General features: G+C 38.8%; 1 protein-coding gene across 1 annotated transcript; it reads right to left on the bottom strand.

Annotated features, from left to right (window-relative positions):
- Positions 1-17,234: 17,234 nt before the first annotated feature.
- On the bottom strand, positions 17,235-31,438 carry bmp10 (bone morphogenetic protein 10). The gene is made up of 2 exons (XM_002935311.4): positions 30,943-31,438; positions 17,235-24,466 (listed from the first exon to the last, which is right to left on the bottom strand). Exons 1-2 carry the CDS (start codon positions 31,271-31,273, stop codon positions 23,532-23,534), a joined length of 1,266 nt encoding a protein of 421 aa, XP_002935357.1. The 5' UTR covers positions 31,274-31,438; the 3' UTR covers positions 17,235-23,531.
- Positions 31,439-54,606: the final 23,168 nt, after the last annotated feature.

Below are 54,606 nucleotides of genomic sequence, written 5' to 3'. Positions count from 1 at the left end.
AGCAGAACTAAGGGTGGTGCTTACAGTACTGGATGCAAATACATCTCAACATACGCATCAGGGGAAGTCCATTAGGTGCTGATACAAACATTTGATCTCATATCAAATGCTAATTTAGAATTGTTCATGGAAAACAACAGGTAATAATGATTTGGGGGTATTTAAAAGTCTCAGCATCACTGGTGTAACTATTGTTCTGTAGTTGTATAGAAACTACCCGAGAGTGAGCGGGCTAGGAGTGAGAGGCTGGGTAGGAGTCGCAGTTTGTGTTGGGCCTCTACAAAAATGTTTTCTTTGGGGGGGCAGGTGCTGTGTAATTAAGCTACTGTAATAATACTGCATTTGTTTCCCCTTTCAGAGGGTGGTCTTGAACCAATATTTATGTTCTAAAAAGAGGGTTCCCAACCTTTTTTAACCATGAGCCAAATACAAAAAGAGAAAAGAGTTGGGGAGCAACAGAAACATAAAAAATTATTTTTGGGGATGCCAAATAAGGGCTGTGATTGGCAATCTGGTTGGCCTATATGGACTGGCAGCCTATAGGAAACTCTGTTTGTGAGTACACCTGGTTTTTATGCAACCACAACTTGTCTCCATGCCGCCAGGAATTCAAAAATAAGCACCTGCTATGGGGCCACTGGGAGCAACATCAAACAGGGTTGGTTAACAACATTATGCTAAAAAACCACTGGTTCTGATCACTGTTCTAAATTGACCAGTAGATGGCACCAGTAGGAGTATTAAGTAAGGAGCAAGTTTATAATTCCTGGGTGGTAACAATAGTAAGCAACTGGCAAAAAAAATATTGACAGCTGCAGCTCCTTTACACTTGCTCATCAGTCAGTGCTCTGTAGACTGGATAACATGGTGCATCAAAAGATGACATTTATAAATCTACCCGATTAATAACCAACAATTATCCATGGTACATACATGCTAGTTGGGATTGTCTGGACTATATTTGGAAAATTGCCTATTTTTTATGACTTTACCACTATTTGTATGGTCAGCTTTATTTCTAAAGTTTAGACAGAACATAAAATATGTTTCATTGATATGTATCTGATACTCAAATCTGCCTCTCAGTTTCAGACCTGCCTACTATTTTAGCTTGCAACACAGACTAAATGTCTAAATATCAGCATGGATAAAACATAACTGGTGAGCTTTCCACCTCCCACGTCTGTAATAGGGTGCTGTGAGGGTTTTATACTCGTATAGAACTAATGGTCTTCCACCACACCACCCTTTAGAATACTGTACATTAGGTGAGTACTGTTAAGATGAATAGTTCACATGGCTCCTGCAGATGGACTCAGGGACTCTTTAATTTGCAGCTAACTCCTCAGTATCATCACCACTTATCTACCTAATACGTGCAAGGTTTCACAGTACATGGAGCCTTTTGCAGCTCATCCTTTTGAAACTCTACATTCCTTCTTGGTCTGGGATGGAACACACACAAAAGGTTCTACTGACCACAGTTTAGGATCTACCACTGTGACCCTGATGGGTGAAATGCCCTGACCTGGGTGCTAACTTCTTTTTACTCTATGGTGGAGCCCATACTGCTCACATAGCTGGACTACTCCTAACTTTCACCAAGGTAAGATCAGCAGAACCTACCCATAAATTTGGGTCTCACCTTGGGCACTTCTCTGGGGCTAGAATCCTCAAGCCCACAGCTTCATAGAGTGAAAGCTCTGGGTCAACCTCTTATATCCTTATTCCTTATATAACTTTCTCCTGCTGATTGACATGGGGGAACTACTTCCCATAAGTGACTAAAATATGTGATAACAGTAAACGCATTGGGGTGTATTAATTAATACTGGTGACAAACATCATCAGTCGTGTTGCCCATAGCAACCAATAAGATCTTTGCTTTCGTTTTCTAACTTGTAGCTGACTGTTCAAATCTAATTGCTCATTGGTTGCTATGGGCAACAACACTGGTGATGTTTGTCTCCATTGTTAATAAATATGCCTCATTATCTTGTACTGTTGTATGTGAAAGCTGTTATGTCTTGTGATTGTATTCCACTGAATATAGTGCAGGAAAGAAGGGCAATATTTATATATGCAACTCCAGCCACCTCCATTTTCATTTCCAGATACAAACATACAAAATCATGTCCTGCAATTCAGAAACAGTATGTGTCCACATCATTTACTATTAGCCTGTCTATGAAGGCATCGGCCATTTTTAGGCACACAGCTCACAGAGGGAAAAGAAATATAACCACCCTAATTCAGTGCCGAGTGATCTCTATGTGGGATACAGATTATGCAAGCTGGGAATGGCTCTAAACCAGCCAGAAGATGGCACTGCAGATTTAGGCAGTACTTGGCCAGACAAAGTAGAGTAGAAATATTTGACAGCTTTCAGGTCAGTGGTAAAACAATAGCCAGCCAACGCTTGTGGGAGGCCATAGAACCAATCTTGGTGTGAGATAGGGATGCTAACGAATACTGACCCCTTCTATAGACATACAGGCCAGACCCACCACCTCACTGCCCACTGCCCAGTTCTTTCTTCCCTTAGATTCCTGTAATTAAGTAGCATCTGTACATAGAAGCCACCATTATGGAACAGGGGAGAAAGAGGTGCTGCAGAATCTGTGTCTATGAGAGGCAGAGAAAAACAAGCCGCTATGTAGGATACACATACTCACCTCATTTCCTATAAGTAATTTAGCCCTGGCCCAAAAAAGTGAACCTAAGGAGGAGCCCAGCATCATAGAGACACTGGGACATAGTGACATCCTACAGGCATGTTTATGCACACAGATTTTTTCATCACCCAGTCAATCACAGTAATAACCAAGTTACCTACCCTCTGTAATTTGCCATAGAAAAGCTTTGAAATGCACCTAAAAATCAATAGCAGTCAGAGGGAAATGGCCTAGGTGTAATGGTATTCATAGTTACATAGTTAAATTGGGTTGAAACAAGACCAAAAGCCATCAATTTCAACCCTTCCAAGTGAACCCAGCACACATAAACCTATACCAACCTATCTATACACTCACATATACAGTATACTATAAACTATATATACAGGTATGGGATCCATTATCTGGAAACCCATTATTCAGAAAGCTCCAAATGACGGAAAGGCCATCTTGCATAGACTTCATTATAAGAAAAATAATTCTATTTTTTTTTCTCTGTAATAATAAAACAGTACCTTGTACTTGATCCTGACTAAATAATGAATGCTTATTGGAGGCAAAACAATCCTGTTTAGTGTTTAGTAGACCTAAGGTATAGAAATCCAAATATTAAAATCCAGTACTACCATGCTGAGAACACGGGTAGCTGTCATAACAAAGCATTTAGAACGCAGTGGTCTCAGACCCCTATTATAATCAGTTGTTAACCTCACACCAGAATTGTGGGCAGGCCACAAAGCCCGGGCAGGAGAAATCAGAGGGTGGGATGCCTCGTGCTGGCCACAGGTGCACTGGGGACTTTTTGAAAGACATTTAAATCTTTAAATCACCCACCCAGTCTCCAGTGAAGAAGATGATGTAGGAGGCAGGTGGTGACAGCTGTGGTGGTTGGAAGGTGGTGCGAGTGGCTGAAGGTAAGTGCAGGCTGGAGGGTGGGAGAGGGTGCGAGCAGCCAGGGGGGCCTAGGGGCGCACAATTTTTTAATCCGGCCCTAACCTCACTGCCAGATTCTCAGCCTCTAAAGGGGAGCTAAACCCAAGAAGTGCATTCATGGAATATATACTAATTCTCTATTTTTAGCAGTTTTAGACTGCTAAAACCAGGTTTTTGACTCAACAACTCTCTTTGAAGGTCAAATTGTCAGCAACCCTGTCTATGTACTTTTTATGCACTTCCTGTATAGTCAGTTAACCCTAGGGTTGCTGACTCTCTGGCTTTTACAAAGAGCTGTTGAGCCAAAAGCAAATTATTAGCAGCCTAAAGCTGTCTATACACTTTGTAAAAATATCTCAGAAACTGCAAAAAATAGAACATGAAGTATACATTCATTCACTTTTTGGGTTTTAACCCCCTTTAATAAGATAAATAGAAGGGTGATATAGGAAAGCTAAGCAACACGGAGCAAACAAAACCGACGCAATATTAAAATTATTTTCTGACAACCGCATATATGTCATTCCAAAAAGACAAATATAAAAAGAAACTAAGAGGATGATAGTTTTCCTTTAAACCAAAGTGCACCCAAACTATCTGTAACTGGAGCTCTAGAAGGCCTTGTCCTTTGGAGTTTATGCAATAAACATGATGGCCCTATATTTTGGAAACATTCATTTTTTTCGCTCAGGGCTCAAACAAAATGCACTAATTTTAACTAAATGATATAAACATATTTAACCTGGAAGTTAGACGCAGGCAAAAGAGGGCAGACAGCACTAAATATTTAGCTCTCTCCATTCTATTTATAGTAATGCTCTCTGCTCTGGACAGTACTAGAACAACTGAGCCATTTTAATTGGCATTTCCTGTAATAAATAAAGAGTCATTAGAGGAGCTGTTGGGAGCGCTGCTGACAGATTGCAGTGCGGTGCAGAGCCAAGGGATTTTTGTTGCATATTGTGCTGGAAGAATCCCCCGTGGTGCTAAGATCCAAAAAGCAGCAGCAGATTGCCCCTAGCATTAGGCCAATAAGAGCCCTGAAACCTTATAAAGCAGGAGCATCCTATTGGACAGAATGGGACCAGGACAAGGAAACATAAATGAGCGGGGGTTGCCAATTTGTTAGGCACCTTCAAGTGACTAATTAACTAATGTCTTTCTCTGGTCTGACGCACCTCTTCTTTTAAAAAATCACACCGTTCTGGGGTATTTTTGTCTGCCATCTTTCCCCAGGCTCCCTGGTAACCCTTGTGCAGTTTTAGACTTGGCACAAGTGCAATACAGACCTATACAGAAAGCTTTTGCACTCTGCATGCACCAAACTGCTTGGGCTACCTGGGGCAAGATGGCAGCTGCCCCTGTGGATGAATGTACCATGGGTCAGTGCCCCTTTTGGCTTCTGGCTTGGGGTTAACATTTAGAGTAACAGGCTGTTTCAGGCTATTACATTTCACCCCCAGTTATTTTACTTTTCTTTTAAAGGAGCAGTTTACCCTAAAATTCAAGTAGCTTTTGAATTATTCAACGTTTTGTTCTGCAGCTCTTAATTTTGGAATCTAAACCGTTCTTTATTGACTAGTATACCACTTACCAAAGCTACCAGACAGTGGTTGGAATAACAGGCTGAAGGATGTCAGTCAATTCTTAAATAAAATGCGCCTGTACCCCCAGGATTGTACAAGAACATGAAGGCTGAAGGGCCCCTTTCACAGACCTACCTAGCTCTTTTGGAGCTGTGTCTTCTGCGGTCGGAGGTAGGGCAGTGTGAGAGGACTTGGCTAAAAGCATGAATGGCTAAATTCACAGCAGTGCCCTTAATGTGCCGCACCCACCTATGACGTCTTTGTACCCACTCAACACTTTTCTTTTGGCCACTCCACTGGATCTGATCTCATGTATAATATTTTAATTGCCGTGGGATGGTGATTAAACCTCCTAGTTACCGGACACCCGTGCCATATTATTTTTTTTAGTAGTGTGCATTAAAGGACTAAAATGTATCTCAAATATATTTCCTGTGTATAATTCCTATATACAGTACCTTTTTGCTCAAACATTCTTTTCTTCCAAGGGTATCAAGGAGAAAGAATTTCAGAATATAGATCTTGTATAGTATTAATGTCTGTGCCTAAATAACTGTATGGAATAAATAGATATAATAGTACGGTATAAACAAAAACAAGCCAGTAAGTGCGTTAGACTTTGGCATCGGCATGTTCTTGTGAAACCAATACATTTTTAAACAATGGAAACCCATTATATACCGCAAATCAATTTAGAACCACGAAATGTGGAACATTCTTTGTGAACCTAGCAATATTTATACTGTAACTGTAGAAGCAGTTATAATGCAGTTGTTATAGCCTCGGCAGTTAACCCTCTCTTTCATCTGTGTTAAAAGAACCTGGAAGAACTGGAAACCTGGAAGAGCCAAAAGGAATCATATTAATACAGTAGGAGGCTAAAGGCCCCATTTGGTGTCTAAGTTGAACGCAACTGTTCATTTGGAAAAAGACCAATTAAATGAGTCTTTGATGGTAAGTTAATCTGATAACATCAATGAACAGAACAGTTAGAACCAGGAATTCCTAAAAACTGGAGTCAGAGCAATTTATTTACAGGTGAGGGCCAACACAGGAAGAGAGAGGCAGGGTGGATAAGGTAGGACTGAGCTAGGTAAGGAAAGAATAGACAAGACTGGAACAAGGCAAGGCAATACTAGAACTAGACCCATCAAGAACTAGAGACAAACCTCAAAGTTCAATCTAGGAAGTGATGAAGGAGAAGTGTTTATATACCTGGTTGGTGGTACCTAAACCAATAAGGCCCCTGGGATTTGTGAAGCATTACATGGAAGACATGTTGCAAGTTCACCAGTAGCTTCCTTATCCTTACAAGTAGTATTTGCAATTTTTCATTTTTATAATTAGAGAAAGTTGAATACTACCTCTTATGCTGGTTTCTAAGTTTTGCTCATTTAGCAAAAGGATTTTATATCTTGTTGATGATCCTTGGCTCTTTTATTAAAAGGTAAAGAGAAGTGTTGAGAAAACTTGATTTCTACTGGCTGAGACCATTTGTTCCTTATCAGTACCTAGCCAATCTAAGTCGGGTTTGAGCAGTATTGAGCCTTTTTTTAAAGTAGTACAACAATATTCTTGACCATGTCAGTTATGAATGCTTTTCTTATTCCTGAATGAAGGTTTAAATTCAATCTCCTGCCCTGGAATACTATACATGCTGTCCAACTAAATAATTCAGTAGAGGAAAAATATATGCCCCAGAAAGCACCCCAGTTGGATAATGGAAAAATCACTTCTAAGGAAAATCCTATAAGCAGGTTCATTATCCCATAAAAGGTACACAGACATACTAAAGAGTCATCTTAATAGCATTGACTTACAAAGGATTTACTATTTCTGTTGGCTGTCAAATTTTTGTACAATATTCCTGCTCTGGTATAATGTAAATTGCAGTATTAAGGCTCATGGTCAAATATTAATTTTCATTTTATCTCTTTAGGAAAACATACAGTAAGCACACACCTACAAAGGTACACAGCACAATGAACACACCCATTGCAGCCCGTGCTTGATTCCAAATATGTAAGAAAAAAGTCAAGCTCAATGTATGTGGAAATAATGAGGGAGAATTAGGGACTAACTGCATTGCATTATGTTTACTTATTATATAAAACATAAAAAAAATATTAAGATTACTTATGTATTATCTGTTCATTGTATGTCATTATAAATGATTATTTGGTATTTATCCCACCAATCCTTTTGTTCTGAATTGGTCTTACCATTACACCATGGTGCTGTTCTATTTTTGATATAACCACTGGGGTTAGTAACTGCATTAAAGATTCAGTTCTGAATTGTGGATACAATAAAAATTTTATAAAGTATGGGACATGTTATCCAGAATTCTCAGGACCTGTGGTTTTCTGGACTAGGCAACATTAAGCATGACTGACCTAAATAAGGCAGCTGGAGATGAAGAGCCTAATTTACTAGCCTAACTATGTGCAAAAACTTGCATTTACAACATGTAGGCAATGCACCTATTAATGTGAATGAGGTTCAAGTGGCAACATGCAGAGGTGCAAGGGAACCCTAAACTTTATGCCTGCAAAGTATTAAGCACTTTATGCATACTGGGCCTATTTAAAAGCTATGTAAATATTAGTAATGAGCGAATCTGTCCCATTTCGCTTTGCCATAAAATTCATGAAACGGTGAAAAATTTGCGAAACGCATTTGTCGTGCAGTGTTTTTGTCACCCACATCTTTTTTGTCGCCTGCGCCTTGACCGCGCCCTTTTTTGATGCGACCGCACCCTTTATGGCGCGTGACAAAAAATATTTCTGTGCGCCGAATCTTTCTGTGGCAAATTTTCACAGAAGTTTCGCTATACAATTCGCCAATGGCGAAATGCAGAAATTCGCTGCGAATCCATGCCTGCCAAAAAAATTCGCTCATCACTTGTATATATATGTGTCATGCATATTTTGTTAATGGATGCTAAATGCTACACTGCTTGCAGCCAGAGCAATTACATTGGAATTGTGTGCAAAAACGATGAACTGGTGAAAAATAAACACAAGTAATTGCTCAGATTTACAAGTGTAATAGGTGACATTGGGTTATTAAGTAACTAAGGCAAAGACTTTGTTTAGTAACCCACAGTAACCATTTGCTGTCAGTTACTGGACCTTTCTCAAGCGCACCACAATGCATCATTGTAAGCATGAAAATGTCATGGTTTTTTAAATTTAAACATTATTCTTTGGCCACCGGCTGTGAACTGGGACTGATAAAATCCATGGGTCCATATTTGCCCATACAAGTTATGTTTTGCAGAGACACCACGTGCAGCAAATAATGTGCATCACATGCCTACGTGCCTTATTCGCTTCTCCTTGGCTGTTATTTGGTATGTGCTGGAAGAGAAGCCTATTCATAAACTAATCCACCATCACTAACCCTTATCTCTTTCTCTGCCACCTAATCGTTCTGATTACTGGTTGCTACAGCAAGGGACATAAACTTCCATTGTGTATGTCCATGTTACTGTATATGCTGTACATGGCCCACCTTGCATTCACTTGACACATAGCTTTTCATCACCCTGCTCTGTGCGAGGTGTCAGCCGTATGCTTGTGAAATCTTAGGCACGCTGCAAGGGGCGGAAGCTGGGATTGCACTTTACACTCGATACTAGATCAGGATGGAATCCTGCAAGGGAATCTTTCAACAACAAACGAGCGTGTCCCACTAAATGTCAAGCATTTACATGGGATTAATATTAACTCATTCCGGAGCTTATATTTTATCCTAAAGACACTAAAATATAAGTTTAGTCAATATATTTTAATTTTGTCATATTTATGTTTATAAGCAATACAATATTAATAGTCATAGCATTTTCCAGATACATCAAAGCTGCAAGATTCTTGAAAAATTCTCTAACTCTAAAATCCCCTTCTTAGTGTAATAACTGTAGTTTTGGGCTTAGTTACCAACAGAGAGAAATTTGAATCTGGGCAGCAACGCTGTGAGTTTTTGACATGGAATTGGATAGTAACTGGTACACATAAGATAATGGGGGCCATTGACTACATACATGGCAGGGAAAGTGCTAAAAAATAAAGGTCTCCATACACGGGCAGATGTCGCCAAGGGAGCGGATCTTCTCCCGATATCCCCCACCTACAGGTGGGCGATATCGGGAGAATCCAGGCTAATTTGATCATTTGGCCCTGGGGCCAAACCATCGAATTATAATGACGATCATAGGCAAAGTCGGTCCGGGGACCGCATCAACAAGCTGATGCGGTCCCCAATCCGACTAGATTTTCTAACCTGTCCGATCGAGATCTGGCCGATTTCAGGCCAGATATCGGTCGGGCAGGCCAATCGGGAGTGCCCATACACGGGACGATTACTATCAGCCCGTGTATGGGGACCTTAAGACTTGCGTTTCCTAGATGAACGCCCATGTTCTCCTTAGTGCTCTTGTGTTTTTTGCTTGGGGTCTAGGTAAATAATCAGTTAAGTGTCTGCCCATGCATATGTCCTTAATTACTATCAATTACTAACAATCTTTGGATTCTGGCAAATGCCACACACAGTCACTGTTTATTGGGCTGGTGAGGGTCTGTTTGGGCCCCTGTGTACTTGGAAAACATCACAGTTATCCCTGGTCTGGCCAGTCCCACACTCACTTTTATCTGATTCATTAAGAATTCTACTGCTTCATTATACATTTAACAAAGGGACTGAGTTTTACCCGCAACTTACTTGCTTTCAAGGTTAAGATCCCCAAATGGTTGCCCTTTTATTGACTCCACTGGGATCACCTGCACAGAATGTCTTAAAGGAATACTGTCATGGGAAACATGTTTTATTCAAAACACATCAGTTAGTAGAGCTTCTCCAGCAGAATCCTGCATTGTCTCTGTTTTCCAAAACCACTGATTTTGTTACATTTAATTTTGAAGTTTTACATGAGGCTAGCCATAGGCGGATTTTCCATAAGGCTAGGGGAGGCTAAGCCTCCCCAAACCTGCTTGGCACATTAAAAAAAACAAAACAAAAAAAAAAACCTTACTGCACTGTCCTGGAAAGCTGTTCTTGCAAGCCCGTTTTGCTGTGCTCCGATTGGATCTTTCTTCTTGTGGATTCTCCATTCAGAGCACAGCTTTCTTGACAGACAGTAAAATTGACCAATCAGAGCACAGATGCACACAGGGATCGGGAGATTTTGCAAAAAGAATCTGCAGAAGAATCTGCAGCTGTAACTTTACCTAAGAACCAACTCTCAAATTTTGCTGCAGATTTCATCCCACAGGTACTATACACAGGTACTATACACAGGTACTATGCAGTTCTAAAGAATCACTAGCTGACATTAAATTGTTTTTTGCCTGACCTGACATCTATAATAATTTATAATCTATCCCCTACCCTAACAGATGGAGGGTAAGTTAACTTTTTCCCTCTGAAAAAGCTCATTGTGTGTTTATATATTTGTTGTTGTTTTTTGCACTTACTATTTTTTTTTTTTTGTCATTGTTTTGTTCATTTATAGTAAGTTACAGTGGAGCCAATGTTGTGTATCAGTGCCAGTGTCATAGTGCCAGGGCCTGAATATCTGCCCTCAGTACCCACTGCCTTTCTTGCTATAAAACTAACATAAACACATCTAAAGGAGTGGTTTACTTTTAAGTTAACCTTTTGTATGTTATGAAATGGCCTATTCCTAGCAACTTTGCAATTGGTCTTCCTAATTAATTTTTTTGAATAATTTGCCTCTGTTCTGCCTCTTTCCAGATTTCAAATGGGGGCCAAAAATATTGCTCTGTGAGGCTACAATTTTATTATTATTATTATAATTTTGTATTACTTATTTTTCCAAATAGGCCCCTTAACTATTCATATTCCCATCTCTTGTTTAAACCACTACCTGGTTGCTAGGGTAAATAAGACCCTAGCAACCAGATAGCTGCTGAAATACCAAATGGAGAGCTGCTGAACAAAAAGCTAAATAACTGAAAAACCATTAAAAATAAAAGTGAATTTGAATGCGAACTAGCCCTTGAAGCTAAGTGATCACAAACACAAATGTTTGCAGATCCCCTCACAGAAGTGCACGTATGAATACTTTTACATCCTAAACATTTTAGGGTAAAAAAAAGCACCCCCCGCACTTTTGTACAGTATCCCTGGAAGTCATCTTTAGCCTCCCCAAACAAAAAAGTCACCCTCCGCCTATGAGGCTAGCCATATTCTTCATTTCCCAGGGTGCCACAGCCATGTGACCTGTGCTCTGATAAACTTCAGTCACACTTTACTGCTGAGCTGCAAGTTGGAGTGATATCCCCCCCCCCCCCAGCAGCCGATCAGCAGAACAATGGGAAGGGAGCAAGACAGCAGCTCCCAGTAGGTATCAGAATAGCACTCAATCGTAAGAAATCCAAGTCCGGCTTGGGACTCCTCCAGTTACATGGGAGTAGGAGAAACAATAGGTTACCTGAAAGCAGTTCTAATGTGTAGCGCTGGCTCCTTCTGAAAGCTCAGACTCACACAATGCACTGAGATGGCGCCTACACACCAATATTACAGCTAAAAAATACATTTGTTGGCTCAAGAATAAAATTTTAAATGGTAGAGTGAATTATTTGTAATGTAGAAATAAAAAGTACCCCATAAAAATCATGACAGTATCCCTTTAATGTCCTATATATATATTAATAATGGGTGAGTGCAGAGGATCTCTTATTATTGTCTATATGTATCTTGTGGTCACAGCCACAGTGCACCCCTGTGTAATGGTTTAAAATGTAGTTTTGAGCATATCGTCCCATTTCTTGCAGTCATCAGAAGGGTGCAGTAGAGGCTGAACCTAAAATCAGGCAGAATTGACATATCTGCCAAGTGTTTAAAGGAGAAGGAAAGGTACAATTACTGAGAGGTGCAAAAATGTTAGGAGAAAACTGCACCAGTTGGGGGTAGATGGGAGCAAGTGATTTAACAAAAAAGTTGGCTTTTTCACTTTGCTGCACATGCACTGGCCCTGGGATTCCACAGATAGATGAGAGAAGGAAGAGGATCGCTGGTTCGCAGTTACCCTGGGCCGGTGCAGTTTTCTCCTAACATGAGCACCAGCCTGGGGTGTAAAGTAAGCAATTACAATCGCTGGGGGTGCCTAACATTTTGGCACCCCCAGTGATATTACCTTTCCTTTTCCTTTAAAACATGAGAACTGAAAAAAAACATTAAGAATACAAACATTAGTCACCCAAATATGACTAAGGCTTGGTGGCAACTTATTAGTAATGTGTGTGGTTATGTAAAGGTTGTTGTGGAAACTGTTGCTATAGACAAGTGAGCCTGCCTTGCAGATAAAAGGTCTCAACTAAAGGTACCCCTTGCTCACTGGATTGGTAATTCTATAGCTATAGCTTCTTATCTCCTCTAAGGACCCAGAAGCTTGCTAAAAAAAGCACAAAATCCCACTGTGAACCCGACTGTCTGCTGCTGTCAGCTTTAAAGAGGTCTAATTGCTGGGTAATCTCCTCATATTTGAGAGAGAGAGACTCTTATCCTTCCACCTCTCTTCCCTCTACTCACCGAGAGAAGAGCTGCACTTGCAGAGTTATCTTGAGTCTCTCTCCGGCATGCTTACGGTGAGAAATCACTCAGGCTCTCTCGGCAGTTTCACCAGCATCTATCGCTAGGGCCCCTCTCCAAGCTGTCATGCACTTGTCTAACATGCGGTTTCGCTGCATGGAGAGCTGTCTGGAGCTCAGTCAGCAGTACAACAGGAACAATTCTGTCATTAACAGTTCATTCATAATAACAAAAGGGAGTCATATTTGTTGCTAGGTTTAGTAATGTTAGCAATGACATAGTAGTTTAAGTTTTATTTACTTAGATTAGTACAGTATACAACAAACAAAGACTTGTATTCTATACAAAGCCCCCTACAGTATCCGTAGGTGCAGGTTGTCCCAGGGCAAGGATCCAATTGGTTAGGTCCTCCTCCCACCAACAAATAGATTTTGGCAAGTTATCCTCACCATCTGACCTTACAGTAACATTTTATGGGAATTGCAGGATAATTTGTAATACTAACCCAGCCTTGGCTGGCATTTTATTAACTAGGCCAGTAAAATACCGGCCAGGTGGTGACCCCAGTGTGTCCTGAACTAAGCTGCCTGCAAACTGGTCTCTTCGGGCTTTCACGTATGTGTGGTAAAACTAAGCCATGGAGAGGGAACAGCCCACTTTTAAACCCCGCTCCAAAAAAACATGATCATCACCACATCTGAATCTTGGCAAGTGTAGGGAACTGGTAAATTATGCCTTTTCCCACTCTGTGGTCCCCTAGTTCTCTAGACAGCTATAAGGGTCCTTAATGTAATGGGAAGTAAGTCCCTTGTTCCTGGGTCATAGCATGACCCCTTGTGCATTTCCACAGTTTGGCCATAAGGGGGCACTGTGGATATAAAAGGCTGAGCAGCCATGAGGCAAAAGGCCATTTTGTGGAGCTCTCTCTCTGAGGAAACATGCAGAGAGAGCTCTACTGTGAAAATCTGGGAATAGGTAGCTTTAGAAAGAATAGGCAGTTCCTGTTATAGATCACACTAGGTGTGATAGACAGGCAGGGCTATTTAGTGAGCCACATTTGCTCCAACCAGGATTGTAGAGGCATTATAAGCCGGGTATAATACTACCCAGAGTAGGGTTAACAGTGTACAGACCAAGGGTTAGATAGTGATCACCCAGGTTCCACTGGAAGCATATACCTGAAAGCTGGGAGTTAACCCATTGTGCCCTGCAGCTAAAGGATTATTGTGACTATTCCTTATAAGTACCTACCTATTCTATGCTGTAATTACTCCTAAGTGGCTGTGTAAATAAACAGTTCATGGTTTCAAGGTTAAGAACCATTGGCGCCCATTTATTGAGAGATACAACACATATCCACCTGGCCTCCATACAAAGCGAGGGCTCACCCCTAAAGGATACAGTCTCATCCTGGGTAAAATACGGTGTAGCTTGTGGTAATTAAAGGGCTAATTTACTATAAGCTTACACAAGGTTGTTTTAATAAATGGGCAAAGGGGGCCCACCAGGATAGGGGGCCCACCAGCACACACTTCATCTGGGATAACTTTTGGTAGGAGCATCCTGTAGAGATGACAGACACCTCATTTAAATCATCTGGAATAGCTCTACAGCTCTTTGCCTTGTTCTTGTAGTAACACCATTTTGTCATTTATTTGCTCTCAAAGCTGTTGGTCCCAGAGGCACACATGTCTAATTCAGTAATCACAGACCATTTGTTCACTGTCTGCCTATACTACTGTCCTACTATATTGAACTTCACGTGCTTGAGGGTTATGCTATCACAAATTCTTGGGGCAGTTTGGACTCATCAATTCAATTTTGCCTTGGTCAAACTGGTACCTTAATGAGGCTCTGGATATCACGCACAATTAAACATTAAACTTTGTGCAAGAAAACCTTTCATTTGATGATGGCATAGCCTCTTTTACTGCCCTGAATAAATGCCTCTGGGAAAAGTGTTGTACTAAAGAAGCATACCCGCCTAATAAAGATTTATTGATTAATGCAACACACATTGAAAACCATTGATTTCAGTTAGACATGGCCATTTTCCTGGGTGTTCAATGAGCAGCTTACATGCTTATATACATGCCATCATTATCCCCGCATGTGATATTAGCAGGAGGGAAGTACTTTGCTTATGGTTCATGTTTGTCAGCAGGAAGTAATTTTGTTACGGGGCGCACTGAGGGACAGCTGGGTGATGACGTACCCATTACATAGCATTGTTTCCTAAAGGGTATTTACTCAGCAGTCATCACGCTATCCACTGTAATTTACATTTTGTGAACTCCATTGCATTTTTATCTACGTGGATAACGCTAATAAAAAATAAATAAGTATATCATAAAAAAGGGGAAAAAAAACCCACTGTTATTCTGGCTCAATAAACAAATCAGGATTGTTTGGACGTATGTACACAAGAGTCACATGTTCTCCGTGGCGCATGTTCCTATATTGAAAAAGACTTTGTGCCTAGAAGCAGGGAGATAGCAATGTGTTTATTGTTTACTTTTGCTGATTCCAGCCATGAAAGCGTTAAGCAGGCAGTTTCCCTCTAAACCCTGTTACTGTAACCCTTTTGGACCCCTGTTTTGTAGCCCCTGCAAGAAGCTGTCCTCCCAGCTAATGAAGATAGATTGATTCCTGGTGTAAACAAGGAAGTTTTCACAGGGCCATGTTGTGATCTGGCCTCTTTTCCTTGCTTGGCTCGGCTTCATCTGACAATGAAAACACTGCCCTTCTTCCACCTCCCCTGGAGCAGTAAATGCGTTGGTTTCTCAGGCCCCCCAAAGTGTCTGCATTTTTAACTCCTTGCGTTACTTGGTGAGCATCACTGGGGTATGCAGCAGAAGGGCGGTACCATTAAATGTCTAAAATGATAAATACTGATAAAAGCATACTTCCTAATCCCAATAGCTTTCTCGGTGTGTCAGAAACGTGGATAATGACCCTGACTAGTGGGGGTTAGTTATAAAGACTGGGCAAATTTGCACCTGGTTAGTAACCTATAGCAACCAATCAGTAAGTAGCCCCTTTCATCCAGCTGCAGGTTAAGCAATGAAAGCAAGTACCTGATTGGTGGCTATGGGTTACTGGCAGGTGCAAATTTGCCCCAGTCTTTATAAATGACATCTGCAGTGTTTGGCCAGGGGCTGCTGCCACACAAAGTGCTAAATATAAATATATTTTTTACAGCAGGCAAAGTCTCTTTTTCATGATACATCTATGGTCACATGATTTCAATGTCCAGTGAGAAAGAAAGATACCAAAATGTAAATTTTCGTGACAGCTAGCAATAAGCCATTTTAAAGCTGAGTAGGTCGGGGGCATTTTCACAATACAAGAGAAAGAACAGTTATTATTCATTCTTTCTGTTATGAATCAGATATTGCAAATGACAACGGTAATATAATGCCTTTATAAAGATTTTTGGCATCCCTCTGTATCTTCTTGCTAGTGCTGTCCTGGTAGTATTTTGTAGCATTTGAATAGTAACAAACTAAAGGCACAGAAGCTCTTTTAACGTTATTTTGAGTATAATGTATTATAGCTCGGCAAAGAATAGAGTATTAGAGTACAGAGTATTTCATAAAGGGCAGCTGTTAGATGAATTGTGTTTATCTTTGTCTTACCCCAAAACTGTCAGGAAAGCATAGCTAGCTGTTTGAGAATAATACTGGGGGGTTGCCATGCTGTTTGTCTCAGCAGCATTCTCCATAGATAATACTGCAACAGTACAGCATGCCTAGTGGTCATTTGTAGTTGATGCTCTCCATGTAAGTGTCTTAGCATACAGATAGATAGATAGATAGATAGATAGATAGATAGATAGATAGATAGATAGATAGATAGATGATAGATAGATAGATAGATAGATAGATAGATAGATGATAGATAGATAGATAGATAGATAGATAGATAGATAGATAATAGATAGATAGATAGATAGATAATAGATAGATAATAGATAGATAGATAGATAGATAGATAGATAGATAGATAATTGATAGATACAGTAGATAGATAGATAGATAGATAGATAGATAGATAGATAGATGGATAGATAGATGTTATCTGCATGAAATATGCTATACACACAAAGTCTTCTGTTTTTGTAAGGGAAAGGCAAGATAGTACACTAATAAACTGTACATTTTTGCCCTTCAACCAACCAATAAATCATTCTTGACTTGCCTAATTTCAATGTACCCACAACAACACTCTCTGTGGATTTTGCCAATTGTCTCACTTACAAATGCAGATTTGCAGTGAGATTGAGGATAGTCCAAACTCTCTATACACACAGGGAATTAGAAAGGCTAACCATGTTATGCAATAATTATGCAAGAATTTATCAGTGAGGACACTTTCCCATCCACCCCATTACTTCTGCAAGTACTTCCAGCTTGGTAAATGCATCAATATGTGAATGTAAGTGCGGGGGTCTCTTGAATGAACAAATACGCAGGAACCAGTGGGAGTTTGTTAAAAAAATATATAGTCGGTAGATGACAATCATACTGCTGTATTTACAATATATATTCATACATTACAAATACAATAATGCCAATAAAACAAGTGAGACATTATATTAGGAGAGAAAACAAACCCAGAAAGAGAGAAGGGAACAATAGCTGTTGGCCACAACCCTTCAGGGATTTTTAAACTGTAACTCACAGGCCAGTGGATGCCGGGAATCCAAGTTGGAACTTGTGGCTGGAGGGCTGCAGGCTTGACATTCTTTCTTTATATTTACAGCATTATCACACCCTATTATTCATTTGACCTTTTCACAAATAAAAAAATAATAGGACAAACTAGACGTCAGATGCAGAAAAACTAAGGCACAAGTATTGATAAAGGTATGTTGTATGGCTATCTTGTTCCAAAGCAATATGGCCAATTTGAATTTGGGCCTTCTAAATATTCTCAGGGTTGAAGAGTATGGTAGCCCCAGGGAACACAGGAAAGCCCAAATGGGTCATTTATACCCAAGATGCAAGTACAAGGCAGTGCTGTGGGCAATGCAGGTCTCAGCAGTCTGTTTTTGAGTTCACAGCAATTGTTCAAGGTGCAGTTTAAAGGACATAATAAATGACCCTATTGGTCGTTAACATGAGGGGGAAAAACAAATACAAGATTTCCAGTTGTTAATTAACCATGACTCCAAGCATGCCCACTTCCCAATGACAGAGTAGGGGTCCCCAACCTTTTATATGCACAAGCCACATTCAAATAGAAAAACTGTTCTGGAGCAACACAAGCATGAAAAAAAATTTCCATTGGTGCCAAACGAGCTATGATTGGTTATTTGGTAGCCCTGAGTGGACTGGCAGTGTATACAGGGTTCTCTTTGGCATTGCACCTGGTTTTATGCAACCAAATCTTGCCTCCAAGCCAGGAATTCAAAAATAAGAATCTGCTTTGAGGCCACTGGGAGCAACACCCAAGGGGTGGTCCCAGGGAAAAAGGCACACATAGCTTGATCCTGACCTGTATCAGCCCTTAACTAGTATACAATGCACACTTGGATTTCCTTATAAACCATTTAAAGCCACACAACACCAAGGTTGTGAATTCCATCTGAATCTGTAAATCCTTAACTAAATACTGGATTCAGTAGATACAATTATTTTCAACAGATTTCATGGGAGTAATGGTTCAGAGCACACAAGGACATATATATATATATATATATATATATTGGAGAGGATTAGTTTAAGTATCATCTTCTGTAAACAAACCATTGTGTTCAAAGTGTATAATTATACTAGGCTACATAACAGATGATTTTAGGGATTTAAGTCCTTGAGCAGAGCAGTAGGGACCGGCTGGATTAGGATTCCAAAGTTGCTGATACCCGCTAATGTATCAGTCAGCCATTTCAATGGCAAGTCTCTTATCTCCTGCGGGACAGATAAGTTGGCCTTAAAAGATCCAGAAACTCTTAGCTCTGGGAGGAGGCATCAACGTCAGCCACACTTTCCCAAGAATCTGACAAATTTGCGGCTCAGTATAAATAACGCAAGGGTGGGGGGGTGCATTTGGTTACTTTGCACTGACACCTTCTTATCACTAGGGTTAGTCAGGAGAGTGGCAGAAACATGGCAGATGACAAAGGGGGTAGACATGTGAAGGCCAGATAGTTCAGAAAGTGGATATAGATAGGAAAAAAGAAGGGGGGTCTGCAGTTTTGAAGCCAAATGGTTTAAAAAAAAAAAAAAATATTAATGAATATTAAAAAATGTACAGTAAATAGGTTTGATCTTTCTGACCTAAACAAAGGGTAATATTATGTGGTTAGATGTGCTCATATAAACCAATAATAACAATACCTTCGCTATTCACAGCTGGGAACTTTTGACCCAGAAGATTTAACAGTAAATTAAGTTAACAGGAGGAGTGCCAAACGCCTTGATGCTGTGGGCCTTATAGAAACAGGCCCAGAGAGGGCATGCCAAGATCAATTTAATGAATGCGTCAGAAATTACCCAATGTTGTACTAACTTTCCATCAAATATATCATGCCTATTCAGCCAACATTACTCCAGACCCTAATTGACTACAAATCCTGGTGATTTGTATCCGCTAGGGGGTATTGACTCAAACTAATGGCTGCTTGAGATCATAAATATCCCTTATGCCTAGCAAAAGCACTTTTATTTGTTTGGGCACATTACAATATGGACATTATGCTTACATTAAAAAAAACACCAAAATTAATCAAAAGTACACTCTTGCATACCTGAGATGTATAATTAATATGAAGGTTAGTTTTAGTAGAATCATTCAAAGCAACTTCCTTTACATGATGCCACATTTATTGGCTAATGGCTAATCACTGGGACCTTGTGGCCTGGAGAATTTAACAATAAAATCAGATGGTTAGGTGTGGACAGGATTTACCATGATAGACCATACCTGTCATAAAAAGTCACTTTCCCCATATCGATTGGGCAATTATTATCCACTCCAGGCATTTTTTGAGATTTTATTTCATATTATCATTTAGAGTAAATGAGAATTAGATTCTAAAAAGGACTGGATCATCATCAACATGGGGTTAGTTGACATCTCACAAAGGGACGTTTGGCAAACATAAGTGTTTGCTGGATCAGAATGTCCCAGCAATGCTAACAGGCTGGCCATTGCCTTCTCCATGGAAACAATGCAAGAAATATTTAATAGAATTTGACAAGTTTTCTTACTTTAAGTACAAATATTAAATCAAACACTTTGAGACATTACCCAGACTTCATTTCAAACCCCACTTTGAATAGTGATTGAGCCCAGGGTTCCTAGTGCTCTTTTACCATCTTGGGATAAAGTGGAAGGAGGTCTTAAACTGTTATGGACTGTTATCTCCACGATAACCTGAAGTTTGTTGACATCTCTAAATGTAGGCAGAGCACTCCTATATCATTACATAACGCAGGTCAAGGTCAGGAAGGTAAATTAGCCATCAAGCAGAAATATGAAGAATAGGTTAAACCTCTCCCCCCTTTTTGTTGTGACTCCAGGACAGAATCCAATAAAAGCAGAGCAAGCTCACACAAGAAGGGGCATTACAGCTGTAACACTGCATTAATTGGTTGCAGATTGTCAGTATTTGACAACATGTGTTTCGCCTCATCCCTTCCTGTGTAAGTCAGTACTTAACATCTTCATCGCCACAATGGTATGATATAAATAGGCCAGAAATCTGAAATAATCAGCTTTGTTCAAATCTGATGGACCTGGATGGGACCACTTTTTAATTAAACAGTCACTTGTAATTGTGGGATATCTTTCAACACATGATATGTTTAGATACTTTTTTCATAAAACTAAGCTCAGGTCATTGCACCTTGGGAGTTAACCCAGGGTTTAGCTTATCTTTTTTTACAAAGCAGTCAGCATTTCTCAGCCATCAGCTAGCTCATTGCTATATGTGAGATACTGGCCTGGCCCTGACATTTTTAAGACGTCCTTCTTCTTTATATTGCAAAAAAGCAAGAGATGGTGTGGCAAAACATGAACAAGATCATTATATTCCTGATGACATGAAATAACACATAAATCTTTATTTTTTTCTGTAAATAACAGCTAACCTGATAATAAATGTTGAAAATTAACTTTTGCTTGCAGTAGATTTAAAAGGGCCAAACATTAGTATTGTACATGGCCTGTATCTAGAAGTATAATGGAGCAGAGTTGTCAACTACCTCCATATCATTGGGGGCATTTAGATCCAGTCCAGCCATTTGTAGACCACATTTGACTTTATACCAAATTATAATATGAAATACATTTATTATAAAGTGTGGGCTGCATCATTATCACCCTGATAACACAACGTTAGCAAATATATCTGCATGGCACACATGAATACTTATAGAGGAGACCAAAACCTAAAGGTACAGTTCCGCCAAATATGGATTTTAGGCATCTACCCCCATATGTAATAAAAATCACAAAGTTTGCCCACAAGCACTAACCCATACGATCCAATAAGATGTTTGCTTTTAAACAGGTGCCCAGTAAATGCTACCTGCTGATTGGTTGCTATGGGTTACTCCTCCTGGTCAAATCTAGTGTCTTTTATTACATAACCCCACTAGTGTTCAAGAGGGTGATGTTTAAACACTAAATTTTAAAGCACTGAACATGTTTTACCAGAAAGATTTGGTCTTCATTGTTTTTAAATAAGGTAGTATGTAACAAGAACTAAACCATTATTTTACCAATAACCTATGATCAAATTATGTATTTGCCCAAAGTTAACAGCACATATAATAAAGCCCCCATAAAGAGGAGGATGCGTCACGAAGGCAAGAGTTGAAATTAAACTAACAAAATTTGGAGTGGAGAATACAGTGACTTTGACAGCAATAGTTATCAGTGGGCTAAATTGTCCCATCCAATAAACAACAGTAACCAGTAAGCATAGCTTTGACTGATCTACATTAGTTTGTATGATGACAGCATATATTTGATTGGCTTCTGTAACCTTAGCTTTTGCATGTAGGGATATGGATAGGGATATGTGTTTCAGCATGTTCCCTTTACTTAAGTTTTTCCACTCTTGGAGAGTTCTGTGCTATGGAAGTCAGATCTTTGAGAGAGAACAGATGAAGTGGCTGCTAGCTTTAGGTATTCAATTACTTTAAAAAGTATTACAATACAGTAGAGATTTTAGTTCATTATGCCTTAGTATAAATAGTGCAGATCAGTCACCTTATGTGTTCAATTCAGGATAATGTGCCTGGAGACCATTTTGGTGCTTAAGGAGTCAATGACTGAGTACTTTCCCTGCCCCTCCTTCTTTAAAGCTTGGTGAGAATATTATGCAGATTCTTTTCGTAGCATCTGTATCCCATTTCCATGCGCAATATAAACGCAACAGCGCCACTGGCAGATTTGTCTCACATGTGGAGAGACTCTGCTGTAGAGAACCAGGGAGTTCACACACACACCCCTGATACTGTTGCGAACTACAAAACCCAACATCCTCATTTAGCCATTTCCTTGGGATGCTGCCATTCAATTTAAATGTTTAGGCTAATGTTTGGCATTGCCAAAGAAACAAAAACAGCCTGTTTACTCTCCATTATTAGAAGTATGATAAGGCTAGATATCCCTATATCCCTATAACGTTTCCCTTCAGCTGAGAAGTTTGGGAATTTTGCAAAATGTTGTTTTGTGGTGACTACAAATGCACATAGTATAGTATAATTGTGCTAGGTGTTTTTTTTTTGGCTGGTTTCATCACATGTTACAGTGTTCAGTCTAATTTGAATGACAAAGAAGAAAAATAAGTGATCACCTTATGAATGCAATGGCAGAAAGAGTGGCTATGCATGAGGGCAGTTGAAACAAGCACAAAAACATACACAGAAGTGCAGGATCATGTATAATGTAGTTTAGATGTTTCTGCATCAATGCATGGCAATATAACAATATAACTGTAGGGCAGAGTAGTCTTTTAATCATCTGCCCTCTCTTTTATCCGTATGAACTCATGAAACCATTATAACCTGCAAATATGGGGACCATAAAGACAAACGACGACTTCATAGGAATTGGGGGACATTAGATTATTACTAGAACAGGTTTTTTCTAATTTTTTCTGCACTGAATATAAAATACATTATATTTGTACTCTAATTATGCATACAGTTTAAAAGACTGTAAAACAGATTGGATCTTATCCATGATTTTCATCTGCTTTCTGTATTGAGAAAACATTTCAGCAATAGGGCAGTGGCCAGGCCGGTGAATATATCCATTATTTTGGATATTACATTAACATACCAGTGTGGTTAGAAAAATGATTATAACATGCGTTATGGTTGCCTGCATTGTTTATAAAGAACACAGACAAACCAGAACATATCAATCAGTTATTCTACACCTAAAAAACCTTTATACCTTGGCTATCTTTTACCTCTGTCAAGTTCCAAAAGCAAATCATTGCCTGTAAATACATATATCAGCCTGGCTGATCAGTGCCCTTTTTCTCCTTATTTAAGTTCAATATGGTTAGAGTTGAAGAAGCCAGCAGTGAACAAATGAGAGTAGAACTGCGCACTGCAATGCTTCAATATACATTACAGCATATAATTTAGTCTAGCCAAGGCTGCATATTAATATGCACCTATAGGTCAATGTGGCCCAATTTCCAACACTTTTAAAGACATATATTATCTGTACACACATTCTTAAATAAACTATTTAAATAAGGAAATACAAAATGTACAAATTTACAACAAGACCCACAAGACCCTTGCAGCTGTTACTATCTGCATCCGCACTCTGCCACAACCATGCCCTCATATTTAAATTTGTAGGTGACCACTCCTGCGTCCAGGTAAAGTATGGAGATAGGGTCCAACTTAGTGGCAACACAACAGGCTTTGGATGCTTTTTGAGCATTCTTCATGTGGACTAATGTTTGCACAATGGCGTGCTTTGTTGGTGTGACATGCTCAGTTAAAGGGTAGGAGCACACTCCCCGGCATTCATATGCCTCGTAACCCTGGGGTGCAATAATCCATGAATTCCATCCAATTTCACCAAAGTCAATGTAAAGGGGGGTCTTTTTGCAGTAATTGCCTTTAGCATTTCTCCGGATTCGGGAGCTTGCATCATAGATGATGTTGGACCTCATTTGAAGCAATGATTCTTCACTTAGACCGTTGCCAAGGCCAATGTCTTCACCATTCTCCTGATCCAGTCCCTCTTCATGGGTAATCATTTCCTCCAGCTCTTCTTTCTCCTCCTTCTTGTCACTGCTCTGGTCATCAGAAAAGACAACAAGAAACGGTTCATGCTTGCTTTCTGGCCTCACTTCAATATCCAGATTTCCTTCTCCAGAACCTTCAAGATCCACATCAGGATTCTGCACTTGCACTTCTAGCCTGTGAGTAGCAAATTCTGACCTACTCCAGCGACGGACTGCCTCTGTGATGTCAAACATCTGCCACTCGCTGCTGGTTTTGTATACAAGTCTGGACGCAAGCTCCACAGCCCTTATTGTATCCTCTCCTTCACTGTATATTTCATATACCGTGACTTTCCTGCCTACTCCTTCAAACTTCATCCTCTCCCTTGGAACCATCATGTATAGCTTGAGTTCAGCCATGACTAACTCCTCATGGTGAGGAATAGACACATTGAACAGCAGAGCGTACCTCCTTACACCCATGGCATCACTGTAGGGCATTGAAAAATCTGAAACACAAAAAAGAAATATGTCATTACCTAAATAAAGTGTTGGCTGTTTATAGCTTTTTAGATATAATGACTTAAATTAAATGCTGACCCACATGCTAGAAAGATACTATCTAATGCAGATGGTGCAGTTCCCGGACATCCCTCTGTCCATTAAAAATGTTTCTGGGCAATATTTGGCAAGATAGACTTTAACCAAGTCATAGGTTATCAAGCAATTAAGGAACACTCCATTTAGAGGAAATTACTAGCATTCCTCTTCTTCTGCAGGACCCAATTATCAAACTGTTTAAGAAAAATCTCCCAGTTTTCTCCACTAAGCTGAAAGCGTTGTAGTTAGACAGCTTCATATTACCAAAGTATTTTCACGCAAGTTGATAGATTTAAGCCATTATCTCTAAAATCGTATTCTTAAACGCTCACATGGACATAAACAGAAATTGTGCAAAGAAGGATTAGTGTAATTGTGTATTATCTACACTGGAAAGTACTACCACATGTAAAATCTTCAAATAGGGAGGTAAAGAAAGCTGTTTAACATATAAAAGGAAAGTCTAAACGTCCGAACTGGAATCCCCCTGCCAACGTGTAGGCAGGAACATTGGAGTCATTGGGAAAATGAAGAGGTATCGAGCTGCAATGTAAGCTAACTACTTCAGCACTAGAATGAGCAAAGCCATTGAGCAAAATTTGAAATTCCAAGAATTTCGGTGGTGCTGTTAATAAAGTCTTTATGCCTTTTTGGCATTTTCACTGGGATGTTTTCCCCTGTTTTTGTAATTTCTGTTTGAATGTCAGCATCACATGGGCAGTAATAGAAATGAGGTCATTCGTATAACTGGGATATCCCCAATTGCAGTGCCAACTGCCAGCTTCTACAGTGACTGCACCAAAATGTTCTTTTGTCAATATTGTCCTTATATTTTATGTACTGTAAGATCACCAGAGCATGTGAAGACCCAAAGACCTGCACTAACTGCAGGTAATTAAATGCAATAAGCCCAGCAACTTGCACTTATATTGATTTGGTAACCTTAATGCACTGTCCCAAGCTGCTTCATTTGGATACAGTATATTCTGTTCAGTTTTCTTACTGGTACATATTAACTCCAATGCTCTAGGTTTTCATGCAAAGCCTTCCATAGTATGTTTGAATATATATCATTTACAGGGCTATAATTCACAAATGTTTTTTTCCCCACAAGCACATCCTTGCTGTTAGTTGCTAAGTGTAGGTACCCTGAAATAGCCTAACTAAATGAAGAGGTCTGCTCAATGTCTCTTCACACTGCAACCAAACACAGTCCCGTGCTTTTAGCACCTTTCCTGCCTGGGAACTTGTATCCAGAACATTCGCACACTTGTTTGAAGTGGGAAAATCTATGCATTTAGCACATATGGTGTAACAGCTTCTAAAGGATAAAATAAACACCAAGGTTTATGGATAATGCATGGCTCGCTAACAAATAGCATATCCTGGGATTGTTCTACCATTATCTTCTAGTCATTGTAGACAAGGTGCTGTTTCCCATATGTGAGGGATTACAGATCTAAATGGCAATCTTCCTGATACCATTAATATTCTGAGGCATTTCTGTACACTGTACTTTCTGTACATATCTGCCCACATTTTATTCTGTCCCATTGACAAACATAGCCAAAAAAACTGGAATACTGAAATTCTAAAATGATTATGTGTAACTAAGACATTTCTGTTTTTTATATGTTCAGGAAATAGATTTGTCTTACATATGCTACACTCCCCTTTTGATTATTCTTTTTATTTTTGAAGGTAATGGAAACAACTATGACATACTCCAGCTATTCTCTCATTGCCTAGATATTGATTTAAACTAACAAAAAATGTGAATTTCACTATTGTCTTCAAGATATTCAAGGCAGAATCCAGCAAACTATTTTTCATGACATACTTTTGGTGTATGTAGGTCAGTGATCCCCAACCAGTGGCTCCGGAACAACATGTTGCTCACCAACCCCTTGGATGTTGCTCCCAGTGGCCTCACTGGAGGCAAGTTTTGGTTGCATACAAACCAAGTGTAATGCCAACAGAGCCTTCTGTAGGCTGCCAGTCCACATAGGGGCTATTAAGTAGCCAATTATAGTTCTTATTGCTGCTCCCAGAAACCTTTTCCATGCTTGTGTTGCTCCCCAATATTTTTTCCATTTAAATGTTGCTCATGGGTATAAATGGTTGGGGGTTCCTGATGTAGGTACTGCCTTCAAAGCATTATATATCTCTGACAAATTAAAGGGAACAGATAAAAGAAGAAAAAGGAAACAAAATCAAGAACTAAGGAATTAGATAACCAGAAGTATCCAACATCTTCGTTGCTCTGAGGGACTTTTCAAAGAGAAGCTTTGACTGTCAACTTCTTGAATAAGCAGCATAGAATATTGGGATGGAGTATGATCCCTCTAATTTGAGATAAAATTGCCTTCAAGATTGGGAAGAGAAAGACAACTTGAATGAGGCCACTAATTCCCATTTTAAGAAGAATATATCGTCACTGATAGCAATTGCCTTTCCTTCACAAAATCCTTTACAGTAGCTTGGTAGCTATTCACTTCTTATTTGCCATCTGTTTTAGTTTGTTAAACATCTAGCTAATTTGTTTACAGTATTCTAAGTAAGGAAACATTAAACCTATAACTTTAGGAGCCTTGTGAAACCTTGTAAGAGCTGACGTTTAACTGTTTCTTTACACTACATTTGCGAGGCCTAATTATTCTTATTATGTTACTTTGTCCAAGAGGCTAAAACTTTTTGTTTCATTCTTTTTTTCAATAATGATACTTTTCAGGCATCTGTAAATGGATCTTATAGTTTTTCATGCAAGTGATCACAGTGGATGACGTTTGTTATAGGAAGAGACTTGGATTTATCTTCTAGTAGTACAAGATTTCCAGACGAAAATATCATCCAATGGCAAGGAATACATGCCAATTTTCTATAAATGAAGCCACGGTAAATATCATTTTGGAAACCAATTCCTTTTTTTTTTTTCTTTTTTAAATTAAAAACTCATTGACTATCCAGGCAGATGCTTGTGTTCTGGTTAATGCAGTTCCCCAAATTCTAATAAAACACAGAATGATGAACTGCAAGAATGGGGCATGTCAGTATGACATAGTCTGGATCTGAAAAGGTTCTTCACCGAGTTGCATAGTTACTCTTAATCTATCATTTGCTTCCAAGCCTTAATGTGTATGATGATGCCACTTATGCTTGATAATGAATAAGCAGACTCTGAGAATTGTTATTCCTGTTCTTAATAGCCTCTGGGAAAGTGGTTAGAAAAAAATGAGATACAACAATATTCAACCTGCAGCCCTTTAGCTTTTGTAAACTATAGTGGCTGTCACATGTTTTCAGTTCAAGCTGAAAGGTCTAACCATTGGTTAGGGCCCTCCTTAGCTCATAAAAAGGTAATGGATACATGAAAACAGTGGTTAATCAATCGTTCAGCTATAATCTCTAAAAGAATATTTAGAATAGCAAATAAGTTTTCACCCAATAATTTACATTTAACAAGTCAGTTTTTGGTGTATCTAGGAAACCAACTACTTATTCTCCACCTTGAGGCTGAGCTCCTTTTCTACTGCTCCACGTTTAGGAACCACTGAACTACATCTCACAGCTGCTAGGAGGTGATGGGAAATGCCATTCAACAACACTATAGGGAAGCAGTTACAAGTTGGGCATCCCTGCTCTACTGTAAAGAAAAAAGCCAATGGGCATGGAAGCCGGATGTGAATTTCCATCAAAGCTTAACTGAGGCCTAAAACTTTACAAAAACCACAGGTATGTACTTCATGTGTGAATTAATAGTTATGTAATGTGTTGATTGCTCTGCAAACCCTCTATCCCTCCTGCAAGGTACCACTTCCAAATCTCATAAACCTGCAATTTGTCTCCCTAAAGGATGACCACTTCAAGCCTTACTTTATTTGGTGGGTTGGTTGGATAGTAATGGCTGTAATCCCAGCCAGTCTCCCATTCACTGTTTCCATTTTCCATTCATTTAAGTTCATTTTAAAAAACATCTCACACCAAATAATAATAATCATTCTCTCCAAGCATAAAGGAGGGGAGAATAAGAAATATTAAAGAGAAGTTGATTGTGTAAAAGATTTATCGGCTGTACTTTTTTAAAATGTATAGCCCACTGGGAGCTAGGGAAGTTTAAAGATAATTAGAGCCAGACATTGTGCCTGTATAGCATATGCTTACAGATTTATTCTGGGGAGAAGCCAGTTTTGCTGTGTAATACACCCTTTGCATTCTAAAGGGCTTCAAAATTTAGGCAAAGTGTAACCAACTCCACCCACAGCCCAAAGGTCTTGTATATTCAACTAGTAAACGGCAGGACAGAAAACACAAACAAACGTAAATTAACATAGAATGTGAAAATCTGACAGAAAACCTCTTGGCCCAAGCAGTCTGCACATTTTCGGTCTCCAGAGAAATAGAGGATTATTACGGGTTTACCCCAAACAGTGCTGAGTTCCCCTTGCATCCTCCGGTCCTACAGATTATATCTACTGGGAAACTGTACCATGCATCAACCACTCTTGCAGTATACACATTTACTAACTTCTCTATAATGGAAAAGAAATTCTTCCTTCAAGAGATGAATAAGTAGCTCCAAAAAAGGTAACTTTTGAAATACTAACATTGACATGATGTTAACCTTATTTTTAAACAGAAATGCATTATTTATTTGCTCTTTTTTTTTTTTTACATGCAAGGTGGTCTAAAAAAATAACCCTTTATTTTGGCAGATGTAAAGCATCCAAAATTCAGGACAGCTCCCTTATATATGATAGATTCAAGAGGACATTTGTCCAAGGCTTCAAGAAGAAAAATGTTCTTGATAAAATTGAATGTGACATATTATTACATTTTATAATTCGCGATAGTTTCAGTATTGATGTTAGAAAGGGCCAGATTGGAGATTTGAAGCTGTTGTAAACTACAAATCCCACCATCCTCAATCTTCCCATGAGATAGTATGTTAGAAGCTGTAGTTTAGCAGGTCACAGGCTTGGCAACAGTAATGCTGACAACCCAGTCCACCTACATTGCTTGGTCTCACTCTTCTCTACTTCCCATAGAGGGAAGGAAATAGAGAAGAATAGACAACCATTCTTTCTCAGTGTAAAGCCAAGTAGGACATATGGCCTAGCAGAAAATATAGTTGTAATGAGAAGAAGATATATGTCTGTTAACAAGGCTCTTTGAAACATTTTGGAATAAGCCGTATCCAAAACTGTGAGACAAGCTGAATTTTGATTGCAACTGGCCCACTAACCTCTAACCTCATGTAAGAACTATAGGTGAGGCCTTTCCCAAAACAGAATTTATTTTATGTGAGTCTGGAGAGAGATTACAAGATATCAGAGATGAGAAGCAGCTGGACATATTGAATAGAGTCAGGAATCATTTTTAAGGTCTTTGTAATGTGAACAGAAGAATTGAGAGATGTTGGAAGGTCACAGCTCTGTTCCTTTCATGTTAAGTTTCAGGAACAACTTCAAAAACCACAAAGAAAAAAAGTGAACTGAAGTTAACTCATTCGGATCATTGAAGGGCTTCAGGGGATATATTTCTTGTCAGGGAAATATTCAGCAATTTGTCATATCATGGGAAGAAAACAGTTTGCTTCAAATAGATTTTTTTTCTTTCAAAAGTTCTGTTTGTGAGACAAAATGGGCTTAAAAGTAAAAAGAGGCTTTTTAGCAATGTCTCTGAAATCTGTCATCCCTGGTGCACTAAGCACATTTGCTTGATTAAACTACTGATTAACAGACTGCCGTGTGGAAATTAAGATGTGGAATTCAAAAGATCTACTGGACTGGGCAGCTAATAAACCAAGTCATGTGATTTTTCATGGACTGTCAGCTTCTGCAGGCCTTCAGCATTATTGAGACTTCTTACATCACTGATTCCAATTTTTTTGTTTGTCCCATAATATTATGATAATATTTTATATTATGATATTAACATTTTACAATATGACTACAACAGCTTTTCATGAAACTCCTCATCAGAGATATTTCATATTAATGTGAGTTTTTACTTCTCAAAATCACTGTTGTGATTCATTAAAAAATGTATAAATATACCTATAGGAAATAGATGCATAAGTGGGTTGATATCACTTAACCCATCCACTTCTGTTAGCAGCTAAGCCACCTGTGATGTGTTTTATATCCTGGACACATACCCAGTTGGTCGGCTAGAAGTAAAACCTTGTGAAAATGGAGAAAAAAGTCATAATCTCTAAAAACCAACTTGTCAAGTCAAGTCCAGTGACCTAATGATTTGCCATGTCACTTTTTGGGCCCTATAATAAATTTAAATTGCGTACACATTAATTCAGCCTATTAAACCAATGCTGGATATCTTAACCATACCCAAAATATTCAGCAAAACACCCAGCCCATGTTCTTACCTTCATTTTTGAAACTTCGTACAATGTTTGCAGAAGGCATGGTTGTTCTGTCCTTTGCAAACCTGTTGTAGAGTTCCAACATGTATTCTGGAGGATCCACTTTTACAGGTGGTTGAACTGGGATGCCAGAGAGGTTGAGAGTCCTCAGGATGTCGTCTTTCATGGTCTCCCGCAAGGAATTAAAATCATATCCATCCTGATCTGAAAAGACTTCATCAAACAAAGGTAACCCATCTTCCAAAGGATCTTTGAGGTCCAGTATAGGACTTGACGAAATGCCATGTGCCAATAAAATGAAGGCCATGCAGGACCAGAGGGAGGCAGGATCCATGGTTGAAATTCTCTCCTGCTCAAATGAACTTCAGCTTCCAGTGGTGTCCCGTGAGTCTGATTTATTCTCTCGAGAGGACACTGCTTTTGTCATCTGCAGTTGACAAGTTTGGAAATTCTTGTCTGCAGCTTGTGACCATTCTCTCACATACACACTCCTTGCTCTCTCCCTCCCTTTTTGTCTTCACCCCTCTTTAAAAAATTCAGGATTTACTAATTGGATAACATGTCCCTACAGCATCCCTGTTTCTCTTATCTTCTACACTAGAAGCGTCTCACCAGATTTTGCTGCTATCTCAGAATCCCACTTTTCTCCTAATGAGCATTTTGTAAACATTTCCATATTCTGACACTGCCGGCGAGATAGGCCAAGAAAAAAAAAAGTTTGCCCTTATTCTGCAACTTCCCTGTTGGAAGCTGCCAAAGTTTCCTTCTGAGAAGTTTTATGTGATTTAGCTAACATGCAAGAAGCATATATAGGCTCCGGATGAATGAATAGATTTTCTTGCTGCTAGTTCTTGGTTATCTGCTAGAGAATGTTTGAACTGCGTGGAGAAGGATTTTCTTAGTGCAAAGTATGGAATACTGAAATGTACATTTTTCTTTTCCCTGTAAAATTATAAAGGTCATAACCTACTTCAAGGATATGTGGGCCTGCAAGTAATTTTCAGCAAATGAGACTTTTATACAATGGATTTTCAGTAAATGAGATCCTCTCTATATGACTGAATCTGTGCAGGGCTGAACAGGACAACTTGCTTTGTGAGTAAACCTTCTATAAGTCTATAGGTCCTAGTGTTTAAATTTGGGATTTTATGTGGTTAAGCCAGCCGTTAATAAGATTGACAGAGTGAGGGAAATTATTTTTGTTGATAAAATCAGGAGTATTATACTGTCTGAATAAGTAAAGCACATCTTTTACTGAGATTCATGAATTGAATGGAGAAATGTACACTGTTTATAAACAGGCTTTCATTTTAATTTACTTTTCTTACTGTGCATACATTTAGCAAGTCTTTCAGGAACACATAGCCTTATTTATCTTCTTTTATTTATTTATGTATGTGTGTGGGAGCTGCCCTATTGCTTACGCCACCAAATTAATAGTATATATCCTCTATAAACTCTATAGAAATAGTTTACTCACTAGGGGCCATGCTAGGATACTAGTTTAGCTTTATCAAGCAATAACATTTGAACAAATATATGTTAGTTTTTTTTTTGTTTGACTCAGCAGCACAACATCCAGTGTTTTTATAATCTGTCTATTTAATGTCCTCTTTAAATGACATGCCTTATATGTTCATTAAATGGATCATGTGCAGTAAATAATTGATGAATAAGAAATGTCCTCCTACATGACAGGAGTAATATGCTCAGTAGTTTAGACTATGGGATTATCCCAATGAAAATGCCTGAATTCAAGTGACTCTTACATAGGGGGTAAATTAACCAAACAAAACCTTTCACAAGGCGTTCCATCCCACACCCAGACACATTGCCTATCTTTTGATTAATGTAAATGTGTGGAGACTTCACTAAAGGCCAGACAGGTTGAACTGCAAGTCGAATCAGCGGATTTCAGCAATTATGCTCTTGCTTATTCCTTTCATTATTACGTATCTCTTCAAAAGGGAGTACTTCTTCCAGATGGGCCAAGATTTCTCACGGCAAATTGTATCCATTGAAGCCCTTTGTGTGACTTGCCCTGCAATTTAGGGCTGCCACCCTTTAGAGAAGAAACATTAGCCTTCCGATATCATTTATCTCTATTAATAACATTTCCATCAAGCATAATTTTTGCTGGCTTGGCTGGCAACCTGTCGTCTGGCAGGCTTGGACCTACTAATTGCAGCAGGCCAGCTGCTCCGGCCCAGCCTCTCCGCACTGCCCCAGCCAAGCTACTGCTAAGGTGTTTTTATAGTTTTTATAAAAAAAGGTTTTTATAGTTGTGCTTGCCCTACCCCCCTCTGACGATGTTAGTGAAGGGGCAGGTACTGGTATATAAGCTTACCTTGGGGCAGGCTGTGTGCCCATTGTGTAAAGTCTGTTAGGGTGAAGACACACTGAGCTACTAGTAGCAGCTACTTTTTCATGGCTACTAAATTCCAGAAAATACCCTGCCATAGCCTATACTGAGAATTGCCTCTGCTAAAACACACATAGAGACAGTTATCAGTAAATGATCAGCATTGTCTGTTTTAGTAGTAGCTCCATGTGTCTTCACCCCTAGGGTGGGGTGTGGGTCGAAACATCGACTTGCACATCACTATATGTATATATATAAAAATGTGTGTTCCCAGAAAACCCACTCAACACAGACCAAACTATCTATTACAGAGATTTCTACCCTGGTCCTTTTGCCATTTGTGTTTTGGCCGTGCCCCCTTAGGCCCCTGGCAAGGCTTCTTATTGTTTTCCAATCTGTGCCAAACACTGTCTGTATTAGATGAATTTTTGAGTATATTTTACATTTGCCTCTTCAGTTAGGATTGGTTAAACTTATTCCTGAACATTGAAGGTCTCTTTAAAAATATATCACCAAAAACAGCTCATATGTAAAACAGTACTTCATATAAATAAAAATACAATTAGATACATTTGGATTAAAGGATAAGTAAATCTATGTAATTATGAGTGCACAATTGCAGAGAATGCTATACTAAGCACTTTTGCAATTTAAATTCATTATTGCTGATAATAGCACTCTTATCAATTTTACATTCACTTGAAGGTTTATTTATCCTTAATCCAAATGTATTTATCATTGATATAACATTTTATTATTATTATTATATTATTATGACAGAACATCACAAAACAGTGTCTCAAAATCAAACATATAAAAGAGCAAAATTCCAGTGTTGTAAGATTTTTTAATAGGTCACATATTATGTGATTATTATGTGATTCTATGACAGAAGAAAGGCCAATCTGTGGTATCATTTTTGTTCCACTGTACTTTGCAGGGGTGCTGTTGCTATGGTGAGCAGGAAGTGCTTCATCACTGCTGGTTGATGCGACATCACTTCCTGTTGACCATCTTTGGTGCATGACTGAAACAGCAACATGCAGAGAAGTGTGCAGCAGTTATTGTCAGTGTTGCTTAACACCTATACAAAAACTGGAGGGTTCAAACCGAGCAGTTGTGAAATCAGAGCAAGGCCCCACACATCCCCCTGCATGTCAGTAACACCATGCCATTGCATTATGAAGGGTTAGATTGTTATGCAGCGCTGCCATATATATTGCTCTGTGCCCTTGTAACCTTCTGCAGCTTGTTTGGTTATCTTGAACTTTGCCTTGTTTTCCGTTCCCAAACTGTGACCTGACATTTCTCCTTTGTCCCTGTCAACAGCCTGCACTGTATGGCACAGCTTGGACACATAGATAAACGAGATAGAAAATGTCCATAACGCTTTATTTGGAGGAAGCATGATTATATGAGCAAGGAATCAATTCTGTGACTTCCAGTTGTTGCAGTGATGTTTTCATATATCCCTTTATTTCTTTTATAGGAGAAAGCATGATTCATACAGGATAACAATAGTAGTGGCAAGCACAGTCAGCACATTGGGTGTCCAAGGCCCACCGGGGATGCTGCCTCCGGGCCCCCCACACCCACTCAGGGGCCCTGCCAACAGCCCATCAGGCCTGGACTGGCAATTTGTGAATTCTGACAAATGCCAGAGGGGCTGCTGTAAGATGTAAGTCACTATTTACTGGGCCTGTGGCAGACTATTTTGGCCTCTGTGTACTTGAAATGTCAGGGCCCATTTTGAATCTCAGTCCATTACATATAAAATACAGATATGTGTGCCATTATTTGGGAACCCACTATCCTGGAATCTTTGAAATACAGGAATGCCATTTACCCATAGACTCTAATTAAGCAAAAGTTCCTGATGGTACTAAACTAGCATAAATCTTGCACTACATTAGGGGTCTAGGAACAGTTTCATGACTGTGCTCACATGCTCTCCTAGATTTGTTTTCATTGTACATCTATTATCACTTCAGTTTACATCAGGGGAGATGTGCTGGAGTTTACTGGGCGAGTTAGCATAATAGTGTTACACAAATGTAACCTCAATTTCTTAAGTAAATGGATTTTTTTTTTGCTTTGTCTGTAAGACAATGTTTAAAGCTAAGCAGAGGCACTCTGCATCAAACTTATCAAACCAAAATACGAACTATGGAGAATTCTCAGAGGCATGGAACTTCACTATTATAAATTGCTGTATCTGTGGTCTCAGTGGCATTGGTAGCTATTGGTTTCCCAAGAAGAATGCCCTATATCCCACAGTGCCATGAATGTCACATGGGCAGGTTCTTGCTGCTGTATGCAAGGTCAGTCAGTCTACCCTTAGTCTAGTGCGCTCCTATCATCATATATCCACTATCAGAGGGATCCACTGGATCTGATATAGAGTGCTTGGATAGATTACAGGATACAGTTCATGTTGCAGCACCTGCATTCTCTGTCATATAAGGCATATGGCAACAAGAAAAAAATCAGCAATGTAAAGGGACTGTTAAAAAGCAGGAGGGTTATACGGTAGGGGACCAAGAAAAGTGTGGGAGCAAAGGTTAAACGGAAGTGCAGATGAACAGGGGAAATAAGAGAAGTTAATAGCAGAAAAAAAGAGAATGCAAAGAGTAGAAACAATGAATAAAGAAAAGGAAAATGAGCCAAAGAATTGCAGAAGGAGGGGATAGCAGAGAAGAAAAAGGAATGGAAAAAATGTAGTGTAGAAAGGGAAAGAGTGAAAAGCAGAGAGAAGGAATAGAAAACCAGGGACAAACATGAAAGAAAGTATTAGAAAGAAGATGATGGAGTAAGCAGAATTAGAAGGAAGAGGACGAGATAGGGAAAAAGAAAGGAGCAAGGTAGGGATGTAAAAAGATATCAGAGATGTAATGGAAGAGCAAAGATAAAGGGGCAGGGAACAGAAGAGGAAGTATAAGAAAGGGCGAGAACACGGTATCAAGTGGATACTTGATTGGGGAGAACAAAAGTAATTGGTGGGGAGGATAGGTGTTAGGTGAGAAGGGACAAGCAGGAGAGAGAGAGGAAAGGTGCAAGGAAGCAGTGATAAGTAACAATGCCAGAGACTCATAGGTTGAGAAGTAGGGATTATACCGAATCCAAGATTTGGTTCGGGATTTGGCCAAAATTCGGAATTTTTCAGCAGGATTTGGATTTGGCTGTATCCATGCTCCTGGCCGAACCGAATCCGAAAAATCAGGTTAGGTTGTAAATAAACTTACTGGGGTTTTCCTGCATATCTTTACTCTGGAAGCTAGGGTAAACCTTTAACATTATCTATTGATGTTTCCATTGGCCAAAAATCAAAGGGAAATAACGTAAAATTTGTCAACGTGCCTTTAATAGGAAAGCTGCTTGTTAGTTCTTCATTTAGACAGGCACACAGTGCATAATGCCTACGGAATTGGCCAACACTTATCTCCTGTTTTACTGATTGTGCCACTTGTCGGCCTATTAAAACATCTGCGCCATAGATAGTGAACCTTGATTTTTCTGCCAAGCACAATGTGTTTTTCCAGTTGTCCCAAGAAAGCTTAACAAATCCCCCTACCAACGGAACTGTTGTGTTAGTAGTCCTTAGCATTGTCGTTACTGATGTTGCTTGTGTAGGTACCTTATAGTTAGATATAGCTTAGGGCTTTATGAAAAAATGGTGTTCATATCTTGCCCCTATGAAAAATAGATGTTTTTTGTTGCCATTAGTTTGATTACTCAAGCAGTATACAGATGTATCAGCTGTCAGAAGAACTTTGCTATATAATGAGCATTACACATCAATATATACCAGTACCTTGTGTCCCAAATGTTCTGTAGCTGTATGGTGTATCAAAATCAGCATATATAGCTTTAATGGGTAGCACAGATTAAATTGTATATAATATTATAATCAATAATGTGGGCTATGATGCTATACTTAACTTTATAATGCAATGGTATATAACTGTTAAGGGGGTCCCATCACAAAGTATCACACTGAGGTACAATAATATGCACCATATAACTGTGCACTACGACATATATCAATGTGTGACTGTAGGGGTTTTCCAAACGTATGCTGGAATACTGTATATCATTCCATATAAATATATAAATGTACTCTGTGTAACAAGGGCCACTATATCCTTGTGTACAATGATATATATTTATATATAGTTTCATATATTTATATTATCTCTCTGTAAAAACCTGTGGACCCATAAAAAACCAATGAAGTTTTTCCTACTATGAAGAGTCTTTTTTATGGTTTCCTTCATCTGACATTGCCCGTAAGAATGTAATATCACTTCTTTAGATATCGCTAGTGCATAAACCATTCTGGCCTCTTATAATGGTTTTATAACAAATAGTAGGCCTATGGGAGCTAATAAGGAAGCTTGTGTTTAACCTGCCAGATAGATTTGCTGCTTAGGCAAGGCTAAAACTGCAAGATGAGCCAGTAGCACTTTTAGTGAAGCTCAATAGGAAATACATCTCTTAATATTAGAATTAGACACATATATTTGCAAAAGAAGAGGTACAGTGCCCTTTAATGGGCTAGTGTGAGGGTTTGTTCCAGAAGAAGCTCTCTTTCGAAAACTATTTTTTACATAATGAGCGTTAAAACCTGTTGCTATGGGGGCAGTAGTTACTAAATTAAAGAAGAAGGAAAGGTAACTGGGGGGTGTGAAGTAGTTACCACAAGGGGTTTAAGTCAGTCACCTACTACCCTGAGCTGGTGCTCCTCAGCTTCAAAAAACCTGTGAGCTCAGACTACTGTATTTTCTTCTTAGCAGATGAATTGGGGAGCTCAACCCTCTGTCAATATACCCGTAATGGTGTCAGGTGCAAATAAACTGTATTTTCTTCTAGTCATCCAGGTGGCCCCCACTGGGCTTGGCTAAACACATGCACAGTATAAAACTTGTTCCAAGATTTCAATAATGAGCATGTGCCTCCTAGAATTAGAGCAGGGAACACCTAGAAGATAGAAGATGTTGCCATGGTGCTCAGCAAACAATACCCAAGGCTGGTGTGTTTTTTTAAGAAGGCAAGTGCCAGCCTTGAGAAGCAGTGACTGGAATCACTGGGAAACCCCTCCTTTCCTTCTTCTTTAAGGGGGCCATACTCGGGCTGATAAAAGCTGCCAACTTGGATCCTCCAGAATGAGAGAGCAGCTTATTGGCCTGTGTTTAGGGAGGGGGTTTCTGAACCTATCCGATTGATATCTGGCCAAAAAGTGACCAGACCACTATCAGGAACATTTGAATGTCCCTTCAAGTGAGTAGTGCATTGGTGCTATGATGGGTCTCCATAGGCCTGCAGTATGATCAGATAACTAGCGAGGGAGCCAAATAATTGGAACAGCCGGATATGATGATCATGTGGGTGACCAAATGGGAAAAAGATAATAAGTGAAATGCTTTATAACTGCTTTTAAAATTAGGTGTAATAATTGTTATTCTTGCAAAGACTTATTTAGTATTGGCATTGTGTAGCAGCATGAGTTTTAATTATATAAACCAGGAACCAATTTTGGTTCTGACATTCCCAAAATAGATTTCAAAAAAGAAACTCTTATAGTGTAATACCCTGGGAAGAGAGGTACCAGGGAAAGACCGGAAAGAACAGCAGAAAAATGACTTTTTTTCCTGAGCCAGAAGCCTGATGTGCTTCACCCTGAAGGACTCAATCAAGCATTTCTATCTATTGCTCAAAAACATATACAACACATGCCAACAGTGAAAGAGCAATTTAACCTAAAATATTGTTTTTGTACAAGATGCAGAAATGGTAGTGTTAATGCCAGACACATGAGAACCCCCCACCAGTTTCCACTTTGCAAGAAACCAAGGATACAAAAGAAACAATAATGCTGCCAGAACAATATTCAGTTGCCCCTCTAGGATAGAAAGAATGAAAGCCTAAAATCCATGTAGATATTAGCTGTGCCACAGGTGTCAGATCAGTTCCTCACCTGGATATTTAATGGAAGGTTAAATATCCAGATGAGGATCTCATCTCATATAGATTGTAAGCTCTACGGGGCAGGGACCTCCATCCCCTTGTGTCTTTGCCTCTTAACTTATTGCAACTGTATCTTGTATTTATTTGTGCTTATTGTAATACTTTATATTTATCTATTTTAATACCCCTGTTTATATTAATGTATTCTACTGTACAGCGCTGTGTACATAAATAGCGCTTTATAAATAAAGTTATACATACATACATACCTGACTAATCTGGAGTCCAACACCAAATATGTACAGGATACCTTACTATATTGGATTACATGTTTGAACTGGGATATTTTGCAGTTGTTTTATTTTGCATTGGTATTTAGATTGCCCAACTGCTAGTCTAATCAACCAGATGATGGAGTCTTCATGATCAATCTTCTAAATCCAGCAAACAGGGGTTTTTATAATGTGTTTTGCCTGGGAATACTGTGTTGGCTGGCTAACTGCAGAGTGTACACTTATGAGTTTCATGGAAAAAAACTAGCCAATGGGAAATCATTAGTAATTGCTAATGACAGAGTATAAAAAAAATAGAGAATCCCAGCAGAATGTCAGCAGAACAGAGAGATAAAGACAAGAAGAATATGATATCAATGCAAGGTTAAACACTGCACATAACAATAAAGTAGTATCAGGTTTGCATTGGCAGGGATGGGGTTAAACCTATTGAGTGCTATAAGGACGTATATTTTTCACCAGATCAACTTTTATACTTGACTCCAAAGGGAGGAGCAAGTGCCTGTGCATGAGGGGAACAGGGGAGGTAGAGGGGCCCCAGAGAATACACATCACGTTAGACTTTCTCATCCGTGTTGCCAAAACTGTTTAATTTTATTCATGTGTTTCGGATGCAGAGTCAGCATGAAACCACAGCTTGGTTCTGTAACATTCAACAAGCTCAAAAAACGACAGAACTGATCAAGGGCCGGCCAGCCTTCTGATTAACTGCGCAGCGTGTTTGTTTTTCTGCACTACTAGATCATTATGTAGTCAATGCAATGAAGGGAAATGGCAGCCCTATAGAACTCTAATTATTCAAAGGGATCTCTGGAATTGCATTCACGTTGCCCACAAGTGGGAAAGAGTTCTGTGGGCTACTACACCGGTTGTAACACTACACTTTGATTCATGGAAGCCTGGTTTGAATCCCAGCCTTCCATCTGTGAGCTATGTACTTTATCTAGAAGAAAAAGGAGGTTATAACAGGCACAAAAATGATATACTTAAAGCAGTGCAATGCACAAAGTCTCTCTCCTCTCTCCCAATAATGAGCCAAGACATCTGCTCCAGTATGGAATAGCAAAAAATATTGCTTTTTGTTAAATTATATAATGCTTAATAATAACATCAGAACTACAATAGACATAGATAGGAATTTAAAATATGTAGTTCCTCCCTCATGTGCAATAAGTGGTGTATCCATTATTCATTTGCAATGCCCCGGTCTTCTGCCTTCCTCAGATAAGGAGGAATCTATTATCACTGACTGCAAGGCGTCACTGCATAGTATGGCATTTTCTGAGCATCCTTTTGTGGCAGTGAAAAGTAAATACCCCATGGTGTTTAAACAAAGTGAGGCCGCATACAGTATAAAACAACAGGAAGTAGGAGTTAGCCCCTTGCAAATGCGAAATGTATGAAAATGTATGAACATGTGAAAATTGAGCCATATAAAAGTAAACCCCAAGTGTTCAGCGCAGTGTTTCTTAAACATTTTCTCTTGGGACCCATTTTATTTTCGTGAATCAGGCTGGCGAACCACATATTGGTGTAGAATCAGTGAAATACCTTATTATAAATGCTACTTTCTGTTTTAGGGAGAACTTCTTTCATTCACACAAATTGCTACTGGCATAGGTGGAGTTTAGAGAAGGCTTGAGAGGCTTATCCTCCCCAAACCAACACCAATGAATCTCCTACAAGACACAGGAGGAAGATATTATACATAAAACTGGAACTTTATTTATCCTACCAAGTGTTTTTGAAGGTATTTATACACACTGAGTTGGCTGGAAGGTATTGTACATAACTGGCAATGCATTATATTGCAATGTGTTCTGGGATATCATACATGGACCAGTTGTATTTATTTTATTGTGGGGTACTATACATTGAAAATAACAGTGCATTTAACTTGTTATATATTCTGGGGTATTATGCATAAAACTGACACTATTTATCCTACAATGTGTTCTGGGCGACAATATGTAGCTCTGGGGTATAATATATGAAAGTGGCACTTTATTCTGCAGTTTTACAGCTTTGAAAAAGTACAGTGTCCTGTATGTACAGAGGGGCTGTATAAAAATTGGGAGCCCATTTGCCAAATGTAGTATTTTTTGTTTTTAAAAATCATGGAGTATACTTATTACATACAAACTTGAAAAATATGTGATTTAATAAGTGAAAAAAAGACAAAAAGAAGATAAAACAACTGCATCTAAAAGCTGTTTAGGTCATGTAGAAGTCAATGGGAGCTTTCCTATGCAAACTGTAACAATCTTTATTTCATTTGTAGTTTTATTGGTTTTTGCGTTTTTTTTCAATTTTAAAACTGAAAAATTCAAGGCTTTCATGTTTTTTTCATTTTTGTTCTGCATTTTAATTCGTTTGTGTTTTTTCAATTTGCATCTTTTAATAAATACTAGACATTTGTGGTTTTAGTGGAAATTAGTTATTCCATGGTTTCAAAAAAAACTCTAAAATCAGAATGTTTATAAATCTGGCACTTTGTCATCTCTTAATACAGTGATCCCCAACCAGTGACTCAGGGGCAACATGTTGCTCCCCAACCCCTTGGATGTTGCTCCCAGTGGCCTCAAAGCAGGTGCTTATTTTTGAATTTCTGGTTAGGAAGCAAGTTTTGGTTGCATTAAACCCAGTGTAAAGCCAAACAGAGCCTTCTGTAGGCTGCCAGTCCACATAGGGGCTACCAAATGGCCAATTATTTGAACCCCCAGGAAATTTTGTTCATGCTTGTGTTGCTCCCCAACACTTTTTCCATTTGAATGCACCTCACGGATATAAAAGGTTGGGGACCCCTGATATAAAGGATATAAGCTGAGCTTCTACTGGAAGTGGGATTGTATACCTACAAATGCAGGTTGTATATTAACATTGTTTTGTAATTGTAATTTTTGCAACAGCAAGACAGGCCAAGCCAAGGATTGCCAGTTTATAGTTGACATGTACACTCAGTATACCATATAAGTATAAAAGAAAGTTGACGGTTATTGAGGTCATCGTCTCAACACGGACAAATAAAGTCATCATTGTCCTCACTAAGGAATGTTCTTTCATTAAGTGGGGGATTTTATGTTTCAAGTGAACACGACTTCCTAACCCCCATCTAATTTTCCATTTGTCTCTTTCCTGAGGGGGTGATAATATAAAAAAAAAACATGGATTCTTTCCACTGACTCAGTGACTAGTGCTAAGGCCTTTTATGGCAGTCCTCCAGGCGCATTGAGGAATACGGGTACCATTTATACCTTCACACAGAAAATGATTACCTTTTTTGGTATTACTTAATACGTTCTATGTTTTTAATACATTAATTTACACCATATTCAAACACTATCTTGACCTTCCGACAAGAATTTGTTATCTTGAAATTGATATAACTCCTGAAACTTACCGGAAGCCATTGATGTCCATATCATTACCATTGGTGACAAATAAAAGCTTTGTTGTTCCCACTAAGGAATGTCCTCCTATTAAGAGGTGTAGTTTTTGTTTCAAGTGTACACTTTTCGTTACACGACCTCCTCACCCCCTTCTAGTTTTCCATCTCTTTCATGTGGGGGTGATAAAAATATGGATTCTTTCCACTAACTCTACTGACAAGTGCTAATTCCTTTTATGGCAGCCCTCCAGCCAAATCATGGATTCCGGGTACCATCCGCTACAAAGCAAAGACACATTGTTTAATAAGTCCAAAGCATACAGTAGTTATTTTGATGTTTATATATAAAAATGCTCAATTTCTTCCTAAGAAAATGTCAAATTTCTAATGTATATACTGTTAATATAGCACAATTGTATTGCTGAAATAAAGGTAAGTGAATGCCAATCTAAAGGGAGCAGCTTAGTTTGTTAAAATCAAAATAACATAGAATGAAGTGACCGTGAAGATGGGGAGATCAATCAGCGAGGAAGAAGAAGAATGGCAATTGTTGTTGAACTCAACAGTTTAAACAAAGTGTGCTAACCTCTTCATGTTTCACTGTTGATGTAATGATGGTGCAACATTTATCAGACAAATTAAGGGAGGCACCAGACATACAAAAACCAAAAAATACAGTAGGTTTACATGTCTCCTTGGAGCAACTCAAAGATTGACCACATGCCTAAAGCTGGGATTTTTATCACTGTGAGCACTAATTGGCTTTGAAGGGATATACATTAGTAAGATCATTCCCAGACGGCATACCTTTCTAGAACTTCCTAATATCTTATTCATCCCCCAAGCACAGGGTAGTGTGCTATAAACATGCAAACATTAGCTGTTTGTTCAACGAATATCTCAATTACTTCCATGCAGGTTATCAATAAGATGTATTATCCAAATGTTTAGGACCTTGAGTTTTCTGTATAAAGGTATCCATATAAAGGGTCTTTCTAGAATGTAAAGCACCATGCTTTATAGTTGGTAAAGACATTTAATAAATAGAAAACATAGGATAGACCCCCATCAAGTGGGATCCATGTTAGCACTAAAGTGACGTACAAGGTACTATCCTCTCATTATACAGAATAGGCAAATCAGTCAGAAACAAAGAATTCTTTCTTTAAAAAGGATGCTGTGGAAATAAAATTGCTATAAATTAGAGCTTACTGGATAACTGGTTTCCAGATAATAGTGGGCAAAGCAACTGAATTAAAATGGTGGGTATATGGGCTCGTTGATGCAGGCCTTGGTCCAACAGGAAAATCAAACCTGCCTGATCTAGATATGTCCAATTTTAGGCCAGATGTCGGCCAAGTAGGCCTGTTAGGGGTGCCCATACACTGGCAGATAAGCTGCCGAGTTGGTCTGAAGGACCCGAATTGTCAGCTGCCCCTGTATGGCCCTCTTTAGCAGGTAATGCAAGAGAATGCAAGTGGTTAAGGAACAGATTTTCGAGTCTCACATGATGGAAATTATATTAATGAATTGTACAGTTCAGTGTTTTCACTGAAGAAAAAAGAGCTATACAGGAAAAAGCAAGACCTAGATTCTCTAAAACCATAGGCTTTGAGGAAAGGACAGAGTGATTTTATTCTAAATGAATGTGCCCTAGAGGTTTTCACAGATGAATACAATGTGGACCACAAGAGTAGAAAAGACCTTAGAGGCCATAGTGAAACCCATAACACAGAATGAGAAATCAAAGCAAATGTTACTTCAAATATGCTTTAAGCAAATGCCTGTCCGTCAAATGATTTGAGAAACTTAAGGGGGCATTTATTATCATTTGGATTTTTTGTGGTTTTATAGTTTGGACACAAAAAAACACAACTTTTTCATTTTTTTGCACGAAAACCATGCCTTTTTTCATATTGTTGTCCAAAATCCAGTGTCAAAAAATCCTGAAAACATCTAAAACCGTAAAGCAAAGAAAGATCTTCTAGTTGTAAAAGGGACATCTGCCATTGACTTCTACATGATCTTTACAGGTTTTAGACTGCATATTTTTACATTTGGATTTGTTGCGGTTTTGTGACATAATAAATTGTTCCTCTTCTCCCCGACCAACTTTAAACTAATTAGGAATTATTTGATAGACCTGAGGCTTTCTTTTACAGAGGTTTCTATATAATTCTTGTAGACATGATGGAAGTAGTAACTATTTAATCATTGCTAATAAGAGTAATAGTGCTCATTTTAATAGAGCATAATAGAAATTCAGTTTAATAATTATGATTTCCTTAATTACTGACTTTAGACTAAGTGGAAATTCATTTATATACATATTTAAACAACAATAATTTTTTAAACAAAGAAACCAGCTGCAGGGCAATAATCCTTTGCACATCCCCATTCAAAACAAATGTATAGTTATAAATACATAGCCTCAAATACAAGGCCTGAAGCAGCAATTGCAAAATAGGCAAATGCTGAAAGCAAATAGAGGGGGGACCTACAGATCCTCCACTCCTATTCTAACAACGAGGAAATCAATATATGAACTAAGTTACTGCACATCAGATCATGTCACCAGCAAGGATGGGGCTATCAGCCAGGCGCCATTATGAAGTAAAATAAACTTTATTAGGTTGTTCTAAAAACACAAAGCTGGGCAGGGAGAGAGCGAGGTTTAACACATTTCGTGACTGTACCAAGTTACTTTATTAGAACCTCCACCTTCTTAGTTCACATAATGCATATCTTTAAGCCCAGCTGTTAGACCAGCCGAACATTGAGCCCAGCTGTTAAACATGTAAGATTGACTAGAGCGCTGATTTATTTATACAGTATGTGCCCCTGTTGGATTGTCAAAACCTAAGGCTACTTTACCTCTTGGCAACTTCTAAATGGCAAATACTGTCACAACAACATTCACCCATGAATTCCTCTGAGGTCCCTTTGTGATCTTCCTCCTGTCCACTCTTGTAATCCATGCCTTTGCTTGCACAAATACAGGTGTTCTGTAGTTACATGACCAAAATCACTTGGTGCGTTGGTATCTTCACAGATGCAGAACCATCAACCCACAACTTTAACACATTACAGACACCAGTCCACTATAGAATAGATGGGGTACCCTTTTTATTGGATATGCATTGCAGGTATAAGATTTCAGTGCCACTCTGCGTTGCTTTCAATAAATACGGTATTCCCCCTTCTGTACAATCGAACAGACATGTATTTTATTTACATTATGAAATTAGCTTTAGCTTCAAAGTTGGGGGTCATGGGTATCCATGAGAGGGATTAGAGGTAAGAAATGTTGTGCATATAATGGGGGTGTGCTTTCTTTTCAGATCTAATTCTGTGTTAAACATAAAAACAGATTTACTGCAACCCTTTTGTAATATGGAACTGTCAGTGCATGGAAACAAATGACGAACATGGCTCTCATACCACCTGAATCTTGACAACATTAAGTATAATGGCAGACTGACAGTGGGACAAGAGGTCCTTAATATCAACTGTCAAGTTTTAATTCCACCTCATCATCATATAATTATGCTTTTTGTCTCCTAGTGTCATTCTTTTCATGCCAGCACCACAGATATATTGTTTGCACATTGTATGCTGATGGCTCATTGTTTTAACCTTTCACCCTAGAAATATCAGCAGTGGCTCTGGAATGTCAGTTGACAGATTAAGAAAGGAAAGATACATTTTTGGATGGTTCATTTCTCTTCACATCAGGAATGAGGAGGTACAGTCAGATAAGGAAGTGACTGGTAGATGTATTTAGGTCTTGCAAGCCTGGTTAGATGTATTTATAAAGTGCCCCAGCATATTCTGCAGTGTTGTACGATCATAGTCATTTTTGGGAGCTGATGTGTGTCCTTTCTAAGGGATTTGCAGATAAGGGCAGGAGAAGTGGATAATGGACGAATAAGATAAGTCTTACAGTGGCATTGTGGATTAATTGTAAAGAGGATAACCAAGCGACACACTATTAAGGAGGATGTTGCAATAACTGAGGTTGGGGGTGAGTGGCCAGCAATTTTTTTTAGTTACCTTATTGAGAAATGGGTGTCATTTTGCAATAATTTTTTAAATTATGTTGGCAATATTTAGCAAGGGATTGGATCTGAGGAATAAAGCAGTATGCAGAATCCAATTTAAGGCCAAGACAGCAAACCTGTGCACTGGAGCGAATGATAATGTTTACAGTGACGTACTGGGTGGGGGAAGGATGGGTGTGTAGGTTACTACGAAAATGTCTGTTTTGTCTCAGTTCAGTTTTAGAAACAGGGAGGACATACAATAGGATATAGTAACGAGGCAGGTCAGGTGCATACTTTAGATATGTCAGAAAAAGAAAGATCAGGACAAGAGAGATATATTGAGTGTCATCAGCATAAAGAAGATATTGGAAGCCAAAGGAGCTGAAATATGTACTGGGAGATGTAGTGCATAGTGAGAAGAGTAGGGGTATAAGGGGTTACCGCAACAGAGATGTATGACTGGATTCAGATGAGTATTATACCCTTTATGCCAGGGGAAAGAAGGGTGTCACAGAGGAGCTGATAGTCCATTGTACCAAAAGCAGTAAAGAGATGGAGTAATGTGTGTAAGAAATTATGCTACATGTAAGATACTATAAACCAATAAAATATGAATACAAATACTTTTGTTGCTATTATTTTTGAAAAGCTTTACTTGAAGAAATAAAGAAGAAGAAGAGAAAGACAACTAGCCTAAAGGAGATTAAACCGTATGCATACTCTGTTCACCACAAATGTCACACTATACCTTTTTTCTTAAGGTACCATTTATGGAAAACATTATGGATTTTTGTTCTAGCATTCTCTATCAGGTATCAGCAGCCAAAGATTCCTAAGCACAAATTTACAAGTGCTTGTCTGCAGCAAAAGTGGAATAACAGCGAAAAAGACTCATCCCTCACTATCCTGGCTTGAACAGCATAACAAATATGTAGACTTCAGAAGTCATCAAAGGCAACCTTAAACTCCCTTCATGCAGTCAGAATTAAAAAAAAAAAACTGTAAAAATGTTATTTGGGATGTAAACAGGAAGTTACAGATACACAAAGATTATGGTGTGAGCTCTTATAAAAGTACGAGAATGCATAGTCAAGAGCTATGTACTTGTTGTCTCTATTGCAACTGAACATAGGTTAGTACTGCCTCTTTTAAATCAATCATAACAATGTTTTTGCAAGTGATTTATAATTTTGCCTTAAAAGTATTTGCCTGGTCCTTTTTACATTACTATCTGATCCCCCATGTTTCTCTATGAAGGGGCTGCCATATTTATGCAGCAGTAACTTTTTAGCATTAGAAGCTATAACTGACAGGCTGAGAAAGGACAGTCAGGTTGGCGAAACAGTCAACTAACAATAATTTACAAAAGCGTCCCTATCAGCGAAAAACGATAAATATGACCTATATGTAACTTTTAATATATATTCATATTTTGAAAAGTGTTTTTTTGGGTGTTATTATCACTTTAATAAAGGGGTCCCTTACACCGGCATATAATGTTCCTGGGCCTTCCTGAATCTGGATCTGGAACACACATGTACAATCAGTCTGAGGTATACAAAGACCTTCCTGACGAAAGGAGGGAGTTCCCCCCCAAAACAGTAATTTTTTTTGTTCTGTATTTAATGGCCACAACTGAATAATTGTTTGATCTATGTGCCCTCAATTCTTCACAGCCCTAATTCTAGGTAGCCTTATTTTCTCATGCAACTTCTGTTAAATGTGTTAATTTTTTTTATTCTTATGATCTGGCCAGAGCCCTCCCTTATACCTTAACAAAATATGTATTCAGACCAAATCTCACAATTTTCCTTCAGGCCAGGTTTTGAGGTCTATCTATCTATCTATCTATCTATCTATCTATCTATCTATCAATATAGACATATACAATCATTCCAAATGATACTCCAACTTTCCATGACCCTGAGACACTGATTTGAGCCTCATTAGGGGTTCCAGTCCTAATGTTTGGGAACCTTTGCTGTATTCCATTGCTGTCCAACTGGTGGCCCGTGGCAACTGGCTACCCCCTCTGTGTGGCTCCCCCACCTGTCTGGCTGCTTTGATGGCTTACCTTTGTGTAAGCTTTAAATGGTATCAGTACTGAGATTAAATGCCCCCCTGTATGATTGACACCTCATACTCTGCCTGCCCTGCCTGTGGGAGATGGACCTGGCAGGGGTTTGTTCTGGGAGTTTGTTAGCTGTTGGAAATAGCCATTAAATGGTCCCTAAGGTGTGTAATTATATGCGGGGGGTTGCTGCGCTATCCACAGGGGAGGAGGAGGCATCTGGATTTAAGGGTGTGTTTTAATATGACATAATATAATTCTTTCACATATGAATGATGATTGATATCCCACAGTGAGCACCAAGCATGTGGGTTTTTGCTGCGCTACCACCATTAATGTGGGCATGGTCTTTAAAGCTCTCATGATAACATGGGTGTGGTTTGAAGTGGGTGCAGTTTAAAAAGGGGGAGTGGTCAAAACTGGCTTCCATTAGCGGCCCTCCACTATGTATGCTAGAGAAATTAGGCCCTCGGCACCACAGAAGTCGGACAGCACTGCAGTATCCTATTAGCCCTTTAGGGCAAGCTTCCCACAAGGTTAAATACAAGGTGCACTTAGTGCTTACTCATCTGCAGCCCTTTAAGCCAGCATTTAAATGCTTAGCAGAATAATTTTCAGATATCTAATGAATTTAAAAGTGCAATCATTAAGTCATTTATCATTCCAAAACCCTACATTTACAGGAAAACCTAGCAGCTAAAACACGTTATGCGCTCCATTTGACTGAAATGTAAGCATTTGCCCATCTCTGTAAAGTAAATAAAGGTAGTTAACTGTACTCATAAGGAGTGCTGGAGAATATATGGTTCTTCTTCCATGTTCTGTCAGTGACATCAGTTAAGGATTAATGTAACGTTTCTCCTCTTTACACAGACACAAGCCATCTTTTATCTGCAGCACTTTGTACTTGACTTTCATGGACCTCTTAAGTGGATTAGGGAGCCCTGGAGAAGCTGCTAGTCTGTCATGGATCTAAGTTTGTGAGCTGTCTCCTCTTGTGACAGTGACAATTGTATGCGTGTCTAGGCAATATTGCTTTCTTTTCTGTCTTCAGATAAACGTTCAGCTTTAGGTATCAAACCATCTCAATTATAAGTCTCAGTCTGGCCTACAAAATATTTTCTTTAATCCTTTGTATTTTAATCAACAAATGCTAGGTAGATTAATGCATTACTAAGAAACTAGTGTAGGGTTTTTAGAGAACTGGGCTGATATTTCTATTGGTTACAGATTATTTGGCAGGGATAAATGGCATGTCAGTGATAATGGGCCATCTGTTGAGGAGAGGATTGCTAGAAGGTTAAAGCATATTATAAACTAAACATGGAGCAGTGAGAAATGTTGTTGAGGTTAAGTTAGATGAGGATCTGGCCATAACAGGGGAAAGTTGGGGTGTAGATTTGAATGGTGGAACAATTATTAACAGGGAGCACCACAAGTAGAATATACAGAATTTACTAGCTGGTTCCAGTATTAAATGTATATTTACCAATGCAAGGGGCTTGGCTGGAAAAATAAGACAGCTGGAATTGGTGCACTGATGAGACATATGGTATCATTATTACCATGACGCTGAATGCGTCATGTGACTGGGTGTAAATATCATAGGTTTTACCTTGATTAGAAGGGAGAGGAGAAATAGAAAAGCACAAGAGGTATGTTTCTGTGTAAGAATAATATAAACACAGTATAAAGTAAGAAGTCATGGGGGAAAATGAAAGCTCTAAAGCCTTTGGGTACAACATTTCCCAGGTTGTAATGCAAATTAATTGTAGGCTTTCTCCTGCAAGTCATCACCAGTTATTACCTCGCAAAAGCAAAGAGAAAGCTCAGATCCTGTTGCACACATGAAAGGCTGCTAGTACTGAGCAAGTCTTAATTAAGGGGTGCTAGAAGGACAGTTATTGAAAACTACTTTGGGACATAAAATCTGCAAAAAAAAATTATGTCCTGGACGTAAGAACCTGACCAGAAATCATGCCCTTCTAGATCTAGTGATCTTTAACGATCAAAAATGTATAGAAAGTGTGCAAGTAAAGGTATCGGACCCCTTATCCAAAAGTTCTGAATTACGGAAAGGTCATCTCCCATAGACTCCATTATAATGAGTTAATGAGCGTGCCATTGATAGAGATAGTAAAGGGGGGAGTAGGACCAGGCTTAGGTGGAAAGATGACAAGTTCAGTTTTTGTTGGGCTCAGTTTGAGGTGGCGTTGGTTGATTCAATTGGAGATAGCTAGGAGGCAGTTAGAGATTTGAGTCTCAGTTTCAGCTGTTAATGAAGGGGTCGAAAAGTATAGTCCCTTACTTTTGACATCTGTGGTGGGCAAGTAATGTAAAAGGTTGTTAAGGAATCACATTTAAGAATATGTTCAGAAGAATGGCATTATGAGCAGTAATCGGCTTGGCTTGATGAAGGACAGATCATGTCAAACAAAAATATCGGCATTTTATGATGAAGTTAATAGGAACTTAAACTGTAGGTTGCAATACAATACATCAAAAAGATTTTTATACAGTTTCATCTAAACAGCTTCTTCTTAAACTAAAGGTCCCCATACACGGTAAGATCCAGCTACGGGTGGGCGATATCGGGGAGCTTGAAGTTAAAAAAAAAATAATCCGATTATGTTAAATTCGATTAAACCAGATTATGTAGGCGGCAATGTATCAGTCGGTTTGGGGACAGCATCAACGAGTCGATGCGGCCCCCGATCCGACTGAATCTTTTAACCTGGCCGATCGATATCTGGCCAATTTCAGGCCAGATATCGGTCGGCCAGTCCGCTCATTTCTGCCCCTACACGGGCAGATAAGCTGCCGAGTCGGTCCAAGGGACCGATATCGGCAGCTATTATCGGCCCGTGTATGGGGGCCTTAAGTCCTGTTAGTTTCGGTAATGCCATTAGTACATGAATAGAAAGCTTGCTAAAGGATTGTGTACAGAGGGTGTTGGGTTCTTAGTAGGACCCAACCTGAAAATGTATTTCTTTAAACATATCCATCTTACTACATATGCTAATAACACTTTTCTGTAAAATTTGTTTTGATGAGGTTAATAATCCAGGCCACGTGTTGGTACTAATTGCCCTCATCCGTTATAGAATGTGGGAAAATTGTGCATGATCCACAGAAATGTTACTTAACAATCCTTGAGGCATATGAGCTAATAACTGCATGAATACTGTTTATTTTCAATACTCCAGTATGTTCTGCAGCAGTGAATAACACACTGGGGTAAATACAAACAATGCAGTAAACACAAACAAACATAAATAAGGGGTCAGGGAGACACAAACCACATATACGTTATTTTTATTCATATAAACCTGTATTCTTCCCTTTTCCCAGTAACCTGAAATAATGTTGAGTATTGCAGATTCTAGAGCTCCTGTTAATATCGCAGTTTATAATGATTTAATTTGAAGGTATCCACCCAAGTTATCTCTATTAAAGAGGTTGTTCACCTTTGAGTTAACTTTTACTGTAATGTAAAGAGCAATTTGCAGTTGGTCTTCATTTTTTATGATTTTTAGATTTTTAGTTATTTCCCTTTTTGTTCAGCAGTTGCCCATAGTGCAAACCTACAACCAATGTATTTATATTTAAATAGTGTCAATCAGTTTTCTCTTTAAAGACAAAATAGTGTCTTTGCATGGAACTTTATTTAAGGTAAATAAGATGATAAATGAAGCAAAAAAAAAGCCACTGACTATTAAGCATTAGCATGCTCTTTTAAACTGATGAACCTTAAGACGGGAATATTAGGTTAGATGTACATATGTATTTCCCAGAAATCAATTTATAAGACTGTTCTAAGAGTTTTCATTAAGAGCTAGATGTATTATATCAGACAACATAAAAAATGAATGTGTAGCATATCAGCACTCAAAAAGATTTATGGTGCAGGCCAACACTATCGAACATCTGGAAAAGATAAAAAAAAAAATATATTTCTAAACACGAGCTAGTAATAGAGAATAACAGAGGGGGAAATAGAGGGGACATAAAGAAGCATAAGCCATTAGTGACAAGTCTAAGGTTGTATTTGGCTATAAGAAAGTATTGGCCAAAAACAGTTCAAATAGATACTGACTGGCCATTTTATTATATTTTTTTAGCACCAAAGGACATAGTTGTTGTTCAGTCAGTGAAAGGTGCCATTATATATCCACCTAAATGAGGCACAATCCCAATATTACTGTTTCTAAAGAAGATGTTGTTCTTTAAATAGGCAAAGACCTAGATATTTCCTAGGGACCTCTTAGCTAACTGGAGAGTATCCAAAAATGATACTAAAAGTAATAATGAAATCCCAGACCTGTGCTGTCATAGGTCTGCCTTCAGTAAGTAAGCGACTCTATACTGTTTATGGATAACTACTTGCATTTTGGCCTCCTTGAGTGCATCTGAGGTTATAAGCTTAGTGCCCATAACAACATGTGGGATAATAATCAGTGCATCAGTGGACACTTTTTGAAAGTCAGTGGGGCTCTTTGGAAGCCAAATTCTCTAGTTCTGCTTAAAATGATCTATATAATATATTTCAGTTAGTTCCACCAATTTGTATGATGATATGCTGAGAACCATAACCTCCCACTATTGTTTTCCTTCAGTGTGTACAAGCACTGTCTCTTCTAATTTATGTTAAGAATATAAAATACACCAGGCCCAGACTGGCAATCTGTGTGTTCTGGCAAATGCCAGAGGGGCTGCTGTAAGATGCCATAGACAGTCACTATTTATTGGGCTGGGGGGGCTATTTGGGCCTCTCTGTACTTGAAATGCCAGGGCCTATGTTGACTCCCAGTCTAGTCCTGAAATACACCTAAATGTAGAGTAAAAAAAGTATAATTTTTATCATTTCTAATGAAGCAGGGGATCTGGTGAACAAAATGTTTTTATTGTTGATTACATAATTAATACACATCACAGGATCAAACAATGATGGAACAATGAATGGGGAAATATGCAGGGACTAACAGACAAGGATGGGAGGGAATGGGCTGCAGGGGGCATTAGGCAACAAGCTTATAGCCAAGAAGCAACAAATTGAAAAAAATGCCAGAAATAATTACTTCATTAACTACCAATCAGATGTTACCATTCAGACAGTAAACCGATAAATACTACTAAGTTATTCCCTCTATCATCCCCCACCCCCATCTTAACATATGATGTTGATGTTGCCACCAGTATTTATGAATAGACATTCCACATTTGTTCTTTGCTGAACCCTTGATGCCCAGTCTAGAATCACTGGTAGGTGCCATCAGATTTCCCTGCATAATTATATTATTATTATTATTGTACTTATTATTATCTTGTACTTTTCAGTTTGTTTTACATATGGTTATATAATAATTCCTGTGCCCCCCCTAAAAAAAAAAAACAACTAGTGGGCAAGAACTGGCTGTGAACAGTAGCAAACTATGGGGTCAACTAAGACTCTACATTGGCAGTAAGGTATTTAGGCCTTTGCATGTTTGTTACTTTTTAATACATGTAACTGTTTGTAATACAGATTTAGAACCTTTTAAATCTAT

This window comes from Xenopus tropicalis, chromosome 3 (assembly GCF_000004195.4).
Source record: "Xenopus tropicalis strain Nigerian chromosome 3, UCB_Xtro_10.0, whole genome shotgun sequence".
NCBI lineage: Eukaryota > Metazoa > Chordata > Amphibia > Anura > Pipidae > Xenopus > Xenopus tropicalis.
This window is presented reverse-complemented; position numbering and strand designations above follow the sequence as displayed.

Bases quoted from the DNA above. Each gene is read 5' to 3' on its own strand.
- bmp10 (XM_002935311.4), bottom strand. From the start codon at position 31,273: ATGGATCCTGCCTCCCTCTGGTCCTGCATGGCCTTCATTTTATTGGCA. The intron at 24,467-30,942 runs GTAAGAACATGG...TTTGTGTTTCAG, and splicing joins ACGAAGTTTCAAAAATGAAG to ATTTTTCAATGCCCTACAGT.